This window comes from Molothrus aeneus, chromosome 1, assembly GCF_037042795.1.
Source record: "Molothrus aeneus isolate 106 chromosome 1, BPBGC_Maene_1.0, whole genome shotgun sequence".
NCBI lineage: Eukaryota > Metazoa > Chordata > Aves > Passeriformes > Icteridae > Molothrus > Molothrus aeneus.
Window position 1 is genome coordinate 73179076 of NC_089646.1, and position 72089 is coordinate 73251164.

Sequence of the window (72089 nt, forward strand, 5' to 3'; positions counted from 1 at the left end):
TTAAATATATTGCCTAGAAAAAAATCGTGACTAGTTTTCCAAATTTCTTCTAAAGAGCAAAATACTTAATCCAAACCAAGTTTTGTGAGGATGCTCCAAGAATCTTGTTTTTAAAACCAAAACTAATGTAACTTTTAAATACAAAAAAGTTTTTACTTAATAATAAAAAGGTAGTAACTGAATTAGAGCCAATAGCATTTCAGAAAATTTGGCCACATAACATTGTTTATTCCAAAACGGTCTTTAGAAAGATCATTTTAGCCAGAAAAGTAAATCATTTTATCTTATCAAGGGGTTTGACCTGCACCTGATATTAGTAGACATGGTAAATGGACTTCAGCAGTGTAGTGATGATGGATATCATTACTGAAGACTTGATGCAAACCAATTAACAAAATAATAAATACATCATGTGTCTTATATAGGTATGCTGTTTTTTCTGTAAAACTAAAGCAACAGTTGCAGCTTTTTCCACTGTTTCATTATGGTCTTTTTTTTCCAAGATAAAATGAAGTGATTGAAGAATTCTTGCTCTTGCATTTCAGCTGCCGAAAATATGCTTTAAAATCATTTGTAACAGGATATTCAGTTCTTTTAGCAATTTAAGTGAACTCTAACTAAGGGGTCAGAATTTAAAAAAAGAAAGATGACTTCATCTACTTTGAAATCAATGCGCAAATCTCAGAAAGTTTGAATAAGCAGAAGAAGCTAATGGGGCTGAAACTTTCTAAGACCTGAGATAGATAAATGACCTGCAGGCTACAAAGTCACTCATTTTCTAATATACACAGGGACAAAAGATTAGGATATAAGTGGCAAGCTTATTTAAGTAGAAATAAAAGGTATAGTTATGCTGTTCAAGGCCTTTCAGGTATGTTTTTCTGAGGATGAAGCTATTCACAAAATGAAAAAAAAAATTGGGAGAAATGTGAAACCCACTGAGGCAAATGATGATGGATTACCAGTTGTTGTTAATATTAAGAAACTGCTTTTACAAGACAGGAATTCAAAGAGCTAACATCTGAAATACTCAGAGAAAAATAGTAACCTAAAAAAAAAAAAAAGTTAACCTCCTAGAATATCCTGAGTTGGAAGCAACCTGAAAGGAGAATCAAAATCCAGCTGTGGGCCCTGTACATAGGGTAAAACATCAGCAGTATCCATCTGCTCCCCAAATTCTAGAACAATTAAAAAGAAATATTAGAAGCAATGATTGACAAGCCTGGAGATACCCATAGTAGCTTCTCCTCCCTCCTCCCTCCCTCAGAGGAAAAACTTACAGAGTCAGAATCTCAAAAATACTTTAAACGGTGAGTTTAACAACACAGTTTTAATTTTGTCTAACAAATAGAGAGCTAACCAAGAGATATGAGCCCAGAGCTGTTCATATAGAAAGTGATACTTGCAAACAAGCTAAGTCCTACTCATGGCAGTGAAACAATGATACCTTAATGTGTGACATGAGAGAGGTAGAAGGGCCAACTCTTCTGACAGACAGAAGAAGCATCCTCTTAAGTGTAGGGAAAATGAGAAATTTATATTTCTGATGGAAACAGAGAGTGAGTATGAAATCCTTAGAACTAAAATTAAATGTTAAATTTGGGAGAAACAATCCATTAAGTTAATGTCAGTTGGTGTCATAAAGAACATTTTGCAGCAAATGAGATACAAAAGATACCTCGATTTTCCTGAAGACACAGAAAATCTATCAAGACATTATAAAAGCAAGCTATCAGCAGAAGATCATGCCAGAAGTACAAACACTGTTGTTAACTGCTATATTCTCAAAATGGAACACAGGACAGCTTAATAAATTCACTAATAAATTGACTGATGACCAGTAAGGAGTTTCCTCAATAAATATAGTAGAACAGAAAAATTGGTCAAAATTCAAGTTAGCCTAAAAGAAAAATAATAAAAAACTATTTTTGAAATAGTACAACTTTGATAGCCCAGGATAGTATTATATTGTTATTTTGACTGTTTAAAGTCTAAATTAATGCAGCATAATAGACACTCAGGACAGGTGCCAATCAGACCACAGTAAGTAACTGTGGGTAAATATTTTCATTATACTGCTCCTCACTGGAGTTTTGAAAGGTTGCTCCTCAGTGTGTCACCTGTACAAGGAATATGCCAGGAAAAATAATATTGCAAGTATATTAGGACAACTAATAGGATACAAAGTCACTGATGGCAGATGATATGAGAGAGTATGTAAAAATTCACTTTAGAGAATCTGACAGCAAATTGAGAGCTCTCCAGTAGAAATAACCACCCACTAGTGGTCTAAAAATCACCTTTTAAAAGTATTCACAGATGTGGTATTTTAACCTACAAAACAGAATTACACCACAGCAGGACCATCTTCATCAGATATACCATTTGTATTGAGATGTTTTTACTATTTATTCAAGAGGGATTTTTCAGGACAAAAGGGCTTGTACCTAGAAGTTTGACTGTTTGCATTAGTTTCACTCTATCGTACTACATCAGAAATCTGTGCAAACCTGAAATCAGAGAATACCAAGCCTCACCAGGATATTTAAGATATTTATCCCAGTTCATTAAGGTAACAAAGCATGCATGTGAAACCCCAGGCTCTACCTCTACTAAAATTAATGGACTGCTGTGCAGATATCACTGCTACTGCTAATAATCCTGAGCCTTCTCTTAGGACCCTCTGCTGGACCTGTGCAAAACCTGGGTGTCTGATGCTGCTTTGAACCAGCAGAACAAACCAGACCATAGAAATTATATGAGATAATGTAAGAAACTACTGAGATCAAAAAAAAAAACCCAAAAAACATTTTCACTGCTCCTGGTACTGCAATCTAAAGCATAGCAGAAATACAATTGCTAATGCTTGTATAATAGATTAAAGAAACTATAATTCTGTTTAAAAAATTCTTTAAACCTGCACTAAAGGGTGTAATGGACTTCCAGCACAGCATGTTAGGCTCCTGCTTCATTATGCTTTTGAAAGAAACGTGGAAGTTATCATTTTTCTCTCTCTTGGAATATTATGATTGCCATTGCAGAATTTGAAGTTTTCAATCAATTGCTAACGAGACCAATGTGTATGAGTCACACAGGATTACCTGGTTGCACTATCTGCAAAACTGATACAGAGCGTTCATGAAGCCCATCTGAAACACTGCTTAATGCTAGAGAGGAGTTACTCCTGAGTTCAACAACACAAAATGATAAAGCCTCTTTAACAGAAAACCTGTTATTTGCCATATTTTACACACTAGATTTTGAATCTGGTGGAAGTTTAAAGGAATATTGCAATTTGATTTAAATTTGGTTATTTTTATTTCGTTTGTGTGATGGGCTGGCCATGGCCAACCACCAGACACCCAATCCCCTTCCTCAAAGAACAGGGGCAGAAACTAAGGTAAAAAGGTCATGTGTAGACATAAACACAGGGATTTACAAGTCACCATTATTGACAAAAAAGACCTAGGGAAAACAAATTTATTATTGTCAATTGAAATTGAGTTGGATGGTGAGAAACAAAGACAAAAACTGAAAATAACTTCTGCTCATTTCCCCTTTTCTCAGGTTCAATTTCAGTCTTTCATCCCTGATTCAGTCCATTAAGAGCGCCTCTCTGAGGCTCCTTTCTCCTCATGCTGCAGTTTGGGACGTTGGCAAAGACTGCAGTCCTTCGGGATAAGCTTGCTCCAGCGTGGGCTCTCCATGGCTGCAGGTCCCCTCCGGGCACGTCCACCTGCCCGGCCGGGCTCTCTCCCAGGCCGCAGGGCCGTCCCTGCCGGGTCTCTCCTGCCCCCGGCCCTGCTCCCGCTGTCCCCTCAGGGCTCTCAGGGCTGTTTCTCGCTCGCTTCCCCTGGCTCAGCCCTGGCTGCCGGGCAGCGTTTTGCCCTCCCTTGCCCAGGCTTTCCCCGGGGCTGAGGGGCTCAGCCGTGCCCTGCGCTGGGGCCGCTGCAGCCGCTGGCACCGCCTGGGGCCGGCCCGGGCAGCCCCGGCCCAGCCCCGGCACAGCCCCGGCACTGCCCCGGCCCAGCCCCGGCACTGCCCCGGCACTGCCCCGGCACTGCCCCGGCACAGCCCCGGCACTGCCCCGGCACTGCCCCGGCACTGCCCCGGCCCAGCCCCGGCACAGCCCCGGCACTGCTGCCACCGCCGGGACACCTCGGCCCGTACAGATGAAATCGGATTTATTCTCTCTAGTCAATGAATAGATTGAAAAATCATTTCAGCTACACGGTTTCACAGAGGGGTTTGCTAGTTACTGAGTGCCACTGCGTGCTTCCGAAGGTTTTCTGTGAGCCGGTGGACAAGGATCAGCTTTGCATGTCGGGCCCGAGTTGCTCTGGAATGGATGATGGCAATAGGTCCAGGTTTTCTTTTTGAGCTGGACACTTCCTGAACCTCCCGCATGTAAATGCAGTGACAAAATATTTAATCTCCTGTGAATTTGGAATTCAGCTGGGTCAAGATAATAGGCTTTCTCACATACAACAATTATATGTGGCTTTTGTAAAGCTCTCACAAGGAGGAGGTAGTGTTTTCTTCTAAATAAAGCATTTTTCTGAATAAAGAATCAGAGTTTCCAATCAAGTTCAGACTTCTATATTTAGGCCTATTAATTACAACTATAAATAGCAACAGAGCCACATTTACTTATTATTTTGTATTACTGACAAAATATTGCATGGATAAAGTACCCCTCTGGACCAATTGACCACTAGTTCTTAGGACAGAAGTAGTTCATGATTTGGTAATAAATAACCTGCTCAGAATGCAACCTAACTCATTTTCTTTCCATCCAATCATGGTTTCAGGCTACAGTTTTCTTTCTAACCAATATTAACAAACTTGACTACCATCAGTACCTGCACTTTTAGTCACTGTGCAGTAATGAATAATAGCTGAGAAATGTGCATCCTTAAATAAAAGTGTATAGATAGATTAGTTTTAAAGTGTTTCTTTTTATACACTCTTTGAGTACTGGAGCTTATGTGCTCTAGTCTACATCTCTGTATGGAATGCTCCTACCCCCTTCAGTGTCTGAACCATAACCTGTTCCTTAGCCTCTTCAAGCAGATATGATTTTCTGACAAAGACCTCCAGTATATTTCCCACAGAATTTATGCCAGACTACTTAGGAACTCAGAATCACATAGCAAGTACATGTCTGACAAAACTTTGGTCTCTTTGAAAAATCATTTATTCCTTGAAACTAAGATAGTAGGCTAAAACACTCTACAAAAAATCCATATATTTTTATTTCAGAGTGGCCATCTATTTCATCACTCTAAAATTTTTGAATCATCAAAAGTTGAAAAGTGTTTCTTAGTTGTCTATTCTTTGTTTGATGGTTAATGTCAAATGAATCTTTTGTATCTTCTCCACAGGTACTACTGTTACCCTCTAAGTTGGGTCTTGCAGAATGATGAGAAGTGTACCGCTGCTCCAGATACTCAGTTCCTATATTTTATTAGATAGGACTCTTCTGACTCATATATCTTTGGGATTGAGCTGTTTTCACTTTTCCTATCTGAAAGCAAGTATTGTCAGCATAAAATAATGACCCAGGCTAGAGCTATTAATAATATACCAAAATATCTGCTGTTTGAATTAGAAGCAGCTCCATATCTTTTAAGGAAATTGCCAATTTGTGTTGCAAGCATGGATCTTCAGTGTTAATATTCCTGTAAATGTTTGCAGAGCAGTGATAACTGTCCATTGCTCATTTATTACAAATCTCACACTTCTGTTGGGGAAAAAGGCCAGACAACTAGAGAAACTTTTGTCTTTTCTTTTTACTTGAAATGGCAGAAACAAAAGATAACTTCTTTGGTGTTGTTTTTGGGAGAGGAGGGAGTTTAGTGGTTTTTTTTTAATAGATTTGACATCTTACAGGATCAATTAGATTTTTTACAATTTCCTCAGTATTTCTAGACCAGAAAAATCTGGATCAATTATTCAAAGAAAATTCTCAAGCTTTTAAGCTTTTTTTTCTTTTTTTTTTTTTAATCTTAATCTTAAGTTAAAATCTTTTTGCATATTCATAGCACAGACCACAGAGCATCCTTTTTCTGCAGCTTTGGAAATCTCTCCTTTCTTACCCTTAAAAAGGTTATACAGAATATTTGTTTTGCTTTATTTAAGACTGCTCTGGAAGTATGTTGTATGTATGTTTCAAGGGAAACAAGTATGTTTCCCTTGAACCAGTAGCTAAAAGCTGAAGAAAGTTCTATCCGGTAGAAATATTTACTGGAAATTTTTTCTTCCCACAGCAATCTTTCCACAACCTAGCTGGAGTAGAGGGGTTTGCCAAGGAAAGGAGTTCTGATGAGCACTTTGAAAATACATAGATAAAATCGGGTATATTGTGAGTACTTGCAAATCAAATGACCTCCCTGCATTTTTCACTTAATATCTTCTGTCAGCAATGCATCACTACTTCTCTTGCTCACCTGGATTTTTCTGGCATAAGTCAGACCAGCGGGTGACAGCTGTATCTTTCTGGATGGCCAACAAGTGTAGGAGTGGCTGATGACACTGAGTTTTGATACACACAGTATATAAAAATTTTCATAATGGGAGCATTCGATAAATTAGATGTAGAAATGGAGAAGGAGCAGCAAAAAAATCAAAATGCACATCATATTTTCACATGCACATAAACTATTTTACTGCATGCCTCGAAAAAATAAAAAACAAAACACCCAAAAACCCAAAAACCAACAAAACTTCTAATACTATAATGTAATTTTCTCCAGTTGTTTCTGTGTCCCAGGAGATAAAACTAATTGAACCATCACTTTCTGATCCTCATAACCCTTTTTTACATGACAGATATATCAAAAGCCTTGAAAAATTATTGTTTCCATTCCTAGTTCTTTGATATTCTTTGTATTCTATCTAATACTGTTAAGGCTTTAGATTATCTGCACCATATGGATTTGACAAACTGCTGAACTGTAGATTGAATAAAAACAGAATGCTACAGCTTCTCTGGACTGCATAAAATATCCTGTTGGGGGGAAAAGAAAAAAAAACCTTCTAAACAAGCAATAGGCAAGGTTTTGTGCAACTGAAATCAATAATACATTCAGAATTGAGATCAGATGGAACAGAAAGTTCTCTACACAGCATGTGGAAAATATCTGAACATAATATATGTAAAATTCCAGATATAAATAAATAGATGTGGCAAACAAAATATAGCACAAGTACTAAATGAAGCCTGATTTTGTATTTCATTGGAGAGTATGTTGAAACTGTTCACACTGAGAGAACTATTAGTGGCATTGTATCAATGTACATTAATTGATGGATAAACAGATCTAACAATTTGTTCTCTTTGAATAGGCGACAAAGCAGTAATTTGGTTTCTTGATCAAGATGCAGTAAAATGTCATTTGCTGTGGAAAAATGTTATTTTAATTAAATATTTATCTAGTCATTTTTATGGGCAGATTCTGGCCCAAAACACAGACTATAATTATCAGAATAGTTTAATGAATATGTAGCATCGTCTCAAAACATCTTCCTACTGTCTTTAAAGGCTATTTCTGTCTATATCATATATATGGGAAGTTTGATGAGAAAAATTTCACTTTTTGTGTCTGAATTCTTACAATTATAACCAAAACTGTCCTAAACTGTTCTTGCCCAGTGCCTGCAGCTCTCCCACTCTGGCCATGGCCCAGGACCCTGAGTCAGGTCCAGGGGGCCAGCAGTCCCTGCCTCAATGATGCCACAGTGGGGCCCCTCTCCAGGTCCCCACATCCCTGTCTGGCCTGACCATGGGGGCCCCAAACTATGGGGTCCTGCAAGACCCTGTTCTGGCCTTGGTCCATCCCTGTCCCCAGGGAGGGGCTTGATACCCTGATCCTCCTGGCTGCCCTGGCCCCGACAGCCGGGCCCTGGCATCACCCACCTGCTCAGGGAACTGCTGGACTCCACGTTACCCTGCCAGGATCCCAGGGTCTAACCACATTCAGGTCAACTTACCATTATGTTTGCCAGCATCAGCATTCCATCCTCTTGTTTCAGTAATTCCTCACATCAGTCACACAATTGGGTTCACCCCTCAGTGCACCTAAATCTCGCTCAATCCAGCTGTACTGTACACCTGAAGCTTTTACAAGAAAATGACAAAGAAATGAAAATAAATGTCTTCTTGTCAAATGAGATTCACCATGCCACATGTTAAGTCTATATTTCTTAAGGCAATGCATCTAATTGCTGAGCAGTCAGTAAAGCATTATTTAAGAATTTTCCTAAGTAATTAAATTAGGCTATTCTGGTTTGCTTAAACACACATTAATCTTTCATAATGACATCGAATTTGCAAACACCTTAGGGAAAAATTCTGCAGTAAATCATTTGTAAATGTAATAAACGTTTAACCTGTAAAATAATAAATGAGGAAGAATACTTCAGAGCAGTTCTAGTTTACTTTTCTCCCTTGATTAAAGAAAGTGAATCAGAGCTTCTTAGTAATTTCAATGTATCATTCATGCACATAGTATACAGTGCTGTGTTTATTTGATTGCTTGGAAAAGTGATAATATATATGCTTTAAACTTAAAAAGCTTTTTAAAAGTTCACATTTTAGAAGTTAAAATCTTCCTCGTGTTGTATCCAGTAAAATGTATAGAAACTGCTTGCTTCTATAAGTTTTGCACACTCCTATTTAAAACTGGAAGTGTAAGACATTTAATTATGATTGGAATAATAATTATTAGAGATAGTATCTTGATTCTAAGCTATAATGCAAGAAATAATACTTTTTAGTGCCATGGCCTAAGACTAAACTTAGAGATATGATCAGAACTAGAAGGTAATTTGGTAATATTTTTTCTAATGCTTGTGTTCAGGCCAAGTTAATTTTGTGTGCAGTTTTCTCAGTGCAAGGCAGGTGGTGGCATTACAAAGTTGCCCAGCAAGTCTCTGCCATGCCTGTTGAAACTTGGCACAGTGGCTGTACAGCGTGTGAGCCTTTTCCTCCAAGCAGCTGAACCATAGCCCTTTGTAGAGGAATCAGTATTAGCTGTGACTGCTCCCTCAGCTGGTATTCATCATCTCACTGAATTAGGCACTCTCAGAGCAGGAGCATTGAAGTGTACCAGAAACTGCAAATTCTAGGATGAGGCAAGTGGGAAATATATGATATAGAATGGTTTGGGTTGGAAAGAGTATTAAAAAAATCATCTGGTTCCAGCTCCCTCTGCCATGGGTAGGGACACTCTGGGCATGACCATATATTGAAACCATGTTCACAGTTTTCATGCCTTTGGTTTTCTGCAAGCACCCCTGTAGAAATCCTTTTTCATATGCAAGTACTTCATATGAATTCATCTATTTTTGTTTCTATAACTCAAACACATTGTTTGTAATGCCCGTTTTGTATCATTCATTTGTGGAAGTGATTGTGTCAAAAAGTGAGCCTGGAAATCACAATGTCCGCATCCTAACTGAAGAGCAGATGTGTGCTACAACTTCACATTTTTGGTTTTGCTTCTCTGGGGAAACTCCCTATACTATGTGACCAGCCCACACCTCATTACATGATCTTTCTTTTTTTTTTGCTTTTTCATTAAATAGCAGGCTGCCAGCAGTGCACAAACATGATCTGGAAATGAGAGTAGTTTCTGTCTCTGACTATGACTACAGAAGGAGTAGTAGTGTGGACAAGCAGAAGTAGATTTGCAGGACAAATGCTGGTGATGAGAAACTTGGTGATGTCCAAATTGTAGCTGTCTACTATAGAGTGCAAAATCTGGCATGCTTGCTATATACTTTTCCAACATTTAGTTTGATTTTATTATTTCAACTTCAAACTAGTTGTAGATGAGTGCCATTAAACCACAATAAATGTTTTCCTCAAATCCTTTCTGGCTTACCCTAAAGTGAACCACAGCCTAGTAAATTGTTTTTGAATAGGTAAAATTGTCTTTTGGATGTAACAAACTTCTTTATAAACAATAGAGAAGTTTACTATATGCCTCATACTTAGGCAGCTCAAAGAAGATAATGTGAGCCCAAATTCTAGTAACAATTTGCAAGAAACAGCCTGATGAGCTTTAAGTAATCACTGCTTTTCAATTATTTCATTCTCAGGGTTATATGTATTTTAAATATCCCAAGCAAATAACTAGTCTATGGTTTGTAAACATTGTTTACAATTTCTCATTTTGGGAAGAAATCATACCCTTCTGAACTTTGAGGAGAATGGATGAAGACAGTCATAATGGCAATGGTAATCATCTGGTGTGCTAGAGATGTTTGAATGTCTTATATTTAGTAAGTAGTTTCACAAGTAACAGAACTAAACTGATCTTATGAATGAAGGGCCATTATTAAACATTCACACAAAGTGCTTTGGGGCTTCAGATGAGATGGAAGTTGTGTCAGGTTATATTCAAAGCCAATAAAAACCAATAACTCTTAAGAAAATGGTAAGAAGTAAGCCTTTGGCAAAGGAGAATTCCTGGGGCTTAATTTTGCACTTATAGTATAGAAGATTCTGATGCAGTAGTTCATTTCCTATTGAACTGAATTTCTCATTTCAAATGCCTGTTAATGTCATAGAGGGATCATCAGAAATCAAATGCTAGATTTCTGTAGGACTCCTCAAAACAGGTTATTGCACTCATGCTTAAGAATTTAATGATTAATCTTTTTCTCACCCTTCTGACAAAAACTTTATCAAAACTGATGTGTCAGAGTGTTTCAGCTTCAGTGAAACAGCATTTTTTCCTGTCTGATCAGTTCTATTTATCATGCTCATGTCAATGTTAAATTTGCTGTTGAAAAATCCAATTTGAAGTAGCTTGATGTTCTCTGAAAAGGCCTGTTCTGAATATGTAATATAAAAAAAGCTTTGCTACATATAGTCCTTCCTACTAGAAAACAAAACTCTTTTCAGGACTAGAGAACCCCAACACTATTCATGGGAATATCTACTCATATGTCCAGTGGAAAGATATAGTCAGATATTCTCCAAATTTCTGCAAGATCTACAGCATGCAAATAACTTGCAAGAAACAGAGGGAGACAGAGTGCGCCACAAGTGAGGACTAAGAAATATCCTGTATTGAGAGCTATCTTTTGGTTGCACATGGAATTTTCAGGAGGATGCTTATAACGTTCTTATTGGTGGTGATTGGACATGACTGTATTTTAGGTGCTTTACTAAGCATTGAACCTGGCATAAAGAATTCAGAGCAAGCACAATAATCCGACATGTGATTTTTTATACTAATTTCTAGATGCTGATGATTGTATTAAAATCAATAATAGAACTCCTAGTGTTTTAGCATGACCAAGATCTGAATATTTTACTTTCCTATTAATTTTGCTTGAGTATAGAAGCCAGTAAAGGATTCTGCATTTTTTTATGTTAGAAGTCATAAGAAAACTTGTTTGTCCAATTAGAAAGGACAGAGAGAAAATGTTCACTTTCATAAATTTAACACGATGTTCATCACTTGATGAAACAACATTTTCACTACCATAATAATGGATTTTATACAATTTTATTGTCATAAGCTTGATAATATAAATGAGAGGAAAGCTATTTTCTTCCACATGGGTCCCACATGGTCTTGCACTGACACACAGTACACTTATATGTCTCGGATGAGAATTTGATAATAATTCTGACAGACGGAAAATGGCCTGGTAATAAATGACTATTTCATAGCCAAAGTACATAAGGGAAATTTCTTTCAAATTTAGGCAAAAATATCATCCTAGACAGATGGTTTAACTTCAAGACAAATGAGTGGACAGGGTCATAATGAATGAGTGCTTTCTAAGTTAGTTTCCCTGAGAACTCAGCTGTTCAACAATCATCTCTAATGCTGAGATTTAATCATCAGGCTGACTAGCTGTGGGACATGTTTGTCTGTTCTTTTGCCTTTGTCTGTCTTCTGCTTGCTCCAAAATTGTAGTAAAATAAGGTATGTCTACATCTTGGTTACAATGTCAATAAAACTATCTAGCTGATCTAGAAGGATTGGTTTATGGGCAATGTAGATCTAGTAGTTACTTTTAGCAAACTTTGTGTGATGCGTGAATTTTTTTCCCTCCCTAATCTGACAGAATATATTTTTGGATTGCTGTATTAAACCATTCATCCCTAAGGGAAAAGTTTGACTGGAGAAAAGGCCAAAAGTTTTAACTGTGCATTAATCTGTTAGCTTTGGGATATGGTTCCTTCATGTGAGAGTTCAGATCCTCAGAGCCTTTTGAGTTACTACTAACAAAAAGTAAATTATTACAGTATCACCTGTACTGCAATGCTATTAAACCTTTTTGACAAGGCATCTGAGGGATTTCATAGTACTGCTGTGGAGGTCAAGACTCTCTCTCCTTATGAATAACCATCCTGTAATGGTTAAAGGGACAGAGCTTCTACTTCTCTGGAAGAGGCTATAGCAAAACTAACACTGAACACACACAGACCTCATTGTTATTTCAAGTGCATCTACCTTCAGACAACCTTCTCTTTGTTACTCTTCTGAGATCTACCTGATCTCTGTTCTGACATTTTCCTGAAAGTTAAAAGCACCACAGGTTGTGTGGGGTTAAAACACGGTCCTCTTGCAAATTTTTCCCCTCCCCATCAGAGAGGCAAAACTAGTATAAATGTTGTTGCTGCCATTTTGGACACAGGTTATGAATGCTGTAGCTTGACAAGGTAAAAGCAGGGTGAGAAGACTAAGCTGAAATGCACTGAACTGTGCAAGTGAGGCACAGCACAGTTATTGCTATAGAGTATGCAGTAATGCAGTAATATCACCACCTAATTATTGGTGTCACAGGCATCTAAATTTACAGTATTATAATGACACAGATATATCAGCTATTACCAGTGCCATGATGAGACATACATATTTGAAACTGTTAATTTAATCTCTTGGGATCCTGTTTTTCTTGTTCTAGTTCAATTTTTGCCCTTTTAATTGTTGAATCTCCAGCTACATTATTTGCAATTAGCTTGCAAAATCCTGTCTTTCTGACAATTAGATTATATAATTTTGGTTGCTTACAATATGGGACAAGAGATTTATTTACAAGAATCACAAACAGCTTCATGAGCATATCACTGCTATATTTTTTTTATTGGAGATACATTTCACTTCTCATCCTTGTATTCAGCAATATATTTTCACTAACAACTAGGTACCCTTTTAGGGGCACTGTGCATCCTTTCAGTCTTGAAATTGCCCCATGTTCTCTCTGACATTTCATTTTGTTTATGCATGAGCTCTGCAAGAATCTTCCCCACGAGCTCCCCAAAAAGCTGTGCAAAATTACCCTCACTATCATATATGATCAGACATTGCAGGACTGATCCTAGTATTATTTCTGGGGAACTGTAGCTTAACTTCAGAGAATCTTTTGTTGTATAGCTGGCAGATCAACAGGAGAAAAACAGCAAAACAATCTTTCTACTGCAAAACACCACCCACCAAAAGCTGAACAAATACCAATATTTTGACATTTAAAGTGTTTTTGTGGTTTGTGTGGGCTTTTTTCTTTCAAATCTATTGTAGGATTTTCCTTTTGTTGCTGAAATTGGACACACAGATTATAGGTCTTGGTAGCTCATTAACAGCTCTGTCTTTTAAATCAAAACATTTAAATAATGAGTAGGTCTAATTTGATTTCCCTGTTGACTGTCAACCATTGCTTTTCTTCCCTCTCTTAATGAATGATTATGTTCTTTTTTTTTTTTTGGGGGAAACTAGTTCCTGGGCTAGTCCAGGAGGTAGAACATTCATGATTGTCATTTTTAGATTTGCCATAAATTGTTATTTCATCATATCTTTATTCCAAAGTAAAGTTTTAGGAACAGAAAATTTTATCTGTACTTAACATTTCCATTGATGAGTGATCCATTTCCATGGATGAGTGTGCCAGATGAATACTGTGAAATTTCATTCAAAAAGAGATAGGGAGGCCTACAAAAACCTTTTAGAACTGTATCTGAGGTGAAACATGATGTTTAGGTTGCAATATATAAGAGGTCAGTACAGAAATTAACAATATTTATTTAAACTGATACTTAAAATGTATTTTTGCAAACACTATATTTAAGCTCATTCCTGAATTCTTTCAAGACCTCTTTTTGAAATATGAGGATATCCTTTCATACTTTTTACTGAGGTGAGCAAAAGACCTTTTTTTGAAATATGAGGATATCCTTTCATACTTTTTACTGAGGTGAGCAAAAGACGGAGTGACAACTCATCAGCTCTGAATGTTCAGGTGTTTCAGAATGTCATGGTACAAGTACATTGAGTTTACCTGTTCTGACTGAGGCTGCCAGAAATACAGACCATGCTCCAGTAAATCTTGCTGCCAGAGTTAGAGATGTTATGGTTCCTCATTGTCTGGCCTGCCTCACTTCTGAAAATTATTACCTTCCCAGAAGGAGCAAAAGATTGTGCCGGAACCATTCAAATGGTCTTTTCAGTGTCTAAACTTAAGCCACAGGTGTTTGTGAGTTTGAACTGGAAGAGGAGGCTTAGCAGCAGAGAGGGTACGATTGCACTTCTGCTGCCTTTGCTATAAGAGCTGCTACCAGTGATGAGTGCTCAAGCTATAGCTATAGCAGGGTGTGTTGGTACTCATCTACCACCACCAGTAGAACTTAGTTGTTCTTCCAAGGTGTCAAAGCTGTGGGTAAAGAAAGCATATGCTCTATGTAATGCAACTACACCTTCAAAACTCATGATGTCAGTGCAGTTTCACTGAACCCAGAATTCTTCTGTTGGCCTAACTGTTTGTGCATTTTCAGGAAGATGATGTAGCTGAGCTGGCAGGACAACTGGGAGTGCGTATTTTCTCTCCACTAGAAGAAACTCTTTTGAGAGAGCTATCTTATTGTCTCCATTGCAGTTATGTGTACTTTCAAGAGGCTGTGGTATGTTCTTCTAGCTTTAGGTATCAGAAAAACTAGAACTAGTAACAGAAATGGGATTAATATGAAATGAAAAGTAAAAAAATAAAGTGTAAAAGTTTGGTTTAAGTGTAAAAGTCTCTCATCTGTTCAGCAGAGCCATAGTTTTGAGGATTTTTTCTGTAGCTGAAATGACTCATTTAAGCCACCCAATAATGATTATTATTTCAGTATCTGTTTCTCTATTTCTCAGTGTGTCCTTCTCCCCATATGAGTTAACAGGCTGACATCTAAATTGTCTTCTCTCCAAGAAGAAAGAATAGAGTGAGAAGCAATGTAAATGTGAGGAATAAGGGAGTGCACAGAGCCCTAAGTTGGGATATGGAGAAATGCAAGAAACAGATCCCTGAAAATAAGGGCCAAAACCTCATGATCCAGTGCTTTGTAACATTAATGTAAGAAGAATTCCAAAGACTTTACAAAACCCCATCAACCAAAAAATTAAATATCATTAACACAAGGTTGGGGAAAGGACTTCAGAAAAATACTTGCTTGGTAAGTGAATAAAAGGGAAAGTAAGAGAACAAATTTCATTTATGAACCACCTTTGGATTTTCTTAGACCTGGAGACAGGTTTTAAAAAGTCAGCAAAAGTTCCACACAAATTTTTCTTAATGAAACACTAGAAACATATTTTCCAATTCTCTACCATTGCCAAACAGAACTCTAACTGATAGGTCTTCCAGTCTTCTCTGGTTCATGCAGAAAAAAATGTAATGATAGTTTTATTCCCATTATCCCTGCTGCCTTTCAAGGGTTATGCCCATGGTGTGAAACCTGGGGTGCTCCCCAGCAGACCTGACAATTTTGTGATCATCAGGCCCATCTGCAGCATGTACGAGACTGGACAAGAGAGGCCTGTGTGAGTTAGAGATAGAATCATAGAATAATTTAGATGCTTTCATGTGCTCTGTCTCTCTGGTTCTTCATCAACTGCATATCAGTTGAATTTGGTATATAGCTTTAACTACCATGGCTAATACAACTGAAATATATCTCACAGTATCATATTCCTTAAAGTAGTTTGCTGTATTACCACAGAGTACTTTATCTTTCTTACACAATTACAGGAAACTTTGGAGGGTGTTTAAATATATGCTCAAGTGCTCCCCTCAGAGACAGTACAAGCTTTTGTTTACATTTCTCAATTCTTAATTCTTTTGATGGAGGGAAGGGTTATTTTTCAGTAACAGCTACTGTAAACCCTTTTGAGACATCAATGCTTTAATAAGCAAGGGTTCTAATAGGATCTCATGAATAAAGCATTTGCACTATTTCCCATGACATGCTGTACAAGTATATCTACTGCAGCTTTTGCAGAATTCCATTCTTATAGGTTAGATAAGCAAAATCATTCCAAATGTTACAGGCTCATTAAATTTCACAGCATTATTTCTTTGAAAAACTATTAAGTGTAAATTCTTTTTACATTTCATTAGCTTTATTAACACCTGAAGATGCAGTGATACTATTTTGACCAATAGGACTGGGTAGATAAAAATTGATGCAGAATTGTTTCCAAATGTTCCATGCTCAAGCTAAAAAGGCAGTTAGTAAGAGCAAAATACACAGAAAATTGAAATGGTCAGAGTATTTTTATTATTCATACAGTTTAGTGTAAGCCTTTTTCTGAAAATTCTATGTGCAAACAGTGAATCAGACTCATTTAGGTTTGCCTGGTTTGTACTTTGAGTTCTAAATTCTCATAGAAGATCCTGGAGAAAATAATTATCTCTTACACTTACTTGTGTGTGTAAGATCAAATGAAAGTCAAGAAGGGGGACCTGTGTTTAATAGCATCTTCTGCTTCAGTAAGGTGAGCAGCTCTTTCACGTGAAAAGTAAGAGTAAAATGGGGTTGCCCAGGTAATCTGACTCCTGTGCACAAAGCACAATGCCTATGGGTTTTAAATGAGAAAGGTTTTCCCAGATGGGAAAAAAAGGGACATAGAGATATAGAAAGACAAGAATACTGTCAGAATCTAGCATCCCATCTAAGGAAGAAGAAAACTTGGAGAAGGATGGTTTATGCTTTCTAAAGGTAGAAAAAAGTGAGAGAAACAATTTTTTTTAGAAAAGGAAAGAATTAAGAATCATTTGTTTTCTGTGAAGACTAGCAGATAAATGCTTTTCTGATATTAAACTGAGCTTTATAAATCTTATCTTTCATGTTTTTCTTCATTTAAGAATTGCTGTAAGACTAAATATTAAGCATTTTTCATTAGAAAAAAAAAAATAACCCCCAAAAGAAATCATTATTACTTTTGAGCTCTTTGAGTTCTTCTATAGGCATGAAAACACTAGTGAATAAATGTTTGTCCTCCTACAAGTGGCACAAGAAGAGTTTATAGTTACAGAGTACTTGTAATTTTATAGCAACTTTTACTAATTTTTCATATTAGAGGCACAATGGAACTGCTAAAAGAAAAGGGGGGGTGAGAACAGGACAAGACAGGAGAGAGAACCTGTTTGAGATGTGGGTAACCTGTCTTAGCCCTAAGAGGTGAAGAGTTTTAAATGCTGAGACCCTTAAAATTGAATGGACCTATAAATATTTATGCAACTGAAACTCATACAAAAATGACTTTTATATCTGATGACGTCCAAAATTATCAAAATGAGAGGGGACCTTCAGAGGTCCTGCCTGCTAAGAAATAAATGTAGTCTGGTAAATTAATATATTGAGATTTCATCTTAAAATCATGCCTATTTTCCCCTTCCAGAAGCAACCGTTTTCTGCTCTGAGTGAGGTTCTGGAGTTTTCTGCCTGCTATTTTTTTTCCTGTCTCATTGTGACCAGTTGCCCTATGTATATAAGTAAGAAAGTATCAGTAAGACTAAATACAAATCACTGAAAGGGAGCCTCGCCTCGCTCTTTTACTTTTTCTCGGATTTTTAAAAAAATTTAATTTTCTTTCTTTGTTCATTTTATAATATCATCTGTGAGAGACGCAGACATCAGAAGATCTTGGCAAACTTGCTAAGCCTTACTTTTTACATCTCATTTGTTATAGCCCAACTATTCAAGACATTTGACATTCACTGCTACCCCTCTATTATATCTGTACCTATCAAGACAGGAACAGGAGTCTTGGCAGCCATGAAAGTAAACTAAAATGAGGATGTGGTGATGAAGGAGGGAATGGTTGGTATGTGATGCAGCAAGTTTCAGTAGGACTATTTGTTGACATATAAATACCATACAGAGGCCATGACCATTCCCTGATTTAATGAAGAGTAAAATTGCTACTTTCTTGTTAGGTACATGCATTGGGATTGAACATTTCAAACTTGACCTAAGGGTTTAGTCACACAACAATTCAACAATTCAATTCAATAGGAATTAAATCCCTTAAGCTCATCCTATCCCTCTGGGGTTCAATTTTGTCTTTAGCTAAATCTATAGAGTGTCATTGTCAAGTTCCTGTGTTGTCAAGAGGAGACAACAAGTCCATCCTCGTCTTAACAACAAGAGGCCAAATTTTCATTTCAAGACTGACCCTGACTGTCAAGGGTCCTTAGCTGCAGGCAAACTGGTAGTTTACCATGTACTGGCATAGGTAAATTTTCTTAATTGATAACAGAGATCCTAGTTAAGGTATTTATGTGTATATTTATGTGTAGTTGCTGTTCAGGAGAAAAAAAATACATATTAACATACTCTGTACTTTCTTTCCTGATACCAAGTGGAGGGATCATTTTCCAATATGAAAAAAAAAAAAGTACAAACCTCTCTATGTCATGACTGCAATGATGTTGCTGTGACTAGGATTTAATCTGAGTACTTTCTAGACACGTTGCAGAACTTCATTTATCTTAAATGTTTACTTTTTCCCAAATTCTTAAGGAAAACCATGTATAAAAAGATACCATCAAGAAAGAAAGTTCTGATTTGAATTCAATTAAATGTCAGTTTATCATATATTATGTAGCACTGAGGGAGGACTGCTTTGTTATGTAATTAGAATGGATTGTTGTTAAGAAGCAGTATTTACAGAGATATTGAAATATTAGCTGGGATTTAAACATGTTTATAAAGCGGTCTCTTGATACCTTCTCCAAGTTATTTCCTCCAGCAACTGTATTAATTCCAACAAATTTAATTCAGATTGCTAGAATCAGTATTTTCTCAGAAAGATGGATCATCCTGGCCCAAATATTAATGCACTTACTTACTCTGGTTTTAAAATTGGGTATTCATCTCGCATTTTGTCTTTAACATCATTAACAAAATAACAGCTTTTAAAACCTTTGAAATATTGGAAACTGATGAGAATCTCTGGAGTCATCCAAAGGGTGGTCCCAAAATCTATTTGTATCTAAGGCATGTCTAACAGGAAAGAGAAATTGAACAAACTCCTATCTGTCTGCCACATAAAAACATGCTTATATGCTTAAGATCTGAGAACAAATGCAGATACTGATTTAAGTCTTGGGAAAAGTAAATGTGTCAGGGTTTTGATTGCGTAGAAGATTACAGTGAGGTCCTATGTGGAGGTTCCTCATACTACAGTAATTTTTTTATGTATATAGTTAATCAGTGTCACCAGAAAGGATAATTGTATCTAATTTATATGGATGGGAAATATAGGCCTTACAATCTGTAAATAAAGATGTCTAGAAAACCCAGGAAATTTGTTCCACTAGACTTTCTGTTGGCAAGCCACCATTATCTCTGTTTTCACAGGCTATATTCTGAGATCATATCCATACCTTAACATTTGACTCAGCTTGTTCTTGCAGAAGAAAATTCCTTCACATAAGTGTGAACATGACCACATTAGCTTAGCAGAAAATAGCTCTTGCAATATTTTTCTGGCACTGACTGTTGAATGGGATATACTCAGTGCAACTCTGGAAGTGCTACAATGCTTGAGACCATGCTACTCTTAGACATTACCAAAGGAATTAGGAAATAAGTGTAATCAATTTTCGGCTTCTTAAATAAATGCTCTACTTCATCAGAAATGACATGTAAGCTTTGTACCTTGATTTCTGCTATGGTGCTGAGAGATATTGTAAAATGTGTCAGGAAAGGAAAGTCCTTGAATTTCTTCTGCTTCAGTTGCAAGTCTATTAATAGAATGGGCAGAGAATTGTAATGCTTCATTGCTTTTGGCTGATGGAGGGGAATACAAGGACCTTCCTACTTTCAAAGTGGCTTTGAAATAGTATTGCCAGCAACAAGACATCAGAGGAGTTCAGCACTGCAAAGTAAAAATGATATTTAAAAAATAGAAAAATGCAATTTTCTCTTATTTTACTTCAACAGCAGGAGACTCAGATAACTGTGTCTGTCATTTCCCTCCTCATCATCTGCAGCTTGAAGTGAATGGGGTCATAAAAATATATTAATACACATAAAATTTGATAGTAAAAGCTTTCTGGTAATCATTTGATTTAAGTGGTCATTGCATGACCCTCTTGAATAATCATGATCAGTCACTAGCCTAGTGACTAGTTATAAACAGTTGGTGGTTACACAAATGGTTGCACAAATCCTCAAAAATTTCATAGCAGCTGAATTCCCCCAGTCTATCCAAAATGTTTGGCCTGACCTTGAGTGAGATACTATACAATGCTATTCCTTTGGGCTGATAAGGTCCTGTGGTTTTCTTTTAAGCTAAATGAGAGAGTCTTGACCATAACAATTTGCACCATTGTGTCCATTATCTTCTGCCCTGCAGGTGATTTGCTGCATGCTTTATTACAGAAGGCAGAGTAGTTGAGAGGGTATTGTCCTGCGGACAGCAATGTCAACACTTATCCATTTGCAGGCACAATTATAATTTATAAGTTATACAGCAGATAGTGTTGCATGACTACCATTCATTTTGGTAGGATGTACATGCTATGATATCCAAAAAATACAGTGAAAAGGAGCTAGAAAGATTTTATTGATGAAGCAAAGCACAGAAATGCATACAGCTGTTTATAGTTGCCTTCGTAGAACATCTTTGACCCTAAAAGAAGAAAGCAGCTATGTATAACTAGTCACTTACCTAAAATACACTGGCATGTACTGGCAGTCTAAAATGTTCATGCAAGCAGCCTGTATATTTAAAATTATTGCAATTGTACAGAGTTCCTCAGAGCAGAACTAAACAGCATTTCAACCGGCATACTTTTTTTTTTTTTTTCTTTTGACAGATACTAAGTATATCTCAGTGTTCACTGATGAACTGTTTCCCTGGGAAAAACCCTGATATGTGACTCGCCTTCTGTAGCTGCCCTTGACTGAACCCTCGTCACCTGCGCCGCAGCAGCAGGGCGAGGGCGGGCTCGGCGGGGAATGGCCGCGAGTTCGTCTCCTCAGCAGCCAGCAGGGGAAGCTGCTGCATCGGTTTTCGACTCGCGAATAGAATTCCTGACTATTTTTATATCCACGGATGAAAAGGTAGGGTTATCTTAAAATGAGAGACAGAATATGTATGTTTGCAGGAAGAATTTTTTGCCAAACTATGCCTGGGATGACTATTCTAGGCACAAGTGAGAAGACAGGGAATGAGTGGTGCACGATAGAAGAAATAGGGGCTATGAGTGGTGCATGATAGAAGAAATAGGGGCTATTTAGTGTCTAAATTTAATATGTGCTATATCTTTCCTTAGGCTACTAAATAAAGGACACTTCAAAAGCTATTAATAGAGATTCAGTTATTTATGCAAATTTTAGATGACTGTAGTCCTTGCTCCTTGTGTATAAGAGAAGTGTTTCTGTAGAAGAGATGCTGTACAGAAACATGCCTGGTTTCTGTATTCAGGTTCATCCCGGCAAGTGTCAGAAAGTTATTTGGGCTTCATTCAAAATATTTTCTTATGCACATGTTTATGAGCTTCACAGATTTTGACTTTTAATCTATCTATCTATCATTCAGTTCATGTTTATACAAGGCAATACCTTGCCCTTTCCTTCTATTTCCTCATACTAAAAAGAAGTATGTTTTAGTGGCCAAAAAGATAAAGTCCTCCAACTGCTCTGAAATAAAAACAAAGTCTTAGCACATACTTTTTCTTCATCCTTAAAACATTACAGGACCTCATGAGACTTCCAAGCTCCAAGGATAAACACCATTAACTTTGTTATTAAATAGAGCTAGAGACACCTAACTTTTTGTGCCAAATTTTTCAGCTGAACTTGAGCTAACTGTATATAGGATCCTAAATCCAGTACTTTACCAGTACATATTTCCTTCTCATTTTCTGCCAGGACAGGATTTTTATGAGTGTTATCACTCTGATAAACTGGCAGTATTCCCTTCATACCTTATTAATAATAGATATATCAGATAGAGTGATAGAAAAGATATTTCAATCAGGCATGTATAGAAATTCTGCAATGAGAAAGGACATTGTCAATTCTAGTAAGAACTTTGCCTTGAGGTTATATTAACAAGCCATATAAAAAGTTTATTTGTAAAACCAAATACCCTTGTGGTTTTGTCCAAACTACTTACATAGTGCCAATTCAAATTTAATTCCAATTAAAATCTTTCTATTGTCCTAAAAGTCCCTTGGTAGGAACCTACAGGATTGCTAGACATCTGAATGGAAAATATTATTTCATTTGTAGGAAACGTATTAGTTTATGACTCATTCCTGTCTTTTATTTCAACAAATGGATTTTCTTCTTGAAGATAAAGTTTCCAGTTGAAGTTTATTTTGAAGGTGCTTATATATGTATAGTGGGGATTTGCTTGAGGTTCTGTACAAACTAATGTGTTTGTGTAGCAAATAACAAAATACTGTTTGTTCAGAGGTTATGATGCTCATGACCATAAATGACACATGTCCATACATATTTATGAATTCAGTTCTACCTTGGCAACAGCTGAGAGAATGCCCATAATTTATCTCTTAAGGTGACAGAATCAAATGGTAACTTAGAAGTGGTAATGGGATATTCTACCCCATATATAATTATTTTCATTCATATTTTTTTAGAATAAATATTATTTGTAATACTCTTTTATCTTCAAGCAGATTAAACTTTACTTTAGATAATGATTCAATATATGTTTCAGATCTAATACAGGCGTCATACTTAGATTTCCAGAGGAATTAGAAGCACTGCTGTAGAAAGCTTAAACATTTAATTTGTCTGTTGGGGAAAGCTTTACCAAAAAGACTGAAAAACAAGCCAGGACACATTCATCTGGTACAGCTTGGGAGAGTCTACTTGGCACAATTTATTGCATCTGTTATCTTCTAAGCTGTTTGCTCTTGTTCAGATAGCTAATTGAATGGTGGAAGTAGAGAAATATTAGATGCAGGATTTTGGCAGGGATTTTCCCCAAGAAAATATCAATGCCATTATTGGGACACTGAATTATGCAGTGGACTCTTATGTCCAGGCTGCAGAATAAAAAGAAACTTTAGGGGAACCCTGGTTGTGGAGAAAATATCTTCATGCTAACAAAGAGATTTAGCCTCTTCAGTTTAAGACAGAGAAATGACCAAGATCTATGTCTTGATAACAGCTGCAATGGGTTGATCCTGACTGGATGCCAGGCACCCACCAAAGCTGGTCCATCAGTGGACAGGGGAGAGAAAATATAACAAATATAACAAAAGGCTCATGAGTTGAGGTAAGAAGTGGGAGATATCTGTCATGGCCAAAACAGACTCAGCTTGGGAGTATTAACTGAATTTATTACTAACAAAATCAGAACAGGATAATGATAAATAAAATAAATGTTAAAAAATAACCTTCTCCCCATCCCTCCCCCCCACATTCCAGCTCTACTTCTTCCCCACCAATGGCATGGGAGACAGGGAATGGGGGTTATAGTCAGTTCATTGCACTTGTTCCTGCCATGGCTCAGGGAGAGGAGCCTATGTCCTGCTCTGGTCCCTCCCACGGGAGACATTTCTCCAGGAACTTCTCCAATGTGAGTCCCTCCCACAGGCAGCAGTTCTTCACAAACTCCTCCAGTGTAGGTCATTATTCCACAGAGAGAAGTCCTTCAGGCACAGCCTGCTCCAGCATGGGTCCCTCATGGGATCACAAGTCCTACCAGGAAACCTGCTCCACTGTGGGCTCCGCTCTCCACAGGTCTGCAGGTCCCAGCAGGAGCCTGCTCCAGCATGGGCTTCCCACAGGTTCAGAGCTCTCTTTTGGGCATACTCCTGCTCTGGTGTCAGTCTCCTCCATGCACGGCAGGGGAATCTCAGATCCAGTGGCTGGAGCACCTCCTGCCTCTCTTTCTCTACTGACCTTGGTGTCCGCAGGGCTGTTCCTCTCGCATGTTCTCACTCCTCTCTTTTCTGGATGCAATTAGATCTGTGCAATAACTTTTTTTTTTTTTTTCTGCTTTTTAAACATGTTATTGCAGAAACATTGTTACCTTCTCTGATTGGCTTAGCCTGGGCCAGCAGCAGATCCTTCTTGGAGCCAGATCCTATTGGCTGTGTTGGACAAGGGGGAAGCTCCTGGCAGCTTCTCACAGAAGTCACTCCCGTTGCCCCCTGGTACCAAAACCTGGTCACACAAACCCAGCTTATGTCTCTAAATTTAGCAAGAGGTATCACTGAATAATTAATCTTGACATAATTTTATCCTGAATGTGTCAAGGTTTGTAAGGGGTGCAATGACTTTTAAACTATGCAGGTGCACAGAAGATATCACAGTTCCCAGCTCCAAGTTGTCCTGTGAGCTTCTCAGAATATTTCTACCAGTAATTCTTGGGTTTGGTATTAGTGTTATAAGTTCATGCCAGGAAAATAACATGATTATTTTTTTTCTGTTTCTTCATAGTCTCTAATTGTAAGAGTATTACTAGCAAAATTTTTAGCACTGGCCAAATTATGTTTAGAAACAATCCTGACACTAATTCCTTACAAATATTTCTATTTCCTTATTCTACAATAAAAAATTTTATTCTTTTTCCGACTGCCAAATTATAAAATTTCTACTTTCCAGTCTTCCTTTCAGTATTTATCAACTTTCTATCATTTTTCTAATGAACTTCACTAACATACATATGGATGTGCCAGTTCTATGTCTTGGATGGTTTCAGAAAATACCACCTTAAATATTCTTTGAATTGACTTCTTTTTTAAGTTCAGTGTTATATAATATTTTATTTATAAGTACTGTTTGCACTCCAAAGCCAACTACTTATATCCATCTCACACAGCTTACAGGAATATATTAGCCTTTCTTATTTTAACCCAGCATTCATCTGTTTCCCCCAGTGCTTCTTGCTACATCTTGTATAACAGAAATCACTTCAGCAGATGAAAATGTTGAAGCATTCAGGTACTCATTATACTTACAGAGAAATGGATTTAATATACCTTTACATAGTTCTTATCCTTTTAATATCTTTAGTTGCTTGGGTTGCAGGGGTTTTTTTGTTTAGTTTGAGGGTTTTTGGGTTGTTTTGTTTTTCAATTTGTTATTTTGTTGATTTTTTAGTTCGTTGTTTTTTGTTTTTTTTTTTTTTATATTTTATTTTTTCTTTTTCATTTAAGCCACTTCCTGTTCTGAGGAATACTGAAGGTTTCTCAAACATCATGTATGTAGTCAGGATAGATTTAATATGCATTCTTTCCTCACATTCTTCAGCAGTTTGCTTCCTACCTCCTCACTCTTGACAGGAAGATTTTATTTGACAAAATTTGCAAACTCCTTTTAAATAAATGGTGTACAGTTCCATTTACAGAGCAAATTTTTAGCCAAGTTGAAAGCTTTATGCAATAAGAAGCTTTCCTTTGAAGCAGGAAGACCAAATGTCTCACAGGGAAGTAAAAAAAAAATAATTTCAGAAAAGATAGTTCTCAAAGGAAGTCGAATCTTTCTGCTAAATTTGAACATTTCATATCTACAGGTTCCTTTAAAGACCCTCAAATTCTCACCACCTTATTAACATAACTGATCCCAGCTATTCCTCTGGAATTAGTTCCTATAGACTTGATTTGTACAAATCACATGACTAGAAGCAGGACTGCACCGAGAGTCAGTAAATAACAGATGGTAAAATAGCCAAATACATTTGAAAACAGCTCCCTAGGCTTAAATCTCTGCCTCAACAGCTGGAAGAGGGTATTCAATATGGTTAGTGCCTTTTTCTATGTGGATACCAACTGTTACTGGACATTTGCAGTGTTTACTGAATACTGTGAAGAACCTTGATGCATATGACTCTTTACATATATATTTTTAGCTTTTCATACATGGCAGATGTTGGCTGAAAACAATTAGGCAAAAAGCAAGTAGATTAAAAACTTCTTCGATAAATTATAATATAATTTAAATGAGAAAATTTACATTAGACGTTCTCAGAATAATTATGAAACAATTGCCTAATAATGAAGCTTCCAAGCTCTTTGTAACAGATGGTCAGAAGCCAAATTTTATTGGATCATAGATAATCAGTAAATTTAATATGCAGGATAAATGCTGCAATTTATCATCTTGCTATAACCCTCTGCACCACAATGTGTTTGCTATAACTCCAAGATCAGAGGAACATTCCAGGATCTCTAATCTAATACAGAGGTGATACAGGGGTTCAGAGACAGCATTTCAGAAAGTTGACTAAACTTGAGGATTTATGGCAAATACACATTTTTCCTACTGCATACTTAGCTATACCACCTTAACAACAGTCTTAAGACAGCTTTGGGATTCATTATGTCTCCAATAGAATGTGAGCGAAGACAGCAACACATTACAAATTAATGAGTAAGGGGTCTTAATCTGAATCCTGTGAAGAACCACAAAAGGCAGAAATTTACATGAAGAAAGAAAAAGTATCCAACTAAAGTTCTTTTAATTCAGTTTCAGTAACATTTCTGGCAGAACGTTAAAACTACCTTTTTTGATAATTTGATTTTTATCTTCATGGTTTTGCCATTTTAAAATTAAATTAAGTTTGCCCAACTCGGCTGCGCAGTCTAGGAGTAACTATGCTACAGTGTCATCTACAATATCAGAGAAAATCTCTTAGCCAAGAGAGATGAATTGACATTGCTGGAAGATACGCCATGTACTTCAATGACAGTTACTGGTGCAGAACTAAAATAATCACAAATGTAACAAAATTTATAAATAATTTTTAGAAATTAAATAGACATTTAAAATCAAACTCTGAATTCCAGTTTAGGTTATCATTTCAGCGCTAAGCTATTTAATATTACAAGAGATACAATCAAATCAACTTCATTACAGGACTAGAAAACAATCTGTGTAAATCAAGCCTGCAAAAGATCAACCATTTCCTGTAGCTTGCTTTCATGTACTTTAAGCACAGGCAGAAACTTCAGCATGATTCTTGATGTACCTCCTGCATATACTGATAAACCTTCAAGCTTACATTTGAGGATTGTCTCAATTAGAAGTCAGAATAATCCATTATTTCAAGGAAGAAGTAGAGTCAATTTAGCAGGTTGAACATAGAGTAGAATCTATTTGTGGTCAGATAATACAGAGGTTTCATCTTCTTGAACAGGTAGGGGAGTAAAAAAGCAAACTGACAGAAGTACAGCTTGATAGCAGTATCTTTTTGGTTAAGACCTGCACATAGGAAATAAAAATAGATCAGCATTGAAATCCAATGTTCAGTCATGGTATGACAAAAGATAAATTACATAGATGATTACATTGATTTGTTATAAATAAAAATGTTAAAAGTTTTTAAATTGTGATTTATTAATATCTATTCTAATCATATATTATTTATGTAATATAAAATTACACACATCAAAATCTGTCATTACTGATGGGGATGTAGTTTTATTTTTTCTGCATTATGAAAGGTGCTAATCTCTTCCAGTCAGAGAGTCAGTCACATAGTAAAGCCAAAAGGACAATCTAGACTTTTAATTTCCATATTTATTTAAAAAGTGACTCTTAGTAAATCCTTCATTTTATTTTCTTGTTAAATTACATTTATTTCCTGTAAGGTATTGTAATCATTTCTACCAGGCATTATGCCAAAATATTTGTAGGCTCTCTTTATCATACAGAAAACAAATTCAAAAGTTACACTTCCTAAATGCATTTTTTCAAGTATATGCAATGAAAAATCAGTGAATAAGATATTTCATGCACAGAATTATAGATGGCTTCAGAAAGGAGAAGACTCAGTCAAAATAATTATGTATATTTCTTAAACAGAACATAAGTTGGCTTTAAGCATGTACATCCAAGAAGACATCTAAAAAACATCTCTTTTACAACATCCCTCCAAGTGCCCAAAACTTGTGGGCATCTTATTTTCACCTTCTGTGTGTTCTCTGGAGGACAGCAACTTTCTTTGCTTGCCCTGAACTGATTGATGTGAGCAACAAGATGTGTTCTATGATGATGAAATCCACGAACCAGGTGCAATGAAGCCTAAGTCTACTAAGAGCATCTAGTGAGAGCATTCAAAGCATCCCTGTAAGAATGCCTTAGATAGAGCTCTAATGTTATTAAGATAGAACTCCTTGAAAATTCCATTGGAGTGACTACCTTGTGGTTTAGTAACTAGGACATTGAGTAGGTGAGTCCTGCTTTCTCAAGACTGTTGTTTTAACTTTGGAATGCTTTAAGAGAAAATGATCATCTGTATATATGTATGAGTATCCTCACCACAAAGATGCAGCATTATTTTGCTCTATAGCTTTCTGGTAACATGAAAGTTTCCTTTCTTTTTGAGTACTGGCCTAGAAAGGAAGCAATGAATAACATACCTGTGTTGCATCAGCTTCATGAGCTTTCTATCACTTCTTCAAAAGGCAAAGATGTATAGAGTGCAGCTTTCCTATCTAAATCCTCAGGCATGAAAGTAAATGTTCTTAATTCTGAGAGAATTAAGAACATCAGAGAACATGTCACTGCTTTTGCATTAAGATCACTGCCATCTACACAGCTGCAATATTTTTTCACATTACTTTCTCACTTGACTGATACAGTCAAAAAATACAATTCAGCTTCTCTGTACACTTTCTGATGGTATTAAACACAATGCAAAAGCCCTGGTGAAGGACTTATATTATGTATTCTGAGGAATATCACTTCTTTAATCTGAGCCTTGAAGCTCTTTTTTTCTTTCTCAGTGTCTCAAAAGGCAGCTAGCTTTTGGCATTCCTTGCAGCCTACAACCTTACAGCACCTCTGACAGCTCCTTTCATAAGTGTTCTGCACTGTCTCACATTCAGCTGCCAGTTACTTCTCTCCTGTCAGCATGAAGCAATCCCAAGCACAGTTTAGCAATGACCAGTCCTGGGGCTGATCACTTTCTTCACAGTGGGAAATCCATTTGCTTCATGTAGGCATCTTGGGCAGAGAGATGTGGAGATGGCCATGCTGAGACAAAATCTTTCCACTGGTCATGTAAAATTTTGAATTTATCTCCTTTAAAGACATGTGCCAAGGAAAAATCCCAATTACAACTGGTCTGGCACAGTTGGGTAGGATCCAGGTTAATATTGCTGTGCATTTTCATCCTCAAGGTGAGAGATTTTGTGAGTTTGAAAACATCAAAGAGAGGAGACAGATGAGAAGATTTCAGGAGTTGGAATATTGGGCCCTTATTTGCACTGCAACAACCAGAGGTGCTACAGCATGTGCAGAGAAGCTGTCCATGGAGCCTAAAGGGAAGCAACAACCCTGCTGGAACAAGGAGGGACAAAGGGAGCACCTGAGGAGAAGTCACACAAACGCTGCAAGAGAATGTATGAGCCCCCCACCCTTTCCGGTGCCTGTGCCCACATCAAGGCCCACATTCCTGTGGGCCCCTCATAGCTGGGATCCCCTGATCCCTGCTGCTGGAGATCAGCCCCTTGTCTGCCTGTGGTGCCCAAAGGGAGGATGTTTGGGCAGCTCCAGGGCTGGTGTCATGCAGGGCCTCTGTGAGGTTTGCTGGCCAGGGATGCCTAGCACAGCAGTAGTGTCAGGGAGCACCCAGCCCTGCCCAGACCACTGGCTCCCTGGTGATCCCCTCATCCTGTGGCCCCAGCCCTCATTCTAGCACTGGATCCCCATTGCCCCTGTATTGACTTTCAAATCAGTCTCCATGAGGAGGCAGAGGAATACCCAAGTCTCATGTACCACTTTCAGTCCCCCTTTCCAGCACCCAGAGCAGAGAACCAGGCAAATTTCTGATAGGTGTTGGGTGCTGGGAGAGGTGTCTCTCCCCCTGTGCAGCACCAGCAGCAGCAGTGGCATGCGTGGAGTCCTTCTGTCCTGGGAGTAAGACCTGCCCAAAGGAATGAGTGGACTCAGTCAGGATTGAAGTGCCTTCAATGGGAGAAACCATAAATAAAAATGGTAGACTTGGCTTGGAAGTTTTTACATAAACAGAGGCATCCTCTGCTGAGGTCATCTAGCCTGACTTCTGCCTAGTTAATGGAAAGAGATATCCTGTTTCTTGTCAAATATAGATGATTAATTGGATCTTGCTTCAAAACACCATGTACCTTACAATTTCAGCATGGGTTATGGTTAAACAGGTACCTGAGAAAACAGAGTTTTTAGTTAATATCAACTAATCTAAGTGAAATCCAACTGCTTGATGGTCCTCACCATCACTGGATTTCTCAGCAGTTCTGACATTGCCATGACCACTGAAAGTCTGCCGTTGGCCTTATCTTTAGAGTCCTAGGAGTCAGGATCAGGATTGCTCAGATCCTTCAGTAGTCAAGTTTCACTCCTCTACTGAGTTATATGTATTCTGCTGGGGTGTTGTGATGGGATTGAAAAGATGCAGGGCTAAGACCTGGATTTTCTAATTTTCAGTTGTCATTGCACTGGTCTGTTCAAATCTATCAAATAATGAAATGAGGCCTCTAGGATTAATTACTAAATGACAGCTGTGACAAAAGATTGTAATGATGATTTCTAGATTTTGCATAAGTTATGGACAGTTGTTTAAAGGCTTTCCATGGCCTCTGTGTTTTTACTCCTATTCTGTGTACATCATGACTCCCATAAGAATGATAAAATAGTTCAGGTGACTTAATTATTTCTTAACTGAGGAAAAAGAAAATGGAAAGAAAAATTACATTGACAAGTTTGATTATTCAAGCAAAACTAGCTATAAAAGCAGAGGCAAACTTATCAAGTGGTAACAACAGGTGCTACATGAGGGAAAATCTGGAGGAGAGAGGATGAGCATAATGAGTTGAGCACTGCAGAAGCAAGTTTGGTACACCTATTCGTATAGGTACACTATATTTGTATAGGCAGGGTTTGAGAACAGGAGGCAATATAAATGTCTCTGTATAGCAAAGACTGGCTGTATGGACTGGTGGAATATCATCTGAGGAATGTCAGTGAAAGTATAGCATTTAAACCAGAGAATAAATTGCATATTCAGGCCCATATCTATGCATGGAAAATCAAGTGCTTGTGCTCAGTTAGCACTGGAGCTACTTATTGCAAAGCTTGTGAAAACAGGCCTTTTTTTACTGAAGCATATATAGCTTCTCCAGCTCAAGAACTTGGTGAAATTATTGCAAAATGTGTTTGTATGGAGAGAAACATATACTGAGCCTTATGCAGCTGTGCTTTATCTTTTATTTTTTACAGGTATCTGTAAGACACCTATTCTCGTTATTCCAAGTGCTGATTTCACTTGTGAATGGCATTTCTAAGTTTTGTACTAAACATTTTTTTGTATTTGAATTCAAAGATGTGCCAATTCAGGATAGTTTAAATGCTTCAGGTTGCCTTTTGTACCGCATTGCTGAAAATATGTCTAGGTAGCTCAAAGATCAAGTCAGTACTTTAATAATTGCATATTTCATGTTAATTAAATTATTATATTTAATATAAATATAGGTAAGTGGATAAATAAAATTTAGATGGTGTAAAAAAAAGAACAACATTTTTATCACTATTTTCCACAAAACTTTTGTTATTGTGGAAATCACAGTATTTCCACAAAATAGTACCTTGCTGACATTTCTTTATCTGTTCTTTCAACTTCTGTTTCTTCACTGTTCAAGAGGAGTTACTTGCAATTCTTTTTTATAATCTTCAACATGAAATTTTCTAAAAGTTTTAAACTTAAAATTATCTTAAGAATCAGAATTCAATAAAAAACACTTTTTCATGAAGCACCATATATTGACATTGAACACAGAAAAATCATAACGTTCTCATTTTCTCTCAGTCAAAATATCTCTATGAACTGCAGGGAATACTACTATCTTTCAACAGAAACCATATGTCAAACCACAGTGCTTAGTAAATCTCTTCCTGATATTTTTTTAATATAAAAATAATATGTTCAGGTGTTTATTTTGTTTGATATAAAGCTTTAAAAGCAGTGATACTGAAATCTTAATATTTCTATTACATTATTTAAATCCCTTTGACATCAGAAGGAGATTTGCAAGACACATGAAAACTGCAGTCAAAATAACTAAAAAAACCTCCTCAAAAACTAAATTAATTCCACTGCTTCATAACATTATTTTATTTCTTATTTTGTGTTTTGTCTTTTTTATGGATCTTTGCTTGAAGCAAGTGGGAACTGCAATTAGCTAATTAAGACTCTGAGGCTTGAATATTATTGACCTTTTATGTTTTGCAGTATTCGTTGGCAAGCATAAAAAAATTATGTTCTTCCCATCTACTCAGGGCTCTCCAGGACACGACTTCTAATTGCTTTCTCAGAAATCTTCGCCCCTAGTAATTTAAATATAGGGCACATACTGTTATTTCTTCCTTGCATGGTGTTTGCTGAGCAAGCAAGCAGAAAGACACAGAACTGGAAAGGCTCATGAATGAATACTGATTGCATAGGGTCACATCTTTGTAGTTTTTCCACTGGTGTATGAAGGGGAGGAAAACTGCATTTGGAATTCTTGATTTTTTTTTGAGGCATGCAACCTCTTCTTAAACAAAGCAACCACCTCCCACCCTGTAAAAAAACCCCTCAAACTATATGTTGAAAACAAAGCAGAGACACAGATGGATGTTTTTCTTTACAGAATCACTTTAATTCTGACTACTTAGTTTGAATTTTTATTAAAAAAAAAAGGTTATCATCAAAGGTTATGTTGCTCAACAGCATGCAGTTCTGTTTGCTCTTTAGAATCTGCTTACCTCTAAGGCAAACAGGCTGTTCCTACTTAAGAGATTGTCTAGCTTGTTGCAGAATCACCTGTAAATGTGTAGCAAGCCCATGGAGCTTCAATCATTTTCTTATCTGTTCTATTGCCCGCAGGAGAGTCATTACTGCGGTATTTACAGCTGTCACAATAGTTAATATGATCTAGGCATAGCTGCTTGTTTACTCATTGATGTGATGTGACAGTTTAATAATAGCCATCATAATCATGGGTATATAAAACAAGAAATATTTTTTTACTCCTATGGAGATACTGTTTTCAACTTTTACTAAAAGCATTGTATCCAGTCCTTTAAATTATTGCACTTGGCTGTGATATTTTTAGCTTTATCAACAGCTTACAAACACATTGCTTTTTATTTTTCCCTGAAGTGGAAGAAAAAAATTGACAAAGATTTTATTTTCCATATGAAATGGATTATTCAATTGTAAAAAAATAAAAATGAAAGCTCTCCCAAAAGGTGGAAAACAAATAAAATTATGTATAGGAGTACTAAATTCTAGAACAAGAAATAAAATAAATTATGATGCATTAATTTGCTCTGACAAAAAAGGGAAAACAGTTCCTAGCATACTGAAATGCACTCATTTACTGCTACATTTACCTAGCATTTTGTCTGTTTTCTATCAGGTTCAGATTAAACAGTTTTTAAGCCACAGCCTGAATGGTAGATGCTTTGGTGGCCAAAAGACAAGGTTCCTATGGCTACAGATTTGGATATTTTGTATGACTGATCCCAAACCTCCTCATCCCTCCTTCCTTTTAATCACATGCCACCCTCGAGACGAGGGAAAGTTAACGGTCAGGCAGTCCTTCATTTGTCTTTCATGGCACGGTGAAGCAAGAAACTCTCAGATGGTAACAGAGCAGACCATTGCTTTTGTTAAGCCTTTAATCTTAGTGTCAACCAAAGCCTCACCAGATGAAATGAAGTTTTTCTCTTGCAGTTGTGTGAACATTTGTACTGTAGAAGCTCACTTGAGATACTGCAGTTGGATATTATGTCTCTCCGTGACTGGCACATTAAAAAGCCAGAAATAAAGCCCTTGTGTGGCTACTCAGAGTGAATGAATTGATAGATCCATCCAGGAAAGAATTAAACTGAAGGCTTTAAATGAAAAGCAATGAATTTATAACAGGATTATACAGTGCTTTGAAACAAGTTTGTACAATGCTGAGCTGAGAATTCAAAGAAAAACAAGAGAAGGCACAAAATATTGTCATTTATAATTGGGTAATGAGACCAGCAACACAGGAATTTTGCAGCTGCAGCAGATTGCCACATAGTTAGAAAGACTGAAGAGGATTCTAGTTCCTGTGCTTCACCAGTTAGCTTTACTAAAAGACAATTCCTGAAAAGTGAGGTTTCATCTAGCTTTTTATTGCTCCTCAAAATTTACAGATATTTTTAGGTTGGTTATTTTGTTTGTTTTGGGGTTTTTTTGTTTGGTTGGTTGTTTTTTTTGGGTTTTTTTTGTTTGTTTGTTGTTTAGGTTTTTGGTTGGTTGGCCGGTTGTATTTTTTTTTGTTTTTGGCTGTTCACGTGCATCAAATCTGGCCTAAATTTTGAGACACTTTTAGATTAATAGGCTAGAAGCTATTATCAACTAATCAACAGGCTATAGTTGAAGCATTCAGAAATTTCCTAAATTAGGAGATTTTCATACCAAAAATGTTTGCCTTCTTATGCTTGGTTTGTTTTAAAGGTGAGCTTGGGGCTTGTTACATAATGGTACAGTTAGATTAAGTTAAATTTTCTACACTGAATTTTGCATACAAACCAAACCCCAGATGATGCACTTATCAAATTCAGTGGGAAAATACACCAAAAGAGGCCAAAATTGAGAAGTGCAAAATAGAAAGTTAAAAAGCCTTAAAATTAAAAAGACTTAAGTCAGGGTATGAAATGAGATATTAATGGAAGGCTGTCATTTCTTGTGTAAGGTACATATGGCTTCAATAAGCAGAAATTAAAAAAAAAAAAAAAAGCAGCACATTTTCTTGCACAAGATTCCAGCTGAAACTGTTTATCCTTCAGCTGTCATCTCAGTTGACTATTCACATACTGGAGTAGACAATAAAATCAGCTCTCTAGTGCTGCAAAACACCTTAAAAGAGATGAGATTTTGGGTAAATACTCTCTTTGGGTTTTATAAACTGCATACAAAAATCTGTCCCCTGTAACATTTTATGTAGGAGCTTTTGATTTCCTATTGTAAATATATATATATATAGATATATAGTACCTTTGTTTTTGAAAATATCACACCAATCAGAAGAGTGGTAGTTGCATCCCTAGAGAGTAATCGTTGAAATATAGTAAAAATAGTAGTAGTTGCATCCCTAGAGAGTAATCGTCGCAAAAAAAATTACATTTGGAAGCAGACTAAATTACATTTAGTCAATAGTTTGCATTTAATTATAACCATCCTGAAGAATATCCATCTTTGGCTACTTTTGAGTATCTCTAATATTTTTGACATGTAATTTTCTACAATCTGGCCTGTGTCATACGGTTCTTGTCAAAACTAACATTGCCTATGGGTAGTGTAGTTGAATTTGCTCTGTTTGTTTGAAAAGTGTTTAGAAGAAGGAAGACAGATTAAACATCTTGGATTCTGTAGATCAGTCTCCTGTGTCCCAGTAGTGTCTTCTACCCCAGAAAGAAACCTGTCCTTTCTCCTTTGACAGTCTGGACCACAGGCAAAATCAGGACTCCAGGGGTACCACCACACTCTCCAAACTGACCTCCACTTTCATGAACATTTCCTAAACCACCCTGCCCTTCTCTAACAGATCACAGTTGTTTCATAGGGCAGGGCAGATACCCCATATTTTCCCCTACCTTGAGTTTGTGTTGATCCTTTTCACCATTTTACCTTCATTTGCGTGCTCTCTCCAAGTAACTTATCGCCCTTTCTTAGATTAGCAGCTTCTTCCACAAGATGCTTTTTGTCTTCAGTGAGATTACAGTCTGTGCAGCAGCTGCAGATCTAGCTCTCTCATTACATTAAAATTGGAAGCAATCAAACCTGGTGAATGGAAACATGCTATTACATTCTGAAAATGCATGTCATTCAAAACTCTTGAGTAACCTCACCACCAAGCATGTTTTGAAAGTTGAGGAGAGAGTACAGGTACTACTATAAATAATGTTAAGCTGTGGGCAGGTTTGGTTGTTTTGGGTTTTTTCTGGTTTTTCTTTGTTTGTTTGTTTTGTTTTTTTTTTTTTCATTTTTATCTCTGTCTTCTACTATGCTTTCTACTATGCTCCTAATTTTTCAGAGAATTTGTGATGATTTGGCTACTTGAAAAAATTATAGTCTCAAAACCTGGGCATAAGGAGTGCATAAATGTTCTGTTAAGTTCTGAGAGGAATGTTTAGCCAAGGAAGTTAAAGCCGTGTTTAGAAACAAATCTGTCACTTTCAACTGTACCTACCCTCGGTTTGACACTGATGAGGATACTCCTCCAGTGTAGGTGTTTTAAAGGAAATTATTCTCTTGAGGAATGCTAGACTCATTGCTTTAAATATTGCTTCCCACTGCAGTGTTAATGAAAAGTGTGTCAGATTTATTAAAAAAAAAGTCTATGTCATTCCTTTTCCTTTGGACATACATATCTTGAAATCTACCTCTTTTTGCTATTAGTGTATCAATGAGTGATGCTTTTCTTTCACTAATGACTGCATCAGACTTGTATCTGGTGCTCTACCAGCAAATAAGCCTCAGTGAAACCAGTGGCATGTTTCAGATGATCCAGTGACATGAGATTGAGCTTTAATAATTTTTTTTCTATGTCAGAATTTGTTGTTTGATCATTTTCACAGCAGTCAATCAAGCCTCTTTCTTTTTAGTTTGTTCTTTATTTGCCTCTCTCTGGCGTAAATTTGGAACAATCTTCTCTGAAGTTAGTGGAGTCATAATTGTCTAAAGAAGGAATGAGACCACTTTTGTGCTAGCTTTGGCAACAGCCTTCAAATAAGCAAGTAGAGAATCAAAAAAAAACACCCAAAACCCCTCAATGTGACAGCTAACAGCTGACCTGAAGGCCTCATAGGCACAACTAACTTTGTCCTTGACTTGATCAGCCTGTACCTGTGAGAAAAGAATGTCAACATCTTTAAGGAAGAAAACACTGAAAAGCGAAAGGACTTAACTGCAATGAACGGGTGCTAGCCAATATTTAGCAAGAATGTATGCAAGTAACAAGTTACTAACCAATTAAAATTAAACATCATGCTTCTAGAAAACTGTATAAATATGAGCTGTGAACAATGAGGGTTGCTGCTGAAGCTTGAAGAAAAGATGTATTGTCCATCTCTACAGTGCCATCTCAACAATACTGACAGAGTATGATAGAAGCAGCCAAACAACTGAGAGTCAGAAACCCTGCCAGTCAGTGTGATGACAACTATGACTAATTTTTTTTCCTTTAACTTAATACGTGGTAATTTTATCACAAAATCACATGACTTGTTTCTTTGTAGTAGAGATGAATTTTAACTGGCTTCATTTTTCCTCCTTAAAAGCAGATATATGGGATACTTTGCAAAATCTTTTACATTTTCTAATTTCTTTCATAATTTGACAGTGCCAATGCTTTGATTTTTTTTAATTAAAGTATATTTTTGATACATTTGACTGGCTTGTAAGATATTTTTTCATTGGTAATCTTAGTAAATGGATTTAATAAATGCTTCTTTGGAGAATATGTATCCTCTCCAGGTACTGCTCCTCCTCAGTGCATTAGAATTTGAGTCAGGAATTTAAATTATCTACTGTACTGAAAAGCAAGAACTTTTCCAGAGAACTGGTGGACTGAATAAGCCACTTGCCTATGAAATATAGCTTAGTCTTCTTTTTGTTACAACAGCATCAAATTTTGTACTATAAAAAGATAGTATGGTAAAAATGTCATATCTATAAGATTGTGATACACTGCTTAGGTATATCTGACTGGAACTTGATCCCCTTTTAACTGAAGTCTGCTCTATTTTGTAATCTGTGCAGCTGCACACAGAGGAATGAACATAAAGATAACCCCTTCATATTGTTTTTTAAAACCCTGACTTTTCTCTAGGGTTTAAAGTTCAGTGTGAAATTTGCTGCACAGCACTTTTTCAGAAAAAAAAGTCAGTGTCAGTGACCTCAGAAATACTCAGAAACATTTTTGGCACAATGACATTTGATTAAGTCCAAGAGGTCATTCTAAAGAAGCTAACTTAGGTTCATGGCTATTCATGTGTCCTCCAGTGACCAGGTTTTTTCTTCAGGGCTGACCATCTCTACCCTTTCAGGTGCTTCACTACTTTTGGTGTTCACAGAAAATCTAATAGGAAATAATTTTCACTGAGCACCTGACAGTATCAAAAAATTTAAAGTTTGGTGAAAATCACAGCTTAAAAAATCAGATCTATCTAATGTCTGGTCTGCCCCTGTGCTATGCTTTTAAAAGCAATTATTATCAGAAGCTCCCATATAGATGTATAGCTGCTTATACAGATCTTAGTCATAGCACCATCAAAGGTGGTGCTACATTTCTGGAAGGCTCAGATCATGTTCTGAACCCCAGGCAGAGATTTATTACTTGTTGATTCTTCATAAAATTCAGAAGGCCTATTTCGTTTTCCTAGCCCTGTAATAGAAAAGGGGTTTTGGGGGCATTTTTTTTTTTTTTTTTTTTTTTTTTTTTTTTAGGAAATGGGAAAAGCAGATTTTTATACCACATCCTTCAGATCCAAGCAATCCTGTTTTGTGGGCTGCTGTGGAGACAGTAGATAAAGATTGCAGGGACAGTGCTGCAAAAGCAGTATCCTAGAAATATTTGAGTTGCTTAAATCTTCAATCTGTAGTTAAAATCAGAAAACAAAGTAAGACAAAGTTTATTCATGTGCCATTGAATGAGATGTCTGTGGCAAGTATTCTGTCTTTGCATTTTTGTTTTTAAATAGTTAGTAGTTATTGAATACAGTTTAGTTTTTAATAAGTGTTTACTTATTACACAGTATATTAACATATACTCCCACAGCATCCAATTTGTAGATTTTTAAAATAAACCAACGAAATATATATCTTTATATAAAGTTAAAAGTTATAACTTTTAACTTTAGAAGTGAAATAAAAGAAAGTTCAATATGAAGAGTAAATGAAAGTGTATTTTTCAAGTGAAAAAATTTGCAAGCTTTTATTAATTTGGAGGTTAAATATTCCAATATTGTGATTTAAGAATGGATGGTATGTCGTGGTTTAACATAGCTTGGTTTTTACTTAAAGAGAAAATCCATCAGTTACAGAAGTGGTTCTCTCTGAGAACTGCTAGCAGCTTCCTCTGGAAGACAACAACAGTTCGAATATTGAGACCCTCTTTAACCACCTAAGACGACTGAACACACCTCCAGTCCACAAGTGTTTGGATATACCACTGTCCTTTAAAAAGTATTACTGGTCTGTATGTTTTTAAGAGTAGTGAGTCTCTAAAAGACTGTTTGGGTGATCAGCAGCAACAGGAGCTTCAGGCAAGACCAGTTATGCCTTAAATCACTCTGAACTCTGCACTAAGAACTAGTAGGCAAGCTCTACTGTTCCAGACTTTTGCAGGTTCTCCTGCACCTTTTTTGTCCAACCTTTAGTTGAGAGTCAAAGCCACTGCTCACTCTGAATTCCCTGTAATTGTCTTCAACTCTTTGGAGGCTTCTCTCTTTCCCACAATATTTATTTGTGGGTTTTTTTGTATCTCTCAGGCCACAAATGTTTCAGGGATGGAAATTCCATAACTATGCATTGATAAATCAATGCAGGCCCCGTTACACAGAGGAATATATTACTTAGTAGTAATTAATAATAACTGAACAGCGCCATCCTGGTGGCACTGTGGGAAATCATGTGGTTGAGAACAGAGGTGGCTCTGCAGTCCCCTGCAGAAAGCAGCCCTGTGGCTGGAATTGACCATGGCAGGAGCTGGAAAACAGCTGTGCAGCCAGAGCAGTCTAGCCATAGCTGTGAGCAGAGGCACCAGTATTGAAGCAAGCAGTTGTTTAAGTAGCTGTAATCTAATGAGAAGCTTGAACAGAGAGAGATACGAAACCTTGCCCCAGGGATAAAAGAAGAAAACCTCTGTTCTCAGACATAAAAGATATCAGAAAATATATTAGAACATATATGCTGCAGTTCTATACTAGACTGCACCCCAATAAGCTGAGATGACCGTGGTGGTAGTTGTGGGAAGGCTACCAAACCGTGAGAGGAACTTCATGATCACAGATTTCTGGGCACTGCTATTTGTGAAAATTAAAACCACGAGAGTACTGCTTCTTGTGGAAAAGTCTCCATAGCATGACAGGAGAGACTCCTCTCCCTAAGTGAACTGAAGAAAGATTATTTTAGAAGTGGTAAACTGACTGAAAATTTTTTCTCTGTGTTGTCAGAAAGAAGAGAAAGAATAGTTGGGGAAAGGAGAAGTGTTCTGAAGGTTTATTCTGATTTTTTTATTATTTTTCTTTTAGTTTTGTTAATAAAGTTTTCCTTATACCCTTTAAAGTTTAGACCCTGCTTTGCTGTCCTCCTAATTCTGATCTTGGAGCAGAAAATGAGTAAATAATTCTAGTGGCTGCACTGGCATTTGGCCAGTGCTAAACCCACTATATAAATAGGTATGTTGGTCGGGAAAGTCGGATTGGCAAACCAAAACAACTACACTTAATTGGTGTTTCTGCCCAGATAAACTGAAACCACCACATGGTATTAAAAGATTTAAGAATTAATTTTTTTTTAATATCAAAATCTGTAAACAGAATTTAAAAAAATACTTAATGGGTTTTTGAAACTGTTTCTAATCTTTAGGCCTTATAGTTTTGGATTTTTCTGTGTAATCTTTAGAGAGAGATTTTTTAAGTGAAGTTTTGTTCATTCATAAGGATCTCAGATTTAAAAATACCCTAAATTCAAAAGCTTGAGAATGAAATATCCAGTGGTGGCAACAAAGTTGTTTCAAGCTTTTATTGACATCCTTTATGGTTTTAAAACCATTTTATGCCCTAGGACTTTTCATGCCATAAACAAAAATTGTTAATGAGCTTTGAATTTAAAAATTTGCATCTTTAAGGTAAAAAGCAATTAAAAGGTATTTTCAACACAGTACTCAAATGAAGATTCACTCTCCAACATACAATTCACCAAAAAAAGGGTCTCATTGACCTTTTAGGATCTGTAAGAAGTCATGAAAATGTGAACTTCTGTGAACTTCCAGAAGACAGCAAAGAAGCCTGAGGAATCCAGAGCACTGGAACAGCTCAGTCTCTTCACATCTCAGTTGAAAGGCTTTGTAAAAGGTTTCCATGGTAGCAGGATATGAAGACCTTGCAAGGCTTCTGTGATCCTTCATTTGAAGAAGGGTATTAACTTGTAAGGATGCCAGTGAAGCATGATTTACAGGTTCAAGGAGACATGCTCCTGGTTTGGAGGTCAGTCTTCACAGGCTATAGTTCTGCTTTGATGCCTCTCAATTCTGTGGTCTCTCAAATCTCACAATTTTTGTCTGTTCTTGAAAAATCTTAAAGATATCAGAAAATTCAGAACTGTCATAAATCTTAAAACTTTGAAGAAGTACTTCAATTACTGTTTAGAATATTTATTTCCCTCTTGTGATTGTTGTTTCTACACAAAATAAAGATTTGATGCAAATTTTCCTGTGACTCTTGAGCTCACTGCACTTAGAATTATCCTGAAAATATAATTATAATTATAATATATTATAATCACAGGAGATAAATATTAGGTGACAGGATACCGAATTAATATACGTTTGTGCTCCAAAACTGTGCAAAATGAGCATAATAGTTTGAGCTAGTACAAGTTTAGAAGATCACGCTTCATTGTACTGAATATTTCAGTCTCTCTAGTTGAGTAATCAAATTTTGAGTCTATGAATACTCAAAAAATGCCAAAAATATGAGAAATAATGTCTTCATAGCAGAATTTGTTTATAAATCTTTATTGAATTTTACAGAAACGTGTCCTAGATTTATGTTAAAGGACAATAATTAAAAATGCAAATAACTAATTAGATGTTGAAATCAATACATCACAATAAGGTTTGTAATTAGCAGAAAAACTGCCATATGTCATGTCATTTCTTGACTTGTAATATAACCCTGCTTGGTTATCTATTTAGATATCTCCTTCCATTTCCCATCACTGGGGGAAATATTCCAATACTCCTTAAAATAAATATAATTGTATTGCACATATTAGCACAGAACAAAATTATATTTCCAATTTATTCATTCTCTGCCCTAGCTTTAGGCTATTCTTTTTTATATTTGAGTTTGCTTTAGCTTCTGGACTTCCTTCCAGAATCCATATGGCCAAAGGCAATGCATACCAGAACCTGAAAACAGGGGTAGAAATAAGGAACATGTTCACATTAAATGAAATCAAATTAAATTAATTTAGTGAAGATAAATCTTGTTCAGTAAACCATCCTCAGACTGATAGATTTTGGAGGGCTTGGTGGTGGTGGAGAGGAGTTCAGAAGTATTTCAGTCATTCTGAGTTGAAACTGCTTAGTAACTTCTTTGTTCACTCCTGAAATCTCTAGAATTAAACAACTTTTAGTTTTATATTAGCATTTTTATGCTAACATTAAATTGTCTGTTCTACATAAAAGGACAAATATAATACGGATACATTTTTAAATTTTTTTTCATCCTGTTTGCAAGTATCAGTTTATCACTGCTCTGAATAGTGGTGGTTCATACTAGCTCATCAGTGTGCAAATGAGTTTAAAAGAGATTACTTAAAAACTGTCAGGCTGGATTTTTAATTCACAAAAAGACAATGGGAGCTGCAGAAAACAGTAACACCCCTACCACACAGTGATCAATTGTGAAGCTGCCCTAACATTTCAAACTAATAGAAAATTATGAGATTAATTTAAAATCACAGACAAAATTGATGGAAGTTTACAGAAGCTTACATCAGATAAGGGAAGTAGATTTAATTTACTTTTTTTTTTTAGAATATATATAGATGTAAATTTTCTATATAAAGTATTCCATCTATCCCAGAGAAATGAGTGTACTGGAGTATAGCTATATACATCTATTCATGGGCATAATATATTATGTGCATGCAAAGAATTCCAATTGCAGATGTACAAATCAACACTTCTAATACAACATCCTGTCACTTCAGTAAGATGAAGCAGAACTCCATTTCGAAGAATGAAAATAATGCTTCCAAGGCTCACAGGATTTGTTCTCGTTCATTTTAGTAACCCGTTAGTCTGAAGTTAGCAGTCCAATTTCTCTAGAATTTTTCTACAGTTCAGGGCATGACCTCCAGCTGGGAAATAGAAAGACCACCAGAAGTTTATGTTGGATGAACTGCCAGTTAGAGTTCTGGATGCCTTGTATAAGTAAAATTAAATAACTAGACGTTTTACTTAGGCATCATATTTAAAATTACCTAGAGTTCAGCTAGCAGAGTACAGCCACAGTGCAATAGTCTGTGCAGTGTTTTGTGTAAGAAACTGTGCAGAAGAGGTCAGGATCTCCACTGGAATCAGCCTTGCTGGTCTCCATAAGGGGCTGATATGCTGTGGCGCACCCCCAGCACTAAGTGGAACAAGTTTCCTTGTAACATCAGAGACCTTGACTCAAAATGGGCTCCCGAATGAACTCTGGAGGCCCAGGGCTGCAGTAGGAGATGGTCTGTTATGCAGGAGATGTGCTGTGTAGGAGACGTGTTGTATGCATCACCAAGTAATAGAGCTGAAGTTGAAATCAGACTCTGCAGGAGGAAGGCAAGTGACACAAGTGGGAAACTGCTGCAGGGGGTGGAGGCCCCCTCTGTTGACATAACTGACTTGTCTAGGGAGGCTTGCTGCTTCCCAGGGCCTGGAATCTGGGATGTTGTGGAATGACTGCTAAACCTTGTCAGACCTTTAGAATACTATGCTTTGGTGCTCATCCATGTTAGTAGCAATGAAACTGCCATGGACCTAGAATACATCAAACATGACTACAGAGCATTGGGGATGAGAGAGAAGGACACGGTGGCCCTTCTTTGTAGAGAGCTTTTTGGATAATTAGTTAGCTGAGAACGGCCACTTCGATGTGATACCGATGGATAAGGATAGGGGAAACAAGCTGGGGATTATGTAACCGGTGTCCAATCACTGACAAAGGTCATAGTGACCTTCGCTGAAACGGGAAGACGGGGGAGAAAATCGCTTGCCAGAAAATGTAGATACCCTGTCGCAGACATCTTTCATGAAAAATCCTTTCTTAGGATTTTTCCTTGTGAGAAGTTGCAGTTTCAGTAACCGAAGTAAACAATGGTTATCTGCTGCTGTGGAATGCAACAGGTAGAGCCGTGATTGGTCTCCTGTGGGTGTTTGGATTTCTTGACCACTCATGGCAGAGCTGGCTCTTGCTCTGTCTGAGACACAGATCCTTGTTATTCATTCTTTTCTATTCTTAGCTTAGCTAGCTGCTGAAGAAACCTTTTCCTTTCTATTGCTTTTTAGTATAGTCCTAATGTAACATATATCATAAAATAATAAATCAAGCCTTCTGATCATGGAGTCAACATTCTCATCTCTTCTTCATCCTGAAAACCCTTGTGACCACAGTCACAATACCCTAGGTAGAGAAGCTAGAAGAATGCAAACATAGAAACAAAATAATCATTAGAAGATAGAAGTAGGTGTGGTTGATCTAAGTGTGCTTTAACCAATAATGAGCTCAGCTTTTGCAATATGTATAAGCTTCATTAACACCAATATAAATATGTGTGAGTTTTCAATAAACTTGGGGATTTGCCATTCACGCATATTGTGTGCTGCAATTCCTCCGCCGCTCTCGACACTTCTTGATTTTGAATTTTTTCTTGATTGTGGCAATGATCAGGAAGGATTTGAGGGAAAATGGTGGATGCTCAGGGTCAGCAACTCTTTACACAGACAGTGTTAATAGCAGTTTGTTTTTTATTACAGTGGAAATCTCTTTGGGGATCAAGGACTGCTAGAAGGACAGCATCCACCTCTCTAGATGGGGAAGAAAATTTCTGGTAACTGGCAGGTCAAACTGGTGAGAAGAACTTTAAATAAGGAACAATCAAGGAGCGAGAAGATGAAAGGGCTAACTAAACCTAGTTAGTGAGTCACCCTCTCACTCCTCAACTGTCAAGCAAAGTGTGCAGTGTCATGTGAAGACTAAATAATCAATGGCTAATCAAATAATAAGGCTGAAGGTGCCCCAGAAGGCCCCGTGTCTCACCACACCCACAGTAATTTTTTTTTTCCTGACAGCTAATCTAAACCTGCCCTCTTTTGGTTTGATGCTATTATCCCTTTTCTTATCACTACATGTACTTATAAAAAAGACCCTCATCGTGTCTCTTGTAGGCCACCTGCAGGTACTGGAACGTTGTTCCCCAGAACCTTCTCCAGCCTGAGCAACCCCAGCTCTGTCTTCGTAGGAGAGACACTACAGCCCTATGATATCAAATCCTATGAATATGACCTTGTTACTTAATTTCTACCAAAATGAATGGGAAATAGAAGGCTTTTTTTAAATCTACCTGATATTTATTTGTGGGTTTAGGCATTTGAATTCCTAGCAAAATTTATCTTACAGAATCTTAAAAAAAAATCATCAAAAAACTTTTCTCCTGGTATATAACCAGCAAGGGTCTTTGAAATAAGGTAAGGAAATCTCTCCAAGAACTGCAACAATACGTGCACCCCTAAAAAGATGGAAATAGAAATTTATACAATATTATAAAAAGAAAAAAAGATGGATTAAAAAAGCCAGAGGCTAGAGGTGGGGGGTGTGTTACTTGCAAAATTAGTATTTTTCTTTGAAAGGGTCTACCTGCAGTCTTGCCTGGATTACTGTTGAAACAAAAACTCAGAACTGGAAAAGTTTAGACACTTTAGTATGCAAATACTCCCTTGGGGCAATTGCACCTACTCATGTTATGTCTTTTCAAAGCAATGGGTATCTGGTTTAATTTAGTTAACGGACTGATGCTTTAGCATACCGCTCCACTGGTTTACACAGCTTTAACACTTTCTTAAAGTTTAAATTAGAATTTTGACTTCTGCTGAACTTTTAAAATTACTTTATCTGATAGATAAATCCAGTTTCTCAATGCTAGTAAAATGCTAATTATTACTTAAGTCCAAATATATGTTGAGTTTGAAAAATGCAATATAGTCAGGTTTTTAATGTATTTTTATAATTTACTTTTGAAAATATCATAAAATTTTAAGATACTAATAATTCTACTACTTGACAGCATTATGAATTATGAACAAGACATGTTCCCCTTCTACTCCCTTTTGAAGGATGCTTTTAATGCAAGTAATAAGCAAAAGTTTCAAGTTTTTAAAATATTATTTCCTTGGTCAAACTGGCTTTAATAAAATCAAGACAAAGCCACTCTGAGCTGCCACAACGTCATTTATTGGACATAAATGGAAAAAAATAAATCAAAGGAGAGGGAGGGGATGAAAGTAAAAAGAGTAGATATTTTTAATTAGTGAAAATACTACATTGCTGTAATTTAGAAGAAAAAAGAAAGGGAATAAAAAGAAAATGATCTGAGATTCATAGTGGCTTTGTTTTTAGGTTTTTTTTTAATTGTGTACCAAAAGAATTTAACGAACACTTGGACCATAACAGTGATTGTAGTAATTCCTTCTGATATCTCTATTCAGCTATTTATTTCAATTAGACCTCTTCTGGGCTAGATAGGAGTTCATGTTGGTGTATTTCTGTGCGCACTTTTCTTCTTTCAAAAAGTAAACTAACATGCAAAGCACTGAAGGAGCTTTATGCTTCAGAGAAAACATTCATGAGCAGTAGTTGGTATTTTTATGTCTATACTCTATTGCACAAGCTGTTGCAACAATATAGATGATAAATATATAAAAGATGATTTATAACCCCAAAAAACCCCCAACACCCAGGTAAAGATCTAAACAGCTAGCGGACTTTAGTAGACTTTTTCTTGGTCTTGGCTGCATTAAAAGAGTATAGATTGTACTTTGGAGATGATAAATGAAACCTTCAATTTGAAATTACACTTAAAAAGTTATTCAATAAAGAATGGAATAAAGAGGCAACTAAGAACCTGTAAAAGGAAGAGCCTTTTGACTGAAATACCTGGATTAGTCACATTAAAAAAAAAAAAAAATCATCAGTCTATTTTAGAAAACAGCCTAGTTAGAAAATCAGACTAAAAATTTGATGTAATCTACCCAAAGACATACAAGAAGTTAAAGATATAAAATTTTAGCAGTTGGACAAGATGATCTTATAAGTCACTCCCCACCTAAACATTTCTATGACTCTATTTTCCATTTAATATTAAAATAATAATATTTTTAGTAACTTGGTAACAAAAGTGTAAATAACATAATGTTCTCACATTCATTCCAAGGTTTCCACATAAAGGAGTGATGATATCCTTAATATTGTGTATGTTAAGATCTAAAACTTGGGTAAGACTTAAGAAAGAAATCACCAATTTTTGGTTTTCAGAACTTGTCCTTAAGAATTCTGTCTTTCTGTTAAATCTGTAATATCACATTTTATTTTATGTTTCTACTGGGTAGTCATTTGTTGTATTAATTTTATTTTCAGAAACCTTTGAAAGTATTTCTTTGGAGAACTTGGTCTATTTAGGTAAATTCCTTGTTCTCCTGATGTACAATTAATGGCAATGTATCAGCAATATCCAAATGTCTGTGGAGTTGTGTGACTGGGTATTTAGTCAAAAAAAGTTACTGAAGCAATAGATGAGTTTGCATTTTTCCACTGAATAGTGCAGAAGAGGTTATCAACAATAAGCATGCAACAAAAATCTGTATAATTTACATGTCAGGATATTATCAGCATGAAATTCAAAATGGACAGTTTAGGACAAAAGGAAGTTCCCAGCATGTTACAGGCTGATCACAATCTGTCCCAACAATTAATGCAGTTAGATGAAAGGACAGCCTCAATTAGTCAACTCCCATGATAATTCCTGGAAGAGTTAAAATTAAATAAATCATAGAAATGTAGAAAGGTGTGGATTGGAAGGAACCTTAAAGATTACCTAGTTCCAAAACCCACTGCTGTGTGCAGGGACATCTTCCACTTGACCAGGTTGCTCAGACCTCCTCCAACCTGGCCTTGAACACTTCCAGGGATGGTGCATTCACAACTTCTGAGGGCAGCCTGTTCCAGTGCCTCACCACCCTGACAGTAAAGAATTTCTTCCTAATCTGTAATCTAAATCTATTATTTTTCAGTTTGAAACCATTCCCCCTTGTCCTGTCATTACATGCTGTTGTAAATAGTCTTGTCTCCATCTTTCTTGCAGGGTCTCTTCAGGAGGAAAGCCACAATTAGGTCACCTTGAAGCCTTCTCTTTTCCAGGCTGAATGCCTGGCAATACTCAGAATAGACTGTAACAGTGAAGAGTAAATTATCTTGACACCAGTAATGCAAAACTTTGAGAGAGATGAATTAGCACTAAATTAGTAATTAAAATATTTCTTTTCACGTTTAAAGTGTTATTAAAGTTGTTTGTTGTTTTGACACCGAATGAGGTTGTTGACATATCTCTTATGAAAAATTAGCCATAAATATTATAGCTTTCAGTTCAAGAGTGGCATGAATTTGATTGTTAACCTTCCTTTCATATATGCTCTTTAAAATTAGCATATCCATAAATGCTCTTTAATATCTTTATTTCCAGTAAAATCTTTCAGGGTCACTAAGATCAAGATTAGGTCAAGCAAGAGATTTGAGGTTTTGATTTGGTTATCATGAGAGCTTCTTAGTTTCTGACAAGTTGCAGTAGATCTAACACAATTTCATAATCTCTCATCCTGTGACAAGGTAAATTGAAAGTTATAATTTTATGACCCAATAGATACATTATAATATCAGTTTCTATTTTCATGCTTGGAAAAGCTAACAAATATTTTTCTACTTTGTTTTTGAAGATGTAAGATGTTTATAAAATGCACCAGACTATGTATGCCCCAGCTAATATTGTTTTAATATCATAAAGCTGCCCTGGAGTGAAAATATCAATTTCTGTGGCAGATTACTGGAAAATTCTAGTCAAAGCAATTATCTATGGTTATTTTCAGGCTTGTAGATCATTCATTATTAATGGATGAGTTAATTAAATTAATTTCAGTGAAAATGTTGAGACAGAGCAATTCATGTTGAGGTAATATGCCAAGATATACCAGGAGATGTCTGCTTCTTCATTAATTTTGTCTTGATTGAGGTTAGGTGAATTCCTCTGGGAGGCTCTTAGCAAGCCTTAGTCCTTTAGGTGAGAATCAATTTCTACTAAAAGCAGTCTTGTGTACAGCATAGATATATTTTTCTCATAGCTCAAACATAAATTTGAGATTTACGTTACGAATTTTTTATATTATAACTGCTTTTAATTTGTTAATCATGAAGCTGCTTTCTTGTGCAAAATGTGTCAGCAACTGCTGCCTTTGTGTTTTATGGTGAGTCAAATGGATTTTGTGACCTTGAATTAAGTTTGACCACTGGGTGCATAGTTTAGGTTTTCAGTAGCTTCTATTTCAAGAACAGACGAGTAGAGACAATTAACAGGAGAGCAATTCCCTTGAGCTCCAGCTGCTCCAGGCCATCAAGGATGTCTGAGCAGTGCAGTGCTCATGATACCTACTAGAGAGCTTTCAGCATTTAAATTTCTCAGCTTGCCTCTTGTTCAGCTAGGAAACATGACCTAATTAGTTTTTTCATCTTTTTCTCTGTTCATGAGGAAAGACATACTGACAGCAATTTAATTAGATGTTGACATAACTTTTGCTATTGACAAGAACTGCAGATGTTCACAATGGCAGAGATTTCCTGCCTTCCTCAGTGGGCTCAGCCTATGCATGGATTGGGATCATATTGAGTGGGGTTTTGGGGAGAGAGAGATACTATTTTTTGGTGGTTTTTATTTGTTTGTTTGTTTGGTGGTGTAGTCTTCTTCTATTGTCCTGACAGTCAATACAAGGATCTTTAACTCTTGCTTGTCAATAGAGAGGATGAAGGAAGGAAGTTTCTTTTTTTTTTTAATCTTTCTCCAGTATACAGTCTGTTGGGAGATATATGGCCAAATAAGCCATACACTAAGATAAGTTTCTGTGGCACAATTCCTTTTTGTCACAGAATACATTTGGTTGAAGTTAGGAGGGACCATTTAAAGCTGGTAGTCCAGGACCATGTCTAGATGACTTTTCAATACTTCCAGGAAGGGAAAACCTCTCTGGACAGCCTCTAACAGGACTCAGTCATGCTCTCAGTAAAAATATTTCTGATGTTCAGGTGGAACCTCCTTTGTTCCAGGTTGTACCCATTGCCTCTGGTTTGTCCCTGTCACAGCTGAGAAGAATCTGGCGCTGTCCTCTTTGCACCCTTCTGTCAGGTATTTTTGCATGTTGGTGATATCCCTTTTGAGCCTTCTCTTTTCCAGGCTGACCAGCCCCAACTCTCTCAGCCTTTCCTCATTGGTGAGATGCTCCAATCCCTTCATCATCTTCGTGGTCTGTCACTTTACTCTTTCTGGAATGTTGATGTCTCTCATACTGGACACGCAATTCCAGGTGTGGCCACACCAGAATTGGTAATGAAAATAATTTTTGCTTAAACAACAGCAAAATGTAAATGATAGTGATTTAATTTTCATATGGCCATACACTAAAATCCTGCAAGGGCAGCAGAGGGACCAGTGTTTTCCTGTGGCCTTGAGTGAGTGCCAAGGTTTTCATCTCAGGAGTCAGGGCAAATCCTGCAGCCAGAGCCCAGCTCCCTACCCCAGCCAGGAGCAGGGCAGCTGAGGGGACAGGAGCAGCCCCAGCCCCTGGTGTCCAGCAACTCACAGGAGATGAAAATGGCTTCAGGCCAGGCCAGGGTGTGGGCTCGCAGATGAGCCCAGCTCAGCAGGACCCACAGCCAGGCAGAGCAGGGCTGTGGAGAGCTGGAAGTGGGCCCTGCTGTGGCATCACTGGGGCAGACACTGATGGCCCATAGGGCTGAAATGGGGTCCTAGGCCATGGGCAGAGTAGGAGGAGCCCTGTGGGACTGGGCAAAGATGGTGAGGGCTAACACTGCTCACAAGAAGACCAAAAATTCCTACCATTGATTAAATCTTTTTACACAAATTAGGTCATATGGGACTTTGAGATTGGCACTTCTATCCAAAACAATTATTATGTTGACATAATGTGTTAAATTCTACAGTTCTGTGTTTCTTATGTAAATATGTGGGTTTTTTTGTTTTTTTTTTTTTTTAATAGCTGTCAGTTATGTCTACAATCACCCAAAGTAGCACTGTAAATCTTACTTTTCTTGTGTGGTCTTGCCATATTTAACTGTTGGTATGACGCTGTTTGGATAAGGTGACCTTGCCATGGTGACTTGATTTCTTATAAAGAGAAAAGTGAAGAGTAGGAGAGGCTCTGCCCAGAAATTAATCTTATACCTATGTTACAAGACTTTTACATCCAGAAACAAAGACATAAAATGTATTCATCCTGGTGTCAACTTTGACTTTTTTCTTTTTTCTCTCTTTTTCAAATGAAAACACAATAAAATTTATTTACTTTATAAGCACATAAAAACCTACTTCACACAAGCAGTTAAAGCTGACAATCTAATGTTTTGAGGTTTCTGTCTGTGTTGGCCAGAAACTTGGACTGAAGATGACAGAAGTGAAGGAGACTAGGTGTTGTTTATAGGTATTAGGGCAGACACAGCTTTTTTTTCTCACCAGTGTCCATCTCAAAAAACACTGTAAGGAGAAGAAACGGGGTAACTAGAGCCAAGAGGGTAGAGGCACTTTAAGCACCAGAAGAGAGTCTGAAGCCAGGAAGTGAGATATTTCAGGAAAATGAATCTGACACAGAGGTCCTCACTGAGATATACTAGGATGCTGTGAAGGCAGGAAGTAATTTCAAAATGGGCAATAAATTGCTGCTGTTCCTAAAGAATCATTCACTCTACTTCCATCATCATCTGCTAGTCTTCAAACACTCTTCCTGCTCTCAGCCCATTACCTTGCCAAAGCCATGTTTCATTTTAAACCAGCACAAGACACAGTAGGGGTGGAAATGAGAGCCAGGGAAAAGGAAGGAGGTGTTAAGATTGCTGCTTTTGATGCTGCATGGCTTCCGTCTCTTTCCTGTGGTTGTGTAAGTACAGACTGGGAGGAGCTGATAGAAGAGAGTGAGTGGAATAATAATGATTATGAGATGCTGGCATGGGAAAAAATGAGATGCAAAATGAGAGGTAACAGCTAGAGTGAAAGACAGGCTGGAGCACAGGAGTACTGATGAAGGCATGAGAAGTGCTTACTCTAGTGCCTCAGCATTTCCTTGGTGCTAGAAATAGTTTAATAGTTACTGGAAAATATTCCCAGTTTTCATGTACTGTGTAGTTCTGTTAAACTCTGAGACTCTTTTCTTATTATCATCTACCCTGTTTGCGCAGAAGATTAAATTCTGAGTATTGAAAATTTTCTAGCTTCATGATGATCAATGCTTCCTGAGAGTCAGTACAACTGGAAAAATTTGTCGGAAACATTCATGCCAAGAACTTTAAAAATAAATTTCTTATTAAAAATGCTTAAAAGGTATCAAAATCAGGAAGTAATTTTTCAAGATTAATAATCGGAATAAAATCTGCTTGTGAAGAACACATAATGTTAAATTAAGAGTTTCTGTTTTTCCTGACTAACTGCAGGATAAGCAACACATATAGACATATCCTGTTTTCTTCTTGCTCAGGTTTTATTCCTGCATTAATATACATTGTTCTGACTCAGCTTCAGTAATGAAGTATTAATTTCCTCATGCAGTTCTGTGATTCATTCAACAGTTGACTATCATGTATTTTGGGTGAATTTATTTGGTTTTGCTTTACAGAGGGTAAGAAACAGATTAAATGCAGAAGCTGATTTGGGAGTCTCTATTCTATACACACAAAGACAATCAATTAAAGGATTAACAGTGACAATCTTGTTCTGGCTCTTGTTACCTTTTCCATTGTTTAGGAAATGACCTTCTATAAATGTATCTATTTTGCACAAGATTTCCATGGGCTTTTTGTGGTTTTGTTTATTTTTTTAATGTCATTGTCTTCTAAAAATATAGGAGAACTAGAAAATAATTTTCTCTCCTTTAGAAGTCTAGCCAGAATCTGTGGGAGCTATTTATCTGTTTAAAAGCATACTACAACAGAAGTGGTCATTGAATTAGGTGAATTCTTCTTCTAATTGTATTGAGGGAGATTTCAGTGCAGTTTCAAATGATGTGATGTAGTTCTGTGATCACTTTGAACTACATCTAGAACTGAACTACATCTAGAACTACATCTTTGAACTGAGATGTGAAATCAGGAAGTAGCACATAATGGCATAGTAATAATTAACTGAAAACTTGGACTTCACATCTGCTTTTGAATACTTTCACCACACCACATAATCAATATAGAAAGGTTATAAACATGGAAGCTAACCATGAAATGAAAGACATATAAATATGCCAGGTTTTGAGATCTTCATTCTGAAAACCTGTGCTGCTGTTTTAAATTGCAGTTGAAATCTCTGCAATTAAGGTATGACATGCCCCTCTCGTAATGAAGTTTTCCAAATTATATTAGAAGCATATGATTCTCTTACAGAATCACATAAACCTACAGCTTAGATTCCAAAGTATCATGTTTGAATTATAGGCTGTTAATTTAACTTTAATTAGAAAATCACCTTATGTTCATGTCCATTTTTAATGACAAGAAGCCTTCAAATCTTCCACTCATTTGGTTTTACTTATTCACTAGTCAGATGCATTTAGATTTAAAGCTTATAAATCCATTATCACTTAGGGACAGCAATATTAATCAGTTAAAATTTTGTTGTATATATTAAAAGCCTTTGCTCATTCAGATTGTAAAGTGTTTTCATTAAAATCTATTTTAAACTGATTAATAGGAATTTATGTATGAATTTGCTGATATGAATATAGATAAAATTTAATGAAAGTAAATTTCCCAAACATTTAACTTAGATAAGGAGTCAGCTTCTTGTAAAACCCAAGCTACTTAGCACAATAATCACAATAGAATTTACTACACTTTTGCATAGTTAAGGAAGAAATTCAAAAGGTGATTAATTTATGTCCTTAACCTTAATTTCTTTGCAAAGTAAATATTTTCACAAAGGCAAAAAACCCTCTACTTAATAGTCAACTAAAAATATCTCAAATAAATCCACGTCCTATAGAAAACCATGTTTGTGGTATTACTGAAGGTATTACTTGATTGTATCCTCTTACCCACAGCAACATCACGATTCAGAGGCATTTCATATAAAGAATAAGGCTTACTACATATTCTTACTTAGAGACTTCACAGAATGATGGCTAAATTGGGAAGTCACCTTTGGAGAAAATCCAGTCCAACCTTCCTATTCAAAGGCCAACTAGGGAACAGATTGCTCAGGACTGTGCTTTGCCACATTTCTAGTTTCTCTCTGATATAGCCTTCAAACCTCTCTGGTCAACCTGTTTTGACCATTTTAGTGGTAAAAACAATTACTCGTATTTAGAGAGTTTTCTGTATTTCAGTATGTGCCCATTGTCCCTTGGTCTCTCACTAGATATCACTGAGAAGACTGTCTCTCTTTTGTTTTCTTCCCCTCCCCAAGTGATATAAATATATTGGAAAGATCCCTTCAAAAATTTTCTTCTTGACATTAAACAATCCCAGCTCTCTTTAGCATTTCCTTATTTTATCAGGTGTTCAGATCATTTTAACATCTTCATGGTTCTTCACTGGATCTGCTTTGGTATGTTAACAAACAAAAGTTGCATCTGGAAGGCTTTTCTATGCCTTCTGCCAAAATCAATCAATAGTGTACAGGCATTTTATTTTTCTTCTAAATTTTCAACCTTTTAAGTCTGATGTGGCTTATTATAATAATTGAATTATTTAAAGTTTAGATTTTGTTGTATGCGATGCTTTCAGAAGGCACAAGTTAACAAAACTGATTTTAAATCTTTATGAGCAACTTTATTTTCTCATTATTATTGTTTAAAATATTATTAGTGGTTTAAAAGAATAGCCCAAAATCAATCTATATCAGTGAAGCATTTAGTTTATATAGTGTCATTTATAACTGCTGTAATCAAATCATACTTTTATAGGTACTGGCTTGACCTGGAAAACATGCAAGTCTCACTTTAAATCACCTGTCTTCTACTAGAGACAGAGAAAGAGTGAAATAGGTTGACATAGTGCTTAAATAACAAATGTGTTAAAATCTGTGATAACAACAATTCTACACTGTCAAAGAGCTGTAATTGACCTTTGATGCCTCCCCTTTCACTAAATGTGCTTGCTATGTCCAGTGTTACTTTTATCTAAATTATTCAGTAGTTGAACGCATGCTGCTAGTGAATTAAATTTCAAATCCCCAAATATTAATTTATGACAAGGATCACCAACTTTAGCACAATTTAATCTCAAATCCCAAAGTATGCATTGAAATTCCAATGAATATTTCTAACGCTAATTACTCAATTTCTATATTTATAAGGGAACTGGCACCTCATAAATATCACATTGTGCTGTTATCTCCATATGTTCCTGTTGCCTCTAAATATAGCAAATCAGCAATTAGCACTAGAAATATTCATTAAAGTTTGAAGGTAGATAAATAACAAGTAGGAATGCCATTTATTTATTATAATTTACAAAGCAAAGAACATCTAAACGCTTCTCATTTGATTAATGTGCCACATACCACCAGTTACACTAAATGCTTCAACTGAACTAGCACCAGATAAAATTCATACTGCCTCCTAAGACAATATGCTTAATAGCTTGTCTGTTTTGGCATAGCTCAACGCCTTGTTATGTTTTGATTAGCCTCACCTCTAACATTAGGATTGCAAAAGAATCTTAGAGGTACTCTTTTTTCAACCCCCATGTCTAGGATGGGTTTTTGTTTTGTTTTGGTTTGGTTTGGTTTTAAATAGAAAACAATACTATGGCATGCACTTGGGCTATCCTCAGTGTGAGGAATGTTTCTTTTTTTGAGAAGTTTTCAGTCAAATCATTAAATCTGTGAGCCACCTTTACTGAGAGCTTAGTCATCCTGGAAGGTGAAAACTTAGGAAATTGGCTTCAGTATACAACCTAATTGCTCCAAAACACATTCTTCTGATAATTTGTGTACCATGAATACTCTAGCTCTTTCCTCTTTGCACATGCTGTTTCACATTTGGTGCTGCACTGCTTGCCACAAAAAGTTTTTAAAGCCTACCCAGATACCAGTCATAAGAATAAAGACAATGGGGTATTCATGTCTCCCTTGTACGAAACTCAGGTCAGGTGAAAAGTCAAAACAGCATGTGTAAAAAACTCTATAAACAAGGAACTCTTAAAACTACTACTATCATTCCTACTCTGCACTGTTTCCTTGACTGTGCTTAGATTATGACTTGGATGTGTTTCCACACAGCCTCAGCTATTAGTGATACATTAGAAATATGGAATTCCTCCTCCCTAAGGAATTCTTTAAACATACACTCAGCAGAAATATTAAAAATAAATACTGATTTTTTAGGTTCTGGGAATAAATTCTTTTTTAATGACAATAAGGATAAAGTAACATTAAGATAATCCATTGTAGTCTCAGAATGGTTTTTATACTCCCTTTAAGTTTGTTTTCTCTTTTGTCAGTGTAAAGGCTTAACAGATACTGACATGTTTCTGAGGAAATCATTCCAATTTAGATTTGTTTCACATCTCTGTAAACTGGCATCTTTAAGTGCTATATAGCTTTTTAACTAGACTGACCTTTTTTTCTGTGAGTGTGTGTGTGTGTGTGCTGCAACAGACTTAACAATCACAATTGCCTCAAGCACTGTTAAGTTCACTGAAGGTCTTCGCCCTCTGTAGCAAACTGTGCAAAGGAGAACTGCTCATCTGCTACCACCTCCCCTCCCCTGAATATGCCTCTGCAAATACCTGGAGATTTGGGCTGTGAGTTAAGCCACCTGAGAGGAATTTGAGATAAGAAAAAGGTGGTGCTTTTGTCCAGTTATCTCAGGTCTAAGGAGAGGTTAACAAAGCTGGGGGAGAAGAATGTGCCCACTAGGAAAGCCAATTCTGTAGCTGTGCTGAAAATCAGCTCTGGACTGGTCCAGCTTGGAGAGGCCACAGCCCACAGCCCATTCCTGAGCCCCTTTCCACCAGAGGACTGCATGGGACCCACAGGGTTGCAAAAGACAGTGGAAAACTCCCCCTGCCCAGGGGAAGTGATTGGGCATTCCCAGTATGCCAGAAGGTGTACTGTCACTTATTACACAGGAAGGAAGGGAAAATTTGCCAATAGCAGAGAAGAACACAACACCTGGGATCAGAAGACTAGAACAGAGATCAGGATGATGTGACTAGGCCACAGCAGCAGCTCAAGCTTAATTTTTGTATATTGCTTAAAAATAGTACCAGCTTTGCTATGTATGTCTCTCTTAAATTTATCCACATTTTATGTGCAATTTAGGTTTAGTTTCTGGAGTAATACTTTATGACACATATCTGATAAAGTGTGATATTTGCATGAAGGAAACATTTCCATACAATGATTTTATTTCTATGACTTATCAATCTTCTACAAGCATGCTTTATATTCGCAACAGATATTCTCACCTCAGCTACTGAGATTGTGTCATGAGCTTAGCACTGAGCTTGCAAGTAGGATAAGCAGAAAAACTTACAAAATGGAGGAAGTTTAAGCACTTAGTTCCAGACTGTGAAGCTAATAATGTCTAAAGCAGGTGGTGACAACAGTTTTTCTGGCTGAACTGAGAGTAGAGTCTGCTCCAAAGGAATGCTGGATATATGTACAGAAGCTTTGGGGTACGTAATGATGCATGGACTTGTAACATACTGCAACAACTTTCCTTAAAAATAAGAATAAACCTTGATAGAATTTAACATTACAGCCTCAAACAGATTAATATTTGGAAGCACTGTATAACTTTATGTGGTTGGATTTAGAGAGAGTATTATATTGAGCATCAGATAAGACCACCCCTTGACTTTGCTTTATATTTATTGTCTTTTTTAATGCACTGCTGAAGGTGAATAGATGTCAAGAATGATACATTAGCTAATGTCTAAATGTATTCATATCGAGACATTGAAGGACAGTTCTTTAAATGCAGCTGGACAGCAGGAAAATAAATGACAGAGTTCTCAGAGTGTCACTTAGAATTTCATGGTTGTCAGTCACCAGAATAAATTCCACTATGCCTATAATGAGGACTCTAATTATATATCTAAATAACAGGAAAGCTGGTTTTCTATTTTTGCTCTTAAATTAAAAACAAAAATAAAAAATCTTTCAGTAACAGCTCTCCTTACAACATTTTTATATATAGGAATCATCTGCACAATGCTCCTGTATGAGGGCTTTAAGTATGAATGCTCATGTTTAAAATACTGCTTGAAGTTCATTACATAGTTTAATTATTATTAACTGGTGTATTCTCTCATAATACATGATGAATTATACTTGTTTAGTCAGGATTCTATAAGAAGATTTAATTTAATCTTTTAATTTTCAATCACATTATTCCTGGCAGTTATCAGACATAACTTTTACTCTAGGTGCAATATTAATTACATTAGATCTCACAAATGGTTGTGGTCCTACACACAGGGTGTCCTGAAGTTCGTGAGACAAAGTCAGAGGATTCAGCAACAATTAACCTAAATTAACCAGCAACCTACCAGCATGGTAGACATGGCCAGTTCCAGTTTCAGCCCCAGCGCAGGGCACGGCTGAGCCCCTCAGCCCCGGGGAAAGCCTGGGCAAGGGAGGGCAAAACGCTGCCCGGCAGCCAGGGCTGAGCCAGGGGAAGCGAGCGAGAAACAGCCCTGCGAGCCCCGAGGGGACAGCGGGAGCAGGGCCGGGGGCAGGAGAGACCCGGCAGGGATGGCTCCTGAAAGCCTGGGAACGATCCTGGTGGTGCAGGTGGACGTGCCCTGAAGTAACTATGGCAACTGAAAAGGCCGTGCAGATTCAGGTTTACCTTGAATGACTGCAATCTGTGTGAAAGTCCCAGGCTGGAGCAGGGAGAAATGTGGGGAGGAGAGAGAGAGAGAGAGAGAGAGAGAGAGAGAGAGAGAAGGAGCTTCTATGGAGTAGCAGTCCTAATTCCCCACTCCCCTACATATTTGGGGTGGAGGAGGTTAGAGAATTTGGGGGTTAAGCCCAGGAAGAAAAGGAGGGGAAGAAGAATATTTTAGTTAATTTTTTCACAATATCCATCTTTAATTCAATTGGTAATAAATTAACATTTCCCCAGCAGATTTGGCTTAAAACTGTAACAGATAAGTGATATCCCTCTGTTTATCTTGATTCTTGATGAACTTTTCCATCCTGATTAACTCTCTGATCACACAAATTAAATCATGTTCAGGGCTGGGGTCCTTGAACATTTTCTCCAATGCAAAAGCTTGACTGCACTGCCTAATTCAGAGCTGTGACAACCTGCTTATTCTGCTGCCAGTGCTTTACTATGCAACAATACTCACAGGGGTGCAGTTGGTGAAGTGGGATTTGATGCAGTAGCAAGCTATTGATCTGCTCCTGTGACCACTGGTCAAACTACTGTTGCCATGTTACAATGTCCAGGTATTTCTTGTGCCACTGCTTTTCTATGCATGTTAATTTTAGTAGGTGTTTACAACCTTGTGGTGGTATGATATTTTTAAAGGTTTGAGAAGTTACATTCCACTTTCTCTAGTCCTGGGGTGGGAGGTAATTCGAGGCCTATCCCTGACTAGCAGTTACCATGAATGAGGAGGTTCTGGATCATTCTGTGGCATAGCGTTTTTCTAGGTTTTATGTGCAAATGCGAAGGATGAGAAAGATGTGTGAAGGAATGGTGAAAAATATATCAGAAGGCCAAATTGTGTTTTAGGAAAACTTCTGTACTTGTTTCAGCCATCAGAAGGGGGTGATGTGGAAAGACACAGTCTTGACAAATCTTGAGACCTTAAGCTGTCAGGTTAATAGAATGCCCCGTAACCTTACACTACATCCCTTAACACAACAACAGCCTCTTTCTCCCCAACGGTTTATAGCTTAGCTACCCTGGGTTTTTATCAGTGATCTTGATGGTTGTGATTGTGTAAACACACACAATTCAGTTAATGTTCCTAGAGGCCAATGTTGATAAAGATATTTAGCGTTATACAAAAATTGTATAATAATTCTATTTTGGATTCTACAGCTTCTTTCTACCACAACAAATTTATAACAAGAAGTTCTTTAGCAATATTAATGTAGAATTATTGAAAAAATATTTTAAGCCTTAATTAGAGCTTTGAAAAATTACAGCTTTAAGTGAAATATGCTTAGCTTTCATCTTTCTACAGAAATGTTCAGCTCTGAAGTTATTCAGTTGATTTTCAGTGAACATTTTAATAGCAAACTTATTATCATGTCAATCAGAACTTTCATGTTTTCTTTTCTTTTAAGCAAAGAAAACACTCCAAATTAGTTCTACTTGAAATATTGGCAATAAAAGGTGTGTTAAAAACTTGAACAAGTGCAGTTAATGCTAAAAGGTTTCTCTTAAAATTTTCCAAAGTTATTACTCAGAAAAAAAAAACAAAACACTTCATCTGAGCACTTCTGAGATTGTATGGAATACAGTGTTGAACTATTTATTTTCTGTAAAATTAAAAGACATAACAAAACACTGATATTTTTTACATAATTTTCATTAGAGTCAACACTAATGCCCAATTGTGTTGGGTTTCTATACTATCCTCTCAAAGTAAGGGCAAAGTAGTACTGCTGATTTCATCAGACAGTTTGATAAAATGCATAAAATTGTACTAATGTACTACAGTAGTCTTTCTTTCAGGATTATCTTAGTATTTTGTACAACTAACTTTATGTGGTACACACAGGGTAAATTCTTTTCTTCTTTTCTGATCTATGAGATGGCACAGAGATGTATGCCTTAGCACAATTCATCAAAAAGTCATGGTCTAACCCTGTGCTAAACTTCAGTTTGAATGACAGTGGACAGTCTAACCTGGGTCTAAACAAGTGTTTAGGCAGATATTAAGATCATAGATTTGCTCATTTTTCAAGCATATGCTTACATTCTGTGTTGCTTTGTGTTCCAGGAATAGGAAAATTCTCAAAACTGAAGAGTAGCAAACTATCCAAATACTCTCTCCTCAAGGAAACATTTTGTTGCCAAGAATATTGATTTTATTTTTAAATACAATATTAACCATGTGCTTTTGAAACACTGCTTTTAGATTTAAGTGAGGAAAAAGATACTTGTTAAAAGTTAATAGGCATCTTGGGTATGTTTTTAAATCTTAATTTTCATCATCTATGTCTCACAGGCTCCCCATGATTCTGGAAAATATTCTGGTTTGCATTTTACTTTTGCTACAGTGAACTTTTAGGAAAATAACTGGCTGCCTGAGGAATGGAATCTGATAGATGACAGTTCATGGCAGGTACAAAACATTTTACAAAATATCAGATATTTTGATCTGATCCTGTTTTGTAAAGGAGAAATTTTAGTGGAAGCAAAATGTGTTCCATCAGGCTCAAAGAAAAAATATAGTATGTAGTAAGGCTTAATATAACATGCTTAATTCTGCTCACACAGGTGATCATTCTACTATTTTTATCACTGACACTGGTCAGTGGTAGATGCCTAAGAAAAGAGAAGACAGGGCAATTGCGTAGTAATAGTTTCCCAGGTGCCAATTGTGCAGATGCAAGCACTTTCTGACTTAAGAACTTCCTGAGGTCATATCCCTGTTGCTGTTTTAATATAATTAGTAATTTTCTTCTCTCACTGAATGTATCTAATTATTTAGTTGAAACTCCCAATGGTTTCAAAAGGTTATGGCTCAAAGGCATGGTCAGAGAATTTGTATAATAACTACACACACTTGCTTTGTCTGAGTATGTCCTGGATTATTATTAAAGATAGATTTAAAACAAAAAAAAAGGTGTCTATTTTTAACAAAACACCATCTTATTTGCTCAAAACTATAATCTTGAGCTAAGAATCAAAGAGCTAGTGCATAATATGCTATAATTTGAATTTCTTTTACCTGACAAGACTCTTTTGGGAAGGAGAACCTTAGTAATTCTTTCCTATATAGTCTCAGTGGAATCCAGAGCAAAATGGAAATGGGGACATTTAGCTGGAAGATTTCTGAATACAAAATAAATGGCAAAGTTTTAAGGGCACAGGCATTTGAATACTATAATCAAAATGTCATTTAATGCAAATTCCAAAAGTAGTATCAACATGGAATTATAAACTTGACAGTGAAGTGCCTTTCATGAATAAATAGTTAAAGAAAGGTTAGGATATTGCCATGTCTATCATGCTTCTGCTTGCTCTTCAGAGTTCCTGCTATTCCAATTTGGTGTAAAGTAGGTAGTGTTGTAAACCCCTTTTTTTAGCTACAGGACCAGTTTTCAGTTCTCTTCAGATATTCAAATATCTCATCATCCTCTTAAAATGGAGAAATAACTATCCATTGAAAAACACACTCCAAAACTACACTTAGCCATTAAAAGAATATTCAGTCAAATCACTAAGTGGAAAGTGATTTTCTTTTTAAGGTTGATAAAGTGTGTATTTTAAGATTGGAAAAGCTAAGTAGACCCATCTTAATTTTCTGACAATGTATTCACTGACAAAGGGCAACATTAAGTTTCACCTGTGTTGAATTTTCCTCACTGGATAAAAGATAAAAATAAATTAATCATAAAATCATTTAAATTGAAAATGACCATTAAGATCAGCAAATTCAACCATTAACCTAACACTGCCAAGTCTACTACTAAACCATGTCCCCAAGTACCACATCTACACATATTTTAAATGTGTCCAAGGATGGTGACTCTACTGCTGTCCTGTTCAATCTGTTCCAGTGCTTGGCAATATTTTTGGTGAAGAAATCTTTCCTAATATCCAAACTATACCCTGGAAAAGATGAGGCAATTTTTTCTTGTCCTACCAGTTGTTCCTTTGAAGAAGAGATCAATAACCATATGGCTATACCCCCCTTTCAGGCAGAGAGGAATAAGCTCTCCCTTGAGCCTCCTTTTCTCCAGGCTAAACACCCCCAGCTCCTTCAGCTGCTTCTTATCAGACTTGTGCTACACACCCTTCACCAGTTCTGTTGCTCTTCTCTGGACTGCCCCGAGAATCTCAGTGTCTTTCGTGTGGTGAGGGGCCCAGAACTCAACACAGGATTCAAGGTGTGACCTCATGAGTGCTGAGTACAGGGGGACAATCACTGTCTTGGTCCTGTGGGCAAAACTATTTCTGGTTTGAACCAGGATGCCTTTGGCTTTCTTGACCACCTGGACACATGCTGGTTCATGTTCAGCTGGCTGTTGAAAAATATTTGTATCAAAAGTTTTTTTGATAAATTTCAAGTTGAAAAAAAACCCACAAGCATACACATAAAATGTTTTACAGCCTGCTATTTGGCGCTGTTTTAAGAGGTTTCAAGCTTCATGAAGTGATTGAAGCATTTTGAATAAGTTTGAATAGCTTAAAAATAATTAAATTTTAATCTTTACATACATTTACAGCTTTCCATTATCTTGAAGAAAACAAATTAAAAAACCTGAAAAGTGAGATTTTTATTGTCCATCCTTATGTAAGAGTAGCCTGTTCATGGCTCCTCTGCTTAAATATTACAAACCATGCTTCTCTTTGAAGATGGATGTGGTATCTGCAGTTACTGAATGGCATTACATTAATCAGAAGATAGAAAGTTGTATTTTTCCACCAATCACATACATTTCTCTGGAGACAAGATACAGGAAATATGTTTTGACAGTGATGAGACTACAGAATTCACCTTTATCATAACACATTCAGCTCGGCCACTCAGTCTTCATCTTACCATATTCTTATCTTGTTTTGCTTTTGTTGAACACTTTCAACTCCTCCAACATGCAGGTGAATGTGATTTTACTTTCCCGCAGCTAGACAGAGCACAGAGGTGCCATGCAAACAGGAAAATGCAGTTTAGATACTCACAGAGCATGTGTGCTAAATGGATAAGAGAACCATGAAGTTCTTGATATATGTTTTATGAACTGATGCTCATTAAAGCTTGGTCTAACAAGAAAATGTTGATCTTTCCTCATGCTTTAAATACACATTCATATTATAATGCTCTGCTGAAGATTTGTCATGAGACAAATTTATTATATTGTGTCTTTATTTTTTCTTCTCTAGTTGCATGGTTCAGCTTCTTTAAAAAGTAGTAGTTGCCCATGCAGTTTATATCAATATCTTCAGTCTTTAAAAAACTAAGTATAACTGGTGTGTGAGAAACTGATAATTCTTACAAAGATTGCTTTGATACTAATTATTTAAGACAATTTTCAATATAAAGTCACCATGGAATCATAGTGGTAGAGTCTTAGAATTCTACAATAACTTGGTTGAAAATGGCCATTAGAATTACTGAATGTAACCATTAATCTAACACGGTCATGTCCATCACCAAACCATGTCCCTAAGTGTCACACCTGTGTACTTTTAAAATTCTTCCAGGAATGATGACTCAAACACTTCCCTGAATAACTTCTTCCAATGCTTGACACTCCTTTCCAGAGCAGAATTTAGTTCTAACAGCCAATCTAAATCTCCTTTTGATATAATTCTAAGTAATTTCCTATTGTCCTATTACTTGTTCCTTGGGGGAGGGAGAGACTTCTACCTTCCTACAATCTCCTTTCAGTGATAAGTTCTCCTCTCAGCCTCCTTTTCACCAGGTTAAATACTTCCAGTTTCCTCAGCCACTCCCCATCAGACTTGTGCTACAGACCCTACACCAAGTTTTTTGCTCTTCTGTGGATATGCTCCAGTAACTCAGGCTCTTTTTTTGTAGTGATGGGCCCAAAACTGGACACAGTACTTGAGTTGAGGCCTCACCAGTGCTGCGCACAGAAGGACAATCACTGCCCTAGTCCTGCTGGCTGCATTATTTTTGATACAAACCAGGATGCCAGTAGCCTTCTTGAGCCATGCTGGCTCATGTTCAGCCTTCTGTCAACCATGAAACCCAGGCCCCTCTCCACTGGGCAGCTTTCTAGCCACTCTTTCCCAAGCCTGTCATGTTGCGTGGAGTTGTTGTGGCCCAAATGCAGGACACAGATTTTTGCCTTTTTCAACCTCATACAATTGGCCTCAGTCCGTGATTCTATTCTGATATCTCTGTAGAGCCTTCCTTCCCCCAACACTTCCACCCAACCTGGTGTCAAACTGCCTGAAGGTGCACTCAGTCTCCTCATTCAGATCATAAAGACATTAAATAGAACTGCCCTGGGGAACGCCACTTGTGACCAGGCACCAACAGGATTTAACTCCATTCACCACAACCTCCTGGACACAGCCATCCAGCCAGATTTTCACCCAGTGAAGGATATGCCTGTCCAAGACCCAAGCAGCCAGTTTCTCTGTCAGAAGACTATGAGAAACTGTGTTCAAAGCTTTATTGAATCCTAGGCAGACAATATCTCAGCCTTTCCTTCCTCCTCTAAGTGGGCCATCCTGTCATGGGAGGGGAATAGTGAAGCAGGATCTGCCCTTGAAAAAGCTGTGCTGTCTGGGCCTGATGCCCTAGTGCCTTGTACATTTCATGGAATGGCACTCAAGATGATCAGACCCATGACCTTCCCCAGCACCAAGGTCAGGCTGACAAGCCTGTAGTTCCTTGGATCCTCCTTCTGACTCTTCCTATAGGTGGGCATCACATTTGCTAGCTTCCAGATGTCTGGAACCTCTCCAGTTAGCCAGGGCTGCTGGCAAACTACTGAAAGTGACTCAGTGATCACTTTTATCATCTCCCGCAGTGATCCCCATCCAACCTGGCCTGTGGGGTTAACTGAAACTTTAATGACTTTAAATTAAGAGAAGGTAAGTTTAGATTGGCTATTTGGGAGAAATTCTTCACTGGAAGGGTGGTGAGGCTGTGTAACAGGATGCCCTGATGAATGCCCCATGCCTGGTGGTGCTCAAGGTTTTGAGCAGCCTGGGCTAGTGGAAGGGGCAGGGATGGGAGGAAGGTTGAACTATATTATCTTAAAGTTCTTTTCCAACACAAACCATTCTATGAGTCCGTGAAATTCCACCTGTTTGCCTTTGAAATTTTTCTTTTACTAGTAGAGGGTTTTTAAATAATCTAAACAATTTGAACACTTAGCTACAATTGACACATACAAGACAATCTTATTTACCAAGTTTACTTAAAAATATCTTCCCTAATAATTTTAGTTGCTAGCACTTTTCTTGATGCACTTTTCTTGATGTTTGTACATTGCTAGTATGTTCTAAAGATGGTATTTTCATCTCTTGAATTTTTCACTCATTATTTAGAACAGAGTTTTATGTAGAGTTTAAAGACCAATAGAAAAAATAGTCTGCTTTTAAGCCTGATTTGATGATGGAGTCCCCTGTGAAATTATAGAAAATTATATCCTGTGCCCTCTTTGCAGCTAACTCACAGCCTAGATATTGCTGACAGCATTTGCCCAAAGTTATCATACTGCTGGTCAGGAGCTTATATAATTGACATATCTACTTTTATTCCACTTTTCAAAATGCATGGAGTAGTACAGCATTTTGTCATATTCTGCTGGATAGCTAAAAGGAGTGGATATTTTCTTTTAAAAATATTGATTCTGTAATTACTGACAAAATAGGAGGAATCACTAATAAAACATTGTCAGTATTTCACCTGAGGACACAATTTAGAAACTTTTAATAAATGCAGCAGGATATGAGAAAATATGGTGGCTGTATTTTTTGTTCATATATGCATTTCACCAAAAAAAAGGCTGAAAGGAAGTAATTAATTACAATATATATGTTAAGGGTGAATCAGTATCAACCTGCCACTGACTAAGAAAGACTGCTGTACATGAAACATTAGAATTCCACAAAACCAAAGGAATCAAAAAGTGTCTTTGCTTTATCGTAATGTGGTACATTAACTGGCCATCACTGAATAATTCAATACTTCTATGCTGAAAAGAAAATAATAATGATTCTCTTGCATTTCTTCACTCCGATACCTGACATACAACAACTCTTAATTACCGGTTTCAGTTCTACTTCCATTTCTCTCAGAGAGAAGTGGATGCTCAGAGCATTGTCAGAAGCCATATATAAAGACCATGGCAGCACCAGGAACAGGGCGCATTTTCAAGCTCACAATATGGTTCAAGCTGCATGCAATCGAATTTATTGACCTCAAACTGTCAGACAATAAATACAACACAAACCTAAAACACATTCCTGTTAAAAGCCAAGGAGTGTTTAAAATAAATCTGACTGCAATTTTAAACATCAAGTCTGTTTCAATTTTTAATATTAATTAACAGATTAACTATGCCTTAATTCCAAATGGAACATGCTAAGCCTATCTAGGACATTTATTCAGATGGGTGTACCTAATTGAATCAGTACACCAGTAATGGCACAGATCCAGTCTCCATCTCGGTACAGAATTCAGAGATGGTGAACTGAGTAGGAGTGCTTTATGTATTCAGACAAAGCTTAATAGCAGGATTTGAGAATTTGTTCAAAGCTCTGGGTTCTCAATATCTACAACTTAGTGTTGCTAGATCGTGTTTCATTCTTCCAGAGGTCTCTGAATAGCAGTATCATGCATTCCTATTGAGCCACATGTGAAGAAGAGTCATTGAGTCCTTCTAAACCTTCCCTGAGGGACAGAAATATTTTTGCATGAAATATTAAAAAGCTCGTCAGGATGATGTCTGTGGCATTCACATAAAGTGGGAATGCCTGGATTTGGTTGGAAGATTAAGAAAACTGAAGCAAACCCTAAGAATATTTGCCCCATCTTCACAAGCACATATACCAGAGTGCAACATGGACTGCTGGTTGAGAAGCTACCCTATAAAGGATGTTATGTGTTCAAACATCCTCAGACGGAAACCATTTTCCCACATTCTTGGCAAACACAGCAAATAGTAGCAGTAAAAAGGAACAAATCCACTTTAGAATACTTGGGAGGAATCTTGATAAGAAATAAAGTATTTTATTTGTAGTTCATAAGCCTGCATAATTTCAGTTAAAGTTTTATGAACTTGATTGGTTTATGCAGAGAATGTAACAAATTTTATTTTCACAGTCTACTTTTCAAGAGCAATGACAATAAAATGCAGGTTGAAGGAGGCATCTCAAAGTCATTAAACTGTCAGCCCTCTCCAAAAGAAAATTTTTCAAATGTATTATTATTATTTTTTATGTGCTTATCAGTGAAATAAAACTTGGATTTGATTATAGATGATGCATTTATTGTGAAGTTTTTTGGTTGTTTTTCTTTTTCATTTTCAGATGGATGAATTTTTACAAGTGTCCTGTTCTTTACTGCTTGACTTAGTGTAAAGTGATTTAATTGAATGAGATCATAACCATAACCTTTCGAGATTTCAGAGGAGTGGAGTCAGGAACCTTTTGTTTATATTTAGAAATCCTATAATGGAATGCACCACTGACATCATGGCTCAACATGTTTAGATATCAATGACATAAAATGATATCTCAGGAATGTTCGTGTAGCCAGTTCATGAAATTTGCCATTTGATAGGATAGAGGCAGTATTCTTCTAACTAAGTTATTTCAGGAGATTTCCATAGTATCAGAACTTGAGCCTTAAATCACCACTTTTCTTTGAAATATGCAGCGATATACACTGTTATGTCAATAATTGGTGACCATTCTGATCTGAGAGCATTACATGCTTATCTTATATGTGTGCAAAGCATTGCAGGGACGATGTCCATAACAGTAATGACTGAAAAATGCTTTGCTTATATTTATATTTTCAGACATCCAGGGCTGTGGGCTTACACAGTATTTGCAAAGGGTTTCTTGCAGGCCACAAACAGAGTAAGAAGTGGTTTAAGAAGTGGTTGATATTTCCTCAATAATTCTGAGTTACTTAGGGCTTAGAAATTTCATATTCAATCGCCGTGGATAATTTAAAAACATAACAAAGTGGACATATTTATAGAAAAGTTATGAAGCAGGAATTCTTTCTCAAGCTGTAGTTTTTTAAATCACTGCTATGAAAATATGCAATAGCCAGAGAGATTACTGTGCTTAGCCTATAATTTTCTAACAAAACCTGTATTTGTGTCTGAATAATCAATTTGTCCAGTCATTAGTTCCCAGAATGATTGAATGGCAATTGTTATATACCAAAAAAAAGGAAAAATAAAAGAATGAAAGGTGAAGCTCTTTTAGATTTGATGCTACTTATTAGGAAGTGATAGAGTTCACAATCCTTAGGAAGAAAAATGAACAATAAAAAATAAACTTCAAAAAGGTGGACTTTAACAAACTCAGAACACTTAGAAACAAATTTAGTAAATCTTAGTTAAGATTCACAGCTGAATCCTAAAGAGATAATACTAAGGGCAGAAGTGCAGACTATCCAATTACAGAGGAAGAACAGGAAGTATATCAAGAGATCAAATGACTTAAACCATGAAAGAGATCATGCAGACTATGAAAACTAGGTCAGATAGAAACTTGGAAAGATAGGAAAAGTGGCTCACATAGATACCAACAACACCAGGACATATATAGCTTAAAACACAACCAGGAAGTAACATGCAAGAGTGTTGAGAAATAATTCTGCAAGTATATTTAAGGAAAAAGGTAGCCAGTGGTGGAAATGGTCTATCAACAGGGGAAAATTACCATGTCTTTCCATCAGCATTCCCTGAAATACTCAACCAAAGGCATAGCTGATGTCATTGACAAGGTCTTACTGCCTTATTGCTATTTCCAATAGATGGCTCACAAAGTACGGAGATGATGACTATGATGAGTACAACTATAAGATTAGTTTCACAACCTGCAATTCTATAGTATCATTAGACAGCGCTACAGAGTAGAACAACATGATAACATTAGCCCAGCTCTCATGGATGATAAACAGCATGATGGGCAACATATACTACAAGGAAGATATTACACAAGACAAGTGAAAGTACAAGCACACAAAATTTGAGAGCAAATAAATCAACATTGTGACCAGAAATTTTTAAACTAATGAAATAAGTGTCTATAAAAAATTATTATTATGGGTTCTAGTCAGATTTGTTATTATCTCAACCCATCACACCCTACATTGGGCAACAAAAACAATTTTCATGGTTTAACTCCCGCTGACAACTAAGCACCACAGAGCTGTTTGCTTGCTTCCCACCTTCACAGTAGGATGGGGAAGAGAATTGGAAAAGTGAGTAAACTTGTGTGCTGAGAAAAAGACAGTTTAATAGGAAAAAAAGGAGAATAATAATAATAACAGCAATTAGAATAGACAAAATACGTGATACACAATTTAATTGTTTACCACTCGCTGACTGATGACCAAATTATTTGTAAGACTTTAAAAGATAATAAAGTAACAGCTAATTTGGATTTAATGTTTTATGTGTAGTAGAAGAATCAAAATATACTATATTGTGGCCTTAGTAAGATGGCTGACACAGTTTAACACATTTTTGTAATTAAGCTGCACAGGTGTAGTATAGATGAGACTACCAGTGTTACAGTGAAACTGGTCACCAGATGGCATTCTTAGAGAAACTGTCAATGGTAGGAGATTTACTTAAAGCTTCTCAGTGGATCCTACTTGAATTCTAGTTTATTCTTCATTCATATCCTGGGTGATGGAATAGAAAATATGTTTATTGCATTGTCCTGGTATAAACTGCAAGAATACTGGGAGTAGGATTACAATTCAAAATAATTTTAAAAACGGGGGGGGAAATAATGTTAAATTAATGATTCAATTCAATAAAGGCAATTATTGTCTTCTGCTTTTCGATTGTAATTTCAGGTACATGAATACAGAGATAGAAGTTCTACATGAGTTGATTAAATAGCAATTCAATATCAAAGGATCTGAGGATAATCCTCAGCAGATCATAAGCCACACATCAATCAGTGGTGTCATGCTGCTGTTAAGGAGAGCATTGCACATCATGCTGCGATATGTAAATGAAGTACAGCTCACACAAGATGCTGGGTAATTCTTCTGCTTTGTTCCTCACACATGAAACCTTAGCGAGAATATAGTAACCTCTTCTGAGTAGCCATTAGAACCAGCAAGAAAGCTATACACCAACAATTCAAGTAGTTCAGAAGAGAAAAATTAATATAATCAGAGATGTGGATAGTTTTTATAGAGAAAGGAAACGATACAATTTGGGATTGGTTGTCTGAAAGAATACCAAAGATTTAAGAATAATTAAATATCTAAAATACTGGTTGAAAGTGAAAAGTAGTTGCCAGTTCTCTGTGATAGAGATAATAGGACAATACATAATTAATTGGTTTAAATAACATTTTCATTTGTACATTGAAATAATAAATATAAAGATATATTAGAACGGGCCAGTTTCAGAGTCTGTGAAGTCTCCCCTTTAGGAAATCTTTCCGAACGGGAAAACATCTTGCACATAACTATACTTTATATTTTGAAGCAAAGTGGTGGACCAAGGACTTCTGAGATCCCTTCCAGCTCAGTTCTGTAATTCTGTACTGACTGATTTAAATACTGAGACTTTATAATATTTTTATATATTTTATTACCATAAAGAAAAAAGTGTTAGAGCAAATTTCCGGTATAATAATAACACTTAAAGAAAAAGAGAAACTGACAGTTATTTCCCCAAAGAGCAGGTTTTTAAGTTGCCTAATTGATCTAGGTTTGCAAAGACTTATAATTAAATCTTAGGGCAAATATATGCATTCAAATCCTGTTAGAGAATAATGGGATTCACATGTATAATTTTTCAACTCCTACACACAGCTTTGAAAATACCCTGAAGTCTAAACAAAAAGGTACCCACAGTGACAAAAGCAGAGTTTAAAAACAAACATTAAACAGTTTTATATCT